The sequence below is a fragment of the Spea bombifrons genome, chromosome 11, assembly GCF_027358695.1.
Source record: "Spea bombifrons isolate aSpeBom1 chromosome 11, aSpeBom1.2.pri, whole genome shotgun sequence".
Taxonomy (NCBI): Eukaryota; Metazoa; Chordata; class Amphibia; order Anura; family Pelobatidae; genus Spea; species Spea bombifrons.
Window position 1 is genome coordinate 24,214,378 of NC_071097.1, and position 60,950 is coordinate 24,275,327.

At 40.9% G+C, this 60,950-nt stretch overlaps 1 protein-coding gene across 1 annotated transcript; it reads left to right on the forward strand.

Annotated features, from left to right (window-relative positions):
* The first annotated feature begins 502 nt into the window (after nt 1–502).
* PTEN (phosphatase and tensin homolog) lies at nt 503–32,308 on the forward strand. The gene is made up of 9 exons (XM_053451274.1): nt 503–1,010; nt 12,037–12,121; nt 22,623–22,667; nt 24,984–25,027; nt 25,512–25,747; nt 26,561–26,702; nt 27,604–27,770; nt 29,201–29,428; nt 30,517–32,308. The coding sequence occupies exons 1-9, from the start codon at nt 932–934 to the stop codon at nt 30,700–30,702; spliced, it is 1,212 nt and encodes a 403-aa protein (XP_053307249.1). The 5' UTR covers nt 503–931; the 3' UTR covers nt 30,703–32,308.
* The last annotated feature ends 28,642 nt before the right edge of the window (nt 32,309–60,950 follow it).

The following is a 60,950-nucleotide window of genomic DNA, read 5'->3' on the forward strand; positions in this document are numbered from 1 at the left end:
GAGAGGGAAATGAAGCGCAGAAAAAAATGACATTTCGCAAAGTTCCCCACTTATATACCACGTGACTCCCCCTCCTCAAGGAACGAAAAGTAGTCCTAGACACGCAAATCGCAAATCCCTCCGACACCATTTGGAATTCTCCCATATTCTTTGTGGCAATCGGCCCTTTGTTTCACCAAAAGGTTCTCGAGTGAGCAGCTAAGCGTCCACCGCGTTCTTCTGTGAAATGGTTCCGCTCGGTACGAGCAGTCAGTGGAGCCGGGAGGTGTCAGTTGGCGGATGATGTGGCGGGGGAACTGCTTCTAGTTAGGCGGAGTGATTCTCTCAAGCAGTCGCGGAAGGATACGTTTTACCTCTTTGCTGCCTCTCTCTGGGAAGCCATGATGGGAGCTTGAACGTGCGGGCTGTGGAGACATGATACCTGGCAGGCGGGCTCCAGTACTCCCCACACCGGCGGTTTAACGGTTCTCCGGTCCGGTACGGCAGCTACTGAAAGGCTTTAAGGAGTACGGACTTGCTGCTCGGACGACTCTTCGTTTACTCCCCGGGGTTCGGTGTTGAGCCCGGGGCAGGGTGGAGGGGAGAGCCGGGAAGGACTGTGTTAATTCGCACTGCCCTGTTAACGGCGGCGGGGGTCGTCATTTTCGTCACTTCTTCACATCTGGATATCCGGAAGACCCGACTGTCACCGTGCGGTCGCAGTAGGCCGCATCCACCGGCTCTCCTGACATCCCCACCCGGCCATACTCTGGCCTCCCCCGGCAGCCCCCGTGGAAGCAGTAGTAGCAGAAGGAGGAGAAGGGGGAGGAGAGGAGACCTGAGCGGCCGAGTAGAGGAGTGTGATCAGGGAGCTGGGGCCGCTGCTGCCCCCCAACAGCAGCACCTCTCAGCCCCCCTCTCCTCCTTTTTCCCCACCCCCAGACTCCCCGACATGACTGCCATCATCAAAGAATTCGTCAGCAGGAACAAAAGGCGATACCAGGAGGATGGATTCGACTTGGACTTGACCTGTATCCCTTTTTCATTTATATGGAATGGGCTTTTATTTGCCCCGATCGCCTTCAGATGCATCCTGTCAGAACATCTGGGTGGGAGGGGGTGAGGTGGGGGCGATCTGCTTAATGTCTGAAGTCATGCTATGGAAAAAAGTAAGAATCTGATGAAATCCGTGAATTTGCGGTTGCCGGTGGCTTTGCGGTGTGTTGTAGGGGGTGAAGGTTTGGTACCCCCTCTTGTGATTGTCATCCTAGGGGCCCTTGTAGAGCGATGCAGGCATTGAAGTTTGACATCATGCACTATTATAATGCGATCCACCTCCTGTAGCAAACCCCACCGAGTCTTCGCTCCCAATGCGGCGATGAGGAACTAGTAGGCCTGGCTTTCGGTGTAAGAAGTGCACAGATCTGCTATAGTCTCCCTTCAGGCTGCATGTGCTGCTGCACCCTTTGCACTTCAGTTTGGACAGGGACCCCCTCAGAGATCAGTGCATATACACGATTCAAAAGGAATCTCTGATTCGAGATCATTTGCATGTGCTGTTGTGCATAATGTAAGGGTTAAGTGGAACAGCCTCCCAGCAGAGGTGGTTGAGGTTAATGCATGGGATAGGCATATAGTTATTCTGAATCTAAAGACCAGACCAAGAGCTGATTAAGGTTTGAATCTTTACAGAGAGAAAGGAGGCAGGTTAGATGGGCCGAATGGTTCCCCCCCCATCAGATTCTGCGTTTTATGGTATGTTTGCCTTGTTCTGAGAATTCCCACAATAATCTGCTGTCTTCATAACTTCCAGCCTTATGGGAAATCAGTCCGCTGGCTGGTTATATAGTATATCCGATTTGGGTAAAGCTTTTCTGTATTTGGTACATCACTGAAAACTGGTCGATGATATTGAATTTGGAGCGTATATAAATATTGTTACGTTTCTCCAAATTCCTGTACTCTTTGCTGTGCCTGTCATATTCAAGAAACGCCAACTTAAATTGTGCAAATCTGAGCTAAGGCCGAGCGATCCGTTTAGTAAGTTGCTAGACTTGGCTTCATTCTGGCTTTGCATGGAGTAGTTATTTAGTCGGCCGAGTCTGACTATTTTATTTTTGGTGAATTTATGGCTGATTTTAATACCGTGTTGAATATATAACGACTTTAGAGTTTTATTTTTATTTATTAGGAAGATCGTGCTTCACATGCCTCCCGAGTGGGGTTCTTGCGTTTTCAGGTTGAGCCGCTAATTACACAGAATGTTTCCTCTCCTAAAATGTTACTTATGAAGCCTCCTCCTTATTGAAATGTAGCATCTAATGTCTAGCAGCTGAGCTGTCTGAGCATACATCGATCCGAAGTTACATGTCGATGCCTCGATCCGTAATGAAATGACGAGGGGCTGGTTGTGAGCCTTTCTTCTGGGACGGTTCGGTGGAATGTGAATTGTTGAAGGAAGTGGGCAGTCACTTGTATTTCCCCCATTATGTTTTACAGTCACACACACACTACCATTCAAAAGTTTGGGGTCACTTGGCTGTTTTTATGTAGCATAATTGCAAACACATTTCTAATGATCATTTAGATCCCTTTAGACTTGGATTAGCGAACACGTTTTGTTGGAGCGCGGGAGTGATAAAGGGCCTCTGTATATCCATGAAGCGATTCCAGCTCCAGTAGTCATTTACAACATTAACATGCGCTGTATTACTGATCCAGTGACCCCAAACTTTTGCACGGTTGCGAGTATATTTACGTCATTGCTTTGCCAGGGTCAGCGTCCTCATACTCTGACCAGTCGCTTCTGCTTCGGATCAGGCGATGAGCCTGGCCTTGTAGTGTTACTGCGGTTTAATGGTATTAGCCGACCCCGGCATATACAACCTCTTATCACGCCTGCAGACACTGAGAGATGTTATGTTTACCGTTCTATCGGCCTGGGACCATGCGTTTCCCCGCCGTGTTCATGTACTTGCCGTCTGCTTCCCGTTGTAACCCCCACGAGTAAGTGTGCTTCTTCCCAGCCAATAATGCCCCGATATCTTCAGGGTAGAAGCGATCCCAGAGACAGATCAGATCCTGTTGAAAATGAAGTCCGCGCGGGCGAGGATTGCATCAGACTCTTTGCAGGGTTTTTTTTTGTTTGGTAGAGAAGCTGGTTGAAGGAGAACGTTGGTTGTTGTGGATTGGATCCAACAGTTCCTTGGCTTCCATTATTATATATTGTCTCTTTCCATTTGCAATAATTATAAGGAACCAGCATATAATTATTTGTGTTTCTGAATGCTGTCATTAAGCGTGTAATAGAGTGCGTATTATTGTATAAGAATATGAGAACATTGAGAATTTGCTGTAGGTTATTTATATATTTCCTCTGCTTTTTTAATGAATATTATGGGTCCGCGGCGTTGCCCTCTCCTCTGCTTGGATACCGGGTAATGATGCAGTTCCACTGTCCCGTAATACAGTCCCAGAGGTTATCTGCAGCTCCTCACCTGCTTGATGTCTGTGAGAACACCTTTCCCAGAGACTTTTTTTCCCGATCTGTAATGGCTTTATATTTGTTGTTTCTGCAGAAACACTTTAGGTTTGTTATATGTAGAAAATTCAGAACTTGGTAACATTTCTCTACTCAAAATGTTTCCGTATACCCAACATTGTGGCGGGAAAACGGTTATCCTTCTCGCTAGTACTTTTCTTATTAGATTGTAAGCTTGCAAGCCGGGCTCTCTCTACCTAATGTATCGGTTTGTTTTAGTCTGTCAATTATTTTCTTATACCCCTTGAATATATGTATTGTATTAAGTGCTATGTAATAATAATTTGAGTAAGCAGGGTATAGAGTTAAAGCAGGGACTCCTATGCCTTGGCAGTTGAGTAACAGAGGATCATTTGTTTTGCTCTGTGATGAGTGCCATACTCTATACTTAATGTAATAAGCTATGAATATTGCACCAGTGTCCAGGATTCCTCATCAATAAGTTCCTCTAATGAGGAACGTCCGTGAGTTCTGCATATGTTATCTTTTCCATACCGGCCGTACAGATGCTGAGAATGACTGAACTGGTAGGATTTCCACCAAGTAGTAGAATAATTGTGACCCGATATCCATGCTTTACACTACAGCACCCCATCTGAATATACATTTATATAGCTGACTTAGAAAAAGCTATACTATAACTCATCGTAAGTAAATAAGGGTGTGTATGGATACCGTGTAAAATTCTCTGGGAATCCAAAGCTCCGATCCGTGCTCGGCCTTTATTGGAGGATGACGGGCGAACTTGGAGGCCGTTGTGTAAAAAGGAAGCCTTCATGTATACGTGGTGTCTCCTACGGACATGCCTTGTTAATTGCCACAAATATCAGCAAGTTGTAATGCTTTACGAGCTTGTGGAGCACATTATTACGCAACTAGTTCCCAAAAAACTTAACTGACTTATGGCGGCACGAACAGGACACTCATAGTTTACACTGTGACAGAGATCGAGGATATACCTGGAAATGTGCGGGGGTATACCACGGAAGCTTCTGAGAAATCCTCAATCACCTGAAACGTCAGTGACGGAGCACAGCTATATTCTACACGCGTTGTACCAGATAGTGCAGACGGTCCCCGTGGTATCGCAGTGTATAGGAGTCTTAGAGTCCAGTGTCCCATGCAGCGTGAGAGAAGCTGCAGCGCACAGCACCCTCACTGCTCCCGTTGTCACATGACAGGAGAAGGGCGAATGCGTGGTGGGAGAGCGGTGGGATTATGCACAATCCCAAAATGCTTTAGTAAGGGGAAAATACTTTATAACGAGGCCACTCGGGCATCATATGCTTGATAGTGTATGTGATACAAGGGGAGATGGACGCAGTAATCATCTGAGCCGTTGACTTTCGCAGTTATACCAAGATGCATTCTAGGCTTTAGAGCGTGTCCCAAGTTGGTAGAAACGGAGGTGTTTAAATGTCCCGTATGAAAAATATTGAGCATTAAATTCTGTGGACATATCCAAGAAGCCAAGTTGCCTAACATTTTATGCATTTTTTAGTTTCGCGTGCGTTTCAGCCATGTTGTGGGTCCCTGAAATAATCCATTCCTGCTTGCCTTTGATCCTGGGAATTAGTGGTAGAGAGAGTTTGGTTCCTTGCGGGGTTATTCTTGGTGTTGCACCAAAGGATGGAAGAAAACGGCACAGAGACGGCGCTAGTCTTGGGTCTCGCCTGACCGTGTTGCCACAACAAAATCCGAATTTTCTGAAGTCGCCATTGACATGGCAGGTATTCTTCACCTCTTGATAAACCGCATTCTTTATACAGAAAGACGAGCTGCGATCTGTTACTTGATGGTCAGGTTTTTCAGAATGCTTGGCAGGGTTGGGTATGTTCATTAAGACTCTTCCACTATTTTCCCTAAAATAAGCTTAGTTTCCGGTAACGAGTCTATTCAGAGGTCTTGTTGCCGTCTCGTTCTTGCATCGCACTGGCAGTCCAGGTACCCATCACAAGGATAGACTTTGTCACTTTTAATGTAACTCCACAGATTGTCTTCTCTCTGCTCAGCCACCTTATCTCTTCGTATCCCCCCCCCCCGGAGGTATGTCGCCCGCTAAGATTTTTGCATCACATTTGTCGGATTCCTCCACTTTTGAAATGCCAACAAACTCGTTTTGAAGACCTGAACACTCCACGGTTTAGGTGGCTGCTGGGTTTCATTCTGCATACTGCTTATGATTAAACATGGCTTGTCGGTACCTGTGTCGAAGCAGGAGGTCTTCTACCCCGGGTTGTCTGCATGATGTGTGTGTGATAAACTCTGGTTACTTTTCTTGTGTGGCTCTAATGCCGGTGTGCGCACGATGTTCCATATAGTAGTTTATTTGGTAGCAATGTATCGGTTAAATTGTTTTTGCAGCTAATAGGTGCTGGCTTTGTATATTTATTGGCATTTATTCACTAAATGAAGTGTTGACAGGTGCGTTGTGTTTCATTACATTATTGAGCCCCAACCCCGGGAGCTTCTGCTGTAGGAAGAGCTTGACCTGCTCTGTATAACGTATATTTAAGTCTGTAAATCTTTACACATTGAACTATGCATCATACGGGGCCTTCGCGTTGAAGAAACATTTGTTGCCCTTCATAATGAATAGTGAAGTGAGGGAGTTAAAACCACAACTTTCCCTTGAATCAATAAAAAACCTGCTTTGCTAACCAAAATGACCAGGTCTGCAAAAGAAGTAAGTTAAATATTTATCACTCCCCTCTAGCAAGTACTAAAGCAACATGTTCAAGCTGTTAGCGTCCCTGGCGGGCTGCGCTGGGCTCACCTTGGGGGGGGTCCGATATCACCTGGGTGCTGTCCAGTGCTGAAAGAAATGCCGAATGCTTTATTACAACCGGGATAGTCGCGAAGCCCGTTAAATAGGCCTCCGGGCATGTGAACTGCTGGCGCTTGTTATATAAGTGATTTCGTCAACCTGATTTCACGTTTTATTGCTTCCCGCTGCAGCCGTTGGTTGTAGAATCCGGGTCATATTTTCGGGGAGCTTGGGCCGCTGTTATGCGATAAGGAATCGCCGTGTTTCCTCATGACGACTTCAACGTGAGGGTCTGAGGATCTGCGAACGGACGGCGCGGGTCAGTAAACCCGATCTGTCATTGTTTTAAGTGTAAAAAACAACGTTTGACCGCCTTTTCAGCTATCTTTTAGTGATCGCATCCTTTCACACCCTTTGTGTGCTGGTAAATCTTGTGTTTGAGCTCTTGCTACACGAAGGTTTTGAATAAATGCCCCCTTTGAGGCTGACCTTTAATTTCTGTTTCCAAACGGCTTCATCTCCGGTGTTCAAAGAAAAGTGGAATGCCGAGAGGTTTTGTCTGCAGCCGGGGCAGCGGTTAGAAAACCCAGACTTGGAACAACACGGCCGGTTATTAAACATTCATGTTTCTTCCATAATCTGCCCTGGTAACTAGTCGGGGTTGAGCGGGAAGTGAGATGGGATTGCCGGGGAGGGTTCATGGTTATTGAGTCGGGTTTCCCCGCTGCATTCATTTTAGTAAACCTGCCTTTCTGCTGCTCCTCCTAAAGAGTTTTTTAAGCTGGATCTAAAATGCAGTATTTTTGGTGACGATAGGAAATAGATCCGCTAATAAACCAGTTTCATGTAAATTCCGATAGTGTGTTATTGGTTTTGTGGTTTGTGTCCCTCGCATTGATCCAGTTTTGTGGCTGGCATTGTTATTATTATGAAACATGTTGGTGATCCGGGGAAAGTATGTTTCCCTCGACATGCTTTATTTCTGGACAGATAGATAAATTCATTCATTCATTTTTGGTTGCATAATATGCTTTATTTTTTTTTATTTTTAAATTGTATTTAAATTTTTATTTGTTGTCTCAACTGGAACTTCCTCTCCTCAGAAGTGAAAAATTACAGCCAAGTAAACATCCCAGAGTTCCCTAGTTTTAAGTATATCAGCGATTTGGTTGGTCAGATCATTCTCGTCATCGTTTAATATTATTCCTGCTTTATTCACATACCTGCAACCTGAGTTTCAATCAGTAGGAAACACACCAAATGCAGGCGTCGCCTTCTCGTGTATACCGGGGAGCATCGGTTTGCGATTCTCTCGGTTATGGCCCCGGTTTCAGGCCCCGCTGTATTAAGTGACCTCGTTCCAATAACGAATGGTATTTGGAAAGGGGCTCCTGCGTGCCGAGCTCGGGGATCGCTCTGCAGCGGCATCCTTGCGTTGTCTCTTTTGTAGCTATTGCTTTCTACAGCCATGTGCTAAACTTTTTCCCGCACGTAGCGCAGATCTACACTTTGTGATGACCACGGTGTCTTCTGCAGCAATATTGTTTGTCAGAATAGCCCGTTGTCACTTGGTTTACTGTTACCCAGATATAGCTAAAACATGTGAACCCCCCCCCCCCCATAAAATATTTGATTAAATTCTTTCCCATACGTGCGATGGCCAGAGCAGATCCAAACTAGGGGTAATCAGCAGGCGCTAGGACTGCATCCACAGGGTGTTTATGTAGAAACTAGAATGGAAATGACGTGCCTATTAAACTTTTTTTTTTGTTCTCTCTGTGAAATCAGCCATCAGAAATATTCCCTGGGAACTATTGCTTCACATATGGAACTTTGCCATAGGATTGACCTTCACGCTTTACCCACTATATGCCATTCATGAGTTTATTGATCTCTGAGCAAAAGCTTCACTGAGGTATCCCGCGGTGCCAGGTAAAGCTGCAGTTCTACTGCGCCGGATAGTTAGGACCGCAGAGGTTCTTAAAGGCTTACGCGATGCTACTGAGGGTTTTTTCTCAGTGATGTATATTAGGATGATAACGTTGGACCTTTGTTTCCAGGACACATTCAGGTTGTTGCGGGCTGGTAAATGCTGCTCTTTAGTGCATCCCACATAACTTACATGTTCTGGCCTGCAGCATGGCAAACACGTATGTGATGTGTATGAAAGTCTATGGAGGAAGAGATTTCATTGGTTGAGCAGGACCTTGGCAGTGCCATAAACAGCCAGCTCAGTGTGATAGAGCAGGGAAAGTACCCCCCGATATCACATGACCCACAAAAAAGGGAGGTTTATCAGAACAAGAAGGAAAACCAGGTTTTGGTTACTTTATTCAGAGTTGTATTTTGTGCTGAAGGAGAAATCATGGGGCTGCCCCTTTTTTGGCTTTACATTTGGGGAGCTGTAGGTGGGCAGCCCCAGTGCTCCGTCACTGCCTTATAGCGCGTGTATGTGTGACGGTGCGTGTGCTGCACGGAGTGTCCCTGCAGTGGAAGGCCGGTTCACGTTCACTTTGTTGCCCATCAACCCTTTCGTGGACCGGCTGTACAACAAATTGGCAAACTATGCTTGAATGGCACGAAATGTTTCTTTAATACGTGTGATAGCAGAGTGGCTAGGATTGTCAGACCGCAGAGGGGGGCAGCAGGGCCTTAAACTGCCCCTCCTGTGAAGAATGCTGCCCTGGGTGGATTCCGCATTGCATTTTGATTATCTGTAACGGGCAACACACCCATCTAGTCGACGCAGACCATCCGCTTCATGGGTTTTCCCCAAGAAGAACCTCCGTGTGATGCGGTGATGCTCGTGTTAAAGATCTCAGGAGCGACTGGACTCTTGGTGCGTATGAAGGAAACGATCCGGCTTCTTTAGCTTTATATGTGAGTTTCCGCTCTTGTTCTGACCCGGTGACGTGCCATTAAGGCGTTAAATTAAGTGGTTGTTGGAATGCTAGCGCCGGCTGGATTGTGATCAGTGAGTACAACCTAATGCTTTACATCACATCCTTTGTGATTGTGATCTCTCCGCCTCGCCCGCGTGAACTCTGATCCATGAGTGTTCCCCGCCGTTACTGTGGGCGAGAGAAACCGGCATTCTTCGAAGAACATTTGTAAACGGCTCTTCAGCCAGAAAGGATTATTTCACATTCTCGCTCGCTCTCTCTCTCTTTTGAATATAACAGCACTATTTTCAAGCGTAGTCACTTCAGAAATGATCTTGGCAAACGGCATGAATATATCCCCTATGCTGAAAATACCAAAGGCGTTTTCCTTGGCCTAAATGTGGCTGCTGGAGCACAAAGTGTTCAGTGTCTGAAAGGGGAGATTCTGCAGCGAGTCTGGCCGTAGCGGAGAACAGACACGGCTTTATATAACACCCCCCCCCCGGCGTGGCCACTGTTAACCTGTTAGCCGAAGTTACTCTGAGGACTAGCCTTTTACTGTCACAGAGCACTTTTGCAGCAAAAAGACAATTTCCAGTAAAATCATATATTTCGAGTTTTGGTTGAGATTCTGTCCCTGATTGTTTTGCAAAACAGTCTATTTTAACCGTTGATATATGTGTGCCTCAAATGTATTTATTTGCTAGGAATGCATTCACCGTCACAGCAAGGCAAAACCAAACATTTCTTTGCTTAAATTGTATGATTTGGTCATCTCTGTAATAAGACAGACTTGGGTAACTAAGTGCAGTATTTAATTGCATTTTTTCAAACAGAAGAGCACAGTAACGGCTTGTAAAATCGATTTTTGATTTGATAGCCGGTGTAACGCCTTAGAGGCAGTATTACCAGCGTTTTCCCTTCTGTCATTTAGCCAATTTTACTGACTTTATGCTGCGATTAACCCTTTAGGCTAAGAATCTCTTCATTGTAAATGCGTGCTGTGCAATGTTACAAACGTCGGGTAATCTGAATGATACAGAAGCTGTGGCCGGGGACCCTGCTTACAGTATTGTGTATATCATGTGGAGTTGCACGCCCCCCCAGTGATTTTCCTTTCATTCCAGTATGTTTAAGTTTTGCAGCGAGCATTAACGAAAGTCGGTGCCAGACTTTAAGGTCGGAATATATTTGTCTCGACGCGTATTTAGTCCGGGGCAATCGGACGTCAGTTCTTCTACAGCTGAAAAGGCAGTTAAGGTCGCTCTGTACCCTCAAGTAAAACGGTCTATACCCCAAATGTTGTTTACAAAGAGATTTCTTACATATCAAAATATCATCCTGTCCTACAGCAAGCAATAGGATACTGTATCCGGTGTGCAGAAGAGACCGCTTCACATTGTGTTCTTGTTGTGCGGTTGAGTTTGTGACTCGTTTTGTTTAATGTCACTACTGCTAAATCATGTTTGTTGCCTTCATCAGGCATACGATTGGGTTCTTGTTAATCGCAATGCTGATGAACACGCTATACACGTATAATCTGGAGCCCTGTGTACTCCATCATTCAAAAGTTTGGGGTCTCTTGGCTGTTTTAATGGAAAACAAGGACCAATTAACTAAAGGCCCTATGTAGTTGTATAAAGTACATCTATGAAAATACTCCAGGAAAAAATCAGCCATTTTCCAGCAACAATAGTAGTTTATAATGTCTATGCTGCATTTCTGATACATTCGATTTTATTTAATGGACATAATTAGCTTTTCATTCAAAAACAGTGTCTGCGACCTCAGACTTTTGTTAGTGAGTGCATATCATGTATAGTATTTGAGGGCTCCAGATGCACCGCCGATGCTGTTTATCCTTCCTGGTAACGAGTAATGTTTTGGACGAGGTTGAGATGTCTGCACCGTACCTGGGATTTCAGCAGACTGGCCGGTTTGTATCCCTTCTGACTTACTGTATCAGGGAATAGTTCTTCATCCTATGCTAGCATTACTCCATGGTCGCTCGGGAACTTGTGTGAAACTTTACGGGTGTCTGCCCAGGGGGTGCTAAATCACGTGTTTTACTAAATTCTGCAAAAAATATATATATATCTAAGGCTTTGTTTTTTCCTTTAGTCATTCAAAGGTTAAATATGTGAATATTTACAAGTTATTTCCATGTGTGTGTGAAGTTCATCCAGTTAGAGCATTTGTGAGGTCAGGATGAGGAGGCCTGGCTCGCGATCTCCGTTCCAGTTCATCCCAAAAGTATACGATGGGGTTGAGGTCAGGGCTTTGCGCGGCCGGTCAAGTTCTTCCTCAGCAAACTCATCCAACCATGTCTTAATGGACCTTGGTTTGTGTGCTGGGACACAGTCATGATGAAACAGGAAAGGGTCTTCCACAAAGTTGGAAGCATAACAGTCTCCAAAAATGTCTTTTATATGCTGAAGCATTAAGATTTCCCTTCACTGGGCCAAACCCTGCTTTCAGTAATTTAGAGGTGTCTCATTACTTTTGTCCATATAGTGATGCACATATCTAATATCTAATCTGCCATTTCTAGTTTTGTTGCACCTTTTGAATGTATTCACGGTAAGAGGCGCTGAGAAAATTGTTGATGCTATTCAAATAAAATAATAGTGGGAAATATTCCGTGCCCTTTTCAAGCTGTAGAAGAGAAAAATCTTGTGCTTGTTTGGGGATAGCTAAGCTGATTTGTGTAACATTAAAACAATATCTGATTGAGGTGTGGTGGTCAGAATACCTTGGGTAACAAAACTTGTTGAAATGCATTTTGTGCAGTCTGTTTTTTTACCTTCTTCCTAATTTTGAAAATGTCTTTCTATTATGTGTCTATTTCCTTAATTTTAACAATTCAGATATTTATCCAAACATTATAGCTATGGGCTTTCCTGCAGAAAGGCTTGAAGGTGTATACAGAAATAATATAGATGATGTAGTAAGGTAAGTAAACTGCTTCTTCTTTATACGTTATTTGTTGTGGGGAATGCACCAACTTTTAAGATTTTGTAGTAGATGGGATGATTCTACCCAGATATCTCAGCTCTGTGCCTGGGCTGACCCAGCTGCTAATGGTGGTTGCACATGCACGCGCTCGCATGAATGCGTTCACACGCATGCGTTCGCATGCGTACGCACGCTCGCATGCACGCGCACGCACACTCGCATGCACTCGCACGCACGCACACACACACTCGCACGCACGCACACACACACTCGCACACACACACTCGCACGCACACACACACTCGCACGCACACACACACTCGCACGCACACACACACTCGCACGCACACACACACTCGCACGCACACACACACTCGCACGCACACACACACTCGCACACACACACTCGCACGCACACACACACTCGCACGCACACACACACTCGCACGCACACACACACTCGCACGCATACACACACTCGCACGCATACACACACTCGCACGCATACACACACACTCGCACGCACACACACACTCGCACGCATACACACACACACACTCGCACGCATGCACGCATACACACACACTCGCACGCATGCATACACACACACTCGCACGCATGCATACACACACACTCGCACGCATGCATACACACACACTCTATTGCTGTGATTAATGCAATATTTCTTGCGTATCTTGATTGAAGTTTAAAAATCTGTAGCTGACTAGAATTGCCAACTTTGCTGTAAGGCCGATCCCTTACCCACTGGGTCCTGTCTTTTAAGTGGTGTATAACTGTACATCTTAACTCTCCTCGTAGAAGTTGTACGTTTTCATATAACCGAATGGCTGCATGTGAACGAGATGTGACCCAGATTGCATTGTGTGAGTGGCTTCCTTCATATTCCAACAGGAAGTATGATTACACAAAGGTAGCCAAATGCCGTCCCATTAAGCAGCGTCATTCAGCTGGTGCCTCCTGTATTCCTTTTTCCTGTTTAGCAGCTAATTGGCTAGCGATTGATGGCCTGTTCAGCCGATCCAAACATGAGTTTTATTGCGTTATAAAGGCATGCTAGATGGTAATCATTTGTTAACTACATGGGGTACAAGCTCATAGAAGGTCATATGTGCGGCCCATACCTGTCAGTATGGCTGCAACAACTAATCGATAATGAAAATCGTTACCAACGAATTTATCGATTAGTTGAATCGATTTTATTGAATATAACGCAGTTTTTTTTTCAAATGCTCTGAAAAATACTAATGTGTTACAATCAAACCTCAAACAAAGGTCAGATAATAACGCTAAGATCCAGATCCCCCACAGCGCTGCAGGGGACGCAGATCCTCCTCTCTGACAGCCGGCGTATCTCATATGTTACGGACTGTGCTCTTGAGTATGCGGGCTCTATCCACTAAATGACTGTCATGCACACAACATACACGAAGGCAGCACTTTTACATGTCCCTAACCAGCACAGATAAATGTCTCCTGTAAACATGGCGGCTGCCTTATCCATACAGCTATATCGACAGGCTAACTGCGGGAGACGGAAGCCGCAGAGTGCCCCCTCCAACACCCTGTAAGTCATACAGTCACGTGTCTTGACGGAAAGTGAGCTAATTGTGCGCCCGCAGTACGTCTACAAACGCCGCGGTGAGATGCCATCTTTTTGATTTCCAAGACTTGTTTGTGCCTATTTGTAAGTTGTAACGGTACATATATATATAAACACGACGCATTTTAAGGAAGACACAACATTGTTGCGTTAAGAAGTTGCGTTGAGAAGTACAGCTGAGAGACAACACTAAGCTAGAAATGTTGGGGGGAAACCTATTTTTGAGAACGAAAAAAAAACCAGTGCAGATATGGCTAATATATCCTACTACAACCCTAACTACTACCTAAAACCCCTGCCTTTCCACATTTACGGTCCTGGTGCAAGCTTATAGTCGCTTGAGTAATATGAAGATGATCAGGCTGGGTAGGCTATATCTCGTATCCTGGAGGTGGTTCTATGCCATAGATAACATTCATGTCACATGTAAGAGATTCATGTTATTGTTTCCATACGATAATGTGACCTCGTACACACGGTATATCCAACACACACACAAACACGCACAGATACTGTTTGAGAGGCAACCATGAAAAGATGTCATTTTATTTATCCGTTATTTAAAGGAGAAGTCTCATGGGGGGGGGGGACATTTTAACAGGCATTATGTACGGTGCTGGCACTGACAAAAATCCCGGTCTGATTTCAGTCCTTTATCTGCAGACCTGGATATTGTCGGATGTGATATTTTGGGTGACGCTTCCAGCTCAAACACTGTACTTAGTCGAAATGTTAAAAAAAAAACCCCCCCAATAGTTCAGACTTTCCACGTTTAGGGTCCTGGTGCGAGCTCATAGTCGATCGACTCCGATGATTCTGAAACAGAGTGATATGATGATGAACTCTCTTCAGGATCTGGCCGAGTAGGATATATGTCCTCGTATCTTGGAGGTGGCTCCGAAGGGCAACACTCGTCGATGTATTCTATGGTCGGCCCGCGCGGCCATGGAACGTTGTATTCATGGTCGCCCATTTGAAAAAGGATGCTGTTGTAGGAAGGAGGGTCCTCGCTCATTGGCGTATCATGTCCTGCTGCAAAGTATCGAGGTGGGGCTGACGGGAACACGGGGACTTCGTCACCCACGGTTTCAGGAACTGGCTGATTTCTGGAGGCTTCTGGGTCCTCCTCACAGTCACCGTCCGCATGGTGTTTGCTCATACAGGCAGCCGAGCAGAAACAAGCCGATTAGTGCGAGTGTGCTTATCTGCAGTACGCGAGCTTCACAGACTTTAGGGGTTGTGCTTGTGTTGGATGCTGGCTTGCAGGCTGGTACCACAAGTCCTGGGATACAGCTTTTGGTCCACGTGAAATCTATTAAACAAAGATGCTTTTTTTATTTTTGTCCCTTTTGTATGTAGAATATTTGCACCTAATAGGACTGTGTAGGTTTCAGCGTTAAACTGACAGGATAGAATGCTTATTTGGAGGTTTTCTAAATCATAGAGGCACTACATTTACAAAACTGAGAGGGTCGGATTTATACTCTGCCAATTATTCTTTCTTTATCCACACTTAATAAACATTGTGGCTAAAAGACGTAGCAATTGTTTTTTCAGAGGTGGATAGTGAATTTTCAAGTGACTTAAGTCAAAACCAAACTGTATAGAGAAACATTACACAGATTCCGCTGTCTCTTCCTCTGCCCATTATACGGTTTGTGTTTAGTTACGGGTATCACCTTTAAGAAATATCTATTTAATTCCAACCAAAGCCCAAGTCTTCATAGAAATATAGAGTGCAAATGTTTCATGTCCTGGAGCAGTGGTAGGAGATAAAGCCTTTGGACTCCAGAGACATGAACACCCGATGTATAGAATAGAAGTAGCTACTCCAGATTATTTGTACTTCTCTCTTGTTACCTTCTCTCTCGGGACAGGGCAACCAGTCTCGCCACAGGTTATAGGGTGAGAATGAATTATGTAGACCAAGAGGCGTTCAGAATATATTACAGATGTTTGGATGACCTGTCAGATATTGCATTCGTGGACCTTTCCTCTTTTCATTTCACCATAATGTCTTATGGTAACGCTGCAGGGGACCTGGATTCCCCTCGCTGTCGGCCGGTCTCTCACTTCCGTCTCTCTCCCCCCTCCCATACACCCCTCTGACTCCTCCCCCCTCCCGTACACTGCTCTGCCTCTCTCCCGACTCCCTGGTATTTTGTGAGCCTCCGTTGCTGAAGGCACTTTCACTGCAGCTTCATAGAAGCCTCAGCGTAAGTGAAGGTGCGTAACGGAGCCTGTCTGTGCGCATCGTGCAGACCCCTGCCGGCTGACAGAGAATCGAGGTCTCCTGCAGAGGACCATCCTCTCTGTCAGCCGGTGGGGGTCTGCATCGCACAGACAGCCTCCGTTACTGCCCTTCACTTACACTGCAGCTTCATAGAAGCCTCAGCGTAAGTGCATGTCAGCAACGGAGGTTCACAAAATACCAGGGAGTCGGGAGAGAGGCAGAGTGGTGTATGGGAGGGGGGAGGAGGCAGAGTGGAGTATGGGAGGGGAGGGGGCAGAGTGGTGTATGGGTGAGTTATAGTGGTGTATTGGGGGTATAATGAATTTCAGGGAGGCAGAATGGCATATCTGGGGGAGCTAGAGTGGTGTATAGGGGGAGGTAGAGTGGTGTATGGGGGGAATAATGAATTTCAGAGTGGCATATCTGGGGGAGGCAGAGTGTGAATAGGGAGAATTTCAGGGTGGTGCAGGGCATTTATAGGGAGCGGAGTGGCATATCGGGGTGCACAGTGGCATATAGGGAGGTATAAGGCATAAATGGGGGCGAGTGGCATATTGGAAGTTATAAGGCATATCAGGGGGGCATAAGACATATCGGGGGTAAAGGGTATATCAGGGGGCTCAGTTGGATATCACTGGCATATAAGGAGTATAAGGCATATCGGGGGCACAGTGGAATCTCTGGCATATAAGAGGTATAAGGCATATATGGGGCAGAGTGGCAAGCTGGGGGTCAGATGTGCATAACTGGGGGCAGTTTGGTAAATAAAAGAAAATATAAACAAGGCTTTTTTCTCCGTTTTTATTAAATATGAAAAATAGTTAACATATGAATTAATATTTACTAATAACTTTGTACACTGTGTTTGGGTTCTTGTAGCTTTTATTATGTCAGTAAAAAAAGAAGGTGAATAGCGAGAGGCCATTGCAATAAAGAGATGAAAGTGTAAATTGTACGTTTTTATTACATTATTTTAAATTTAAAAAAATTGCATTTTTTATCCGATTGATCGAAAAAATAATCGGCCAACTAATCGATTATGTTAGTTACAGCCCTAGAATAAAGAACTGCAGAGGGCTTTGGTAAAATGCTCTAGTACAGAAGTCCGTTCAGTAAGCTGTGGACTTGTTCCCCTTTTTATGTGGTTTTGTGTATAAATAGGCAAAGCAATGAGATTACTTGTCTCTCTCTCCGTGAAAGTTTGTAGCAGTCGCTGCGTTGATATCGAGGCGATTTGACTTCGGTAAGACTGTGGAGGTGGCGGGCAGAATATGTCTAGACTGCAGCGGAGGAGTATTAAAGTATGCCGCATATACTGAACGTATACTAAACGTGTCTCACGGGCAGGAAGGAATATTTAACCTCCCTCTAGGCTGATCAGCTGCTAGGTGTGTAGTCTATTAAAGAAAATACATGTAAGATGCTTTAAATATGACATCATCAGACATGTAACCTGTTTTACTAAATTTACCAGGGTGTCCGTTTTTTTTGGTAATGAAGAGACCAACATGCCAGGGACTCATGTTAAAGAAGCAAACATTATGTTTAAGTTTGTGTCAGCAGAGTGCCACTTAACCCTTTCTGTACCAAAGATTTTTTAGTACCCTACCTACTGTACCATTTTTACCATATATGTCGGTTTTATCAAGATTTCCCTTTTTGTGTTTTATTGACCCGTGCAAATTTATATATCTATTTTTTTATATCTTCAGGAGAAATAGGGCTTTTGTTTGAAACCGTAGAAATGGTGCCTGTATGAATGTGATCAGTAATGGACTTTGTGACTCTTGTGATACAGATGTATGAACGGGGTAATGTCGGCTCTATTCTCAATGCCCGGCACGGCTCTTACTGTTCAATGTTACGACGAGGGCAGCAGCTTCACAGAAGCCTTGGCAGATATGAAGTGATGGACGGGCACGGACAGTGCTTATAGGGTTTATTCGCTAAAAGTAGAGTCGGGGGATTTCCGCTCCTTAACCTCACTATTACTATGTTACTTATACAATGAAACTTATCCCGTCGGCTGCCCCCCATTTCGTGAATAAGCCCAGCAGTGTAACTTTGTATGCGTTCCTTGGACTGGTGATGCAACCTCTCTTTAGGTTGCGTTTGGGCTGTAAGAGTCGAAGCTCGCATCCTCTAAGTGCATTTCCTGGTTTTTGGGTTTTAGCAGTTGGCCTTCTTCCAGTCAGCACAATGACAAATAAAGGTGTAACGGCAGGGATACCGGTTTCACGAGGAGCGCACGCCGCCGAGATAACAGAGCAAGTATGAGGAAGCCAACAGAGCAGCCATAGCTAAAAGTCACTCCTAGAAACCATGAGAATAAACACTATAGGGCTGCAACTAACTATTATTTTCATAATCGATTAGTTGGCCGATTAATCGGATAAAAAAATGAATGTAAATTTTTCATTTATTTAAAATAATTTAATAAACAAATGTTAAAAACAAGCAGCAGAATAAAAAAAAAAACTTAAAATGCATTTCTTGTCTTTATTTCCCAACCTGCCCCCCCCCAGTTATGCACATTTGAGCCCAGGCTTGCCACGCTGCCTCCCACATATGCTGCTCCACTCTACCCCCACATGCCACTCCGTCTTCCCCAGATATGCCTTATACCCTCTGATACACCACTCCGTCCTCCCCTGATATGCCACTCTGCCTCCCAGACATGCCACACTGCCCTCCCCACATATGCCTTATATACCCTATATGCCTTATACCTCCAGATATGCCTTATACCCCCCAGATATCTCACAGACCTGTTCACAGCACACTGACCATACTTCTATAAATAAATACAGGGTTAATCTTCACTGCCCCAGGATTTAGGTTCCCCTTAGTTTGCCCCCCCCCCTTTTACCTCTAACTGCATCTTAAATTAACCTAATTAAATTAACCCTCAGTCCCCGTCATTAAATTAGCCCTAAAGACCCCATTAACCACAACTGCCCCTAAATTAACCCTAAACACCCCATTAACCACAACTGCCCCTAAATTAACCCTAAACACCCCATTATCCACAACTGCCCCTAAATTAACCCCCACCTCCCCTAACTTTCAGCAGCCCAAATATTAATTTTATACTTACAGTGAGTAAGAGGCGGGGCCAGTTGTCACAGTTACCGCTGTGAGTCACTGAAACGGATTATATAATGAGGGGTATTTTTCAGAGCATTTGCTCTGAAAAAACCCTCATTTTATAATCGATAAAAATCGATTCAACTAATCGATAATGAAATTTGTTGGCAACTATTTTCATTATCGATTTTATCAATTTAGTTGTTGCAGCCCTTAAACGCTATGAAGTCTTCCCACATCTATAGATCTATTTCTCCAAATAATAATAATAAAAGGTACTTTCTTCTGTACAATCTCCGCTGATGATAATCAGAGCAACTGTGGAGATCTGACAAACTCCTTACTTTAGTTCGGTGTTTGAGGCCGTCGGACTGTGATGGTTGCCCTCTTTACAGAAGACATGCGTTGTAGGCAGGGGTTAGGAACGCATCTGAAATGTTGCACGTTGTTTTCTCGACACATTGCTGGAAGGGTTGGTTGGTTGCATGGGTAGAATTGAGTACCGGGGGTTCTTAGCACCTGGGGGTTGCCCCGTCGTTTAAATGGGCAGATTTGTTTTAACATAAGCTGCCGCGTATGAAAGAACACACCATTTAGGCAGAGAGAGCGCAGGAGTAGTTAGCTGATCGGGCCGGTTATGGATGAGAAATCAAAGGAAGTTGGGGACAAAAAATTATTTTTCTAGTGGTGGCCACTGAAAACACATTTTATCAAAAATATTCTGTAATTGACGTGTATATATTTGAACGTCTAAGTTTGCTGTTTGATGACTGATTTTTTTTCGTATAACAACGGTGAGACCATTTAAAAATCACTAAGCTGAGGGCTATGCAATCATATTTTAAATAATACTAGAGCTGAAACAACGAATCGATAAAATCGATAATAATCGATAACGGAAATCATCGATAACGATTTCCGTTATCGATTAATCAAGTGATCAATTCGTTGTTGGAGCACTCGGCTCCTTTTACTTACCTCCGCGAGCGTTCCCCGCTTCTGCTACACGCTCTGCAGTCTCCGCCTTCTTTTAGCTACGTGACGGATGTGACGCGTTCCGGAGGTAAGTATTCTTCATGTCTATGTGCACGGATCGCACAGAGCCACTCGCACAGAGCGAATCGCTCTGTGCGAATGGAGCCACTCGCACAGAGCGGTTCGCTCTGTGCGAGTGGCTCCACTCGCACAGAGCGGTTCGCTCTGTGCGAGTGGCTCCATTCGCACAGAGCGGTTCGCTCTGTGCGAGTGGCTCCATTCGCACAGAGCGGTTCGCTCTGTGCGAGTGGCTCCATTCGCACAGAGCGGTTCGCTCTGTGCGAGTGGCTCCATTCGCACAGAGCGGTTCGCTCTGTGCGAGTGGCTCCATTCGCACAGAGCGGTTCGCTCTGTGCGAGTGGCTCCATTCGCACAGAGCGGTTCGCTCTGTGCGAGTGGCTCCATTCGCACAGAGCGGTTCGTGAGTGTGGGTGCAGGGCAGAGTGGGGGTGGGGGTGCAGGGCAGAGTGGGGGTGGGGGTGCAGGGCAGAGTGGGGGTGGGGGTGCAGGGCAGAGTGGGGGTGGGGGGTGCAGGGCAGGAGACTGGGTGCAGGGCAGAGTGGGGGTGGGGATGCAGGGTGTGAGTGTGGGTGCAGAGCAGAGTGGGAGACTGGGTGCAGGGCAGAGTGGGGGTGGGGATGCAGGGCAGGGTGTGAGTGTGGGTGCAGGGCAGAGTGGGTGCAGGGCAGAGTGTGAGTGTGGGGGCAGGGCAGAATGTGGGGGCAGGGCTGGGTGCAGGGCAGAGTTAGAGACTGGGTGCAGGGGCACAGTGCAAAGTGCTGGGTGCAAAGTGCCAGTGCTGGGTGCAAAGTGCCAGGGCTGGGTGCAAAGTGCTGGGTGCAAAGTGCCAGGGCTGGGTGCAAAGTGCAAAGTGCTGGTGCAAAGTGCTGAATGCTGGGTGCAAAGTGCCAGGGCTGGGGCAAAGTGCTGGGTGCAAAGTGCTGGGTGCAAAGTGCCAGGGCTGGGTGCAAAGTGCTGGGTGCAAAGTGCTGGGTGCAAAGTGCAAAGTGCTGGGGCAAAGTTTCTTGAACAGTAATAGTCCACCTCTTTTCAGAATGTTTGGGGTTATTTTGTTTCATAAATATTGTGTTTGGGTTCTTGTACTTTGAAAATATTGTTTTTTATTACATCATAACAAAATAAGAATGTTAATGTAAATTTTAAGTTGTTTTTTAACATCCAGTTCATTAAATTCTTTTAAATAAACGAAAAATTTGCATATTGTTTTTTTTTATCCGATTAATCGATTAATCGAAAAAATAATCGGCCGATTAATCGATTATTAAAATAATCGTTAGTTGCAGCCCTAAATAATACTTTATCGTTAAGACGTTTAAAGGGACACTCCAGCCATCATGTGCAAGTAACGCACAGGGTGTTCTGCAGAACCCGCTCCCTCTGCGTTTGTCGCTTTCTCCACCCCAGCTTAATGCCGTAGCGGGTTGTGGCTCCGGCTCCAGCACCGGCTCGGGGAAAGCTGCTATGAATGAGTGGAAAACGCTGCCATTGATTTAAACAGGAACACTTTTTTACTGCCGATTTATGGGAAGCTTCAAGCAGCCAATCGGTGGCAGGAGTGGTCGGACTATGGATGAAGAGTTTTATTCTCCCCTGTTTTGGTAGAATGCCTATTAACATACTCACTGGTGGTAGTAATAAGACCCAAATACTGTGATGCATATATTCAGCAGAACAGGTGGACCGCCATCTTTAATGCCGGTAACTAAATGCATCATCGAGATTGTTCTTGGTGCAGCTGAATGTCCAGTTCATCCCTTGAAAAAGTGTCCAGGAAGCTTCAAAAACATTAGGGGGTCTGGGGTGGCTGCTACAAAAAGTTAGGGGGTCTGGGGGTGGCTGCTCTTTGATCATTGGCTGCTGTCATTCTATGTACTTTTTGAGGATCATTGTATATGAATTTATTATACAAAAAATGTCAAATGTATGGTGTGCAGCTTATGTTTTTAGAATGAAGAAAGCCCAAACGAGCTCCAGAAATAATTTTTAAAACATGTTTCTGTCTCATCTCACTTAATTGTCTTGTGACCAACGCTCAGTGTAACATTACAGATCTGCTTGCTTAGCAATCCATATTCTGTCAAACTGCAACGACATGTTTATAGCAGGTAGAGGATAGAAAAATTAGCCGTATGAAGTTTAACGAGAGACGTCCTCTGTCCTGCACCAACACGGACGTTCCGTTATACATGCAAACCCGCCGCTGGCATCAGGATTCAGCACTGAACCCTACTGGCAGCAAAGCCTGGGGTCTGCCGCCAGCTGCAGAATGTAGATGGTTTGGGTATGTAACTGTGCTGCGTTGCCTAAACGGTGCAGAGATAGATCGGATGTAGCAGTCATTTGCACATACTCTTTTTCCTTGTAGTAAGTGCCCCGTTGGTCCGGGTTTGTTCCAGCAGACCCCCCCCACCCCGCCATCTGATGCCAGGCAGCACCAATCTCATAAAGCAACCAATATGCATTTTGATCGGATGTTAATATTTGTTTTTCTTTCTTTCTAGGTTTTTGGACTCAAAACATAAAAACCATTACAAGATCTACAATCTGTAAGTATATTTCATAACCGATTGGTATGAATATAGAGTTCTATAAGTGAAAGTGTATTGCTTTGCGTTTCTCTATAGAGTAGAGGCTATTGTTTTACCGGCGTGTGTGCCCGGGACAATTAGTTGACGTAGTCTAATGGAGAGCTCTGTAAGCCCGGCTGTGTCAGTGGTGTGATGAGGTTAAATGGAATTTTGGCAAGCGTCCCCGTTACTTGATCTGCTTTAAATGGCTTGGAGGAAAGCCCATTGCTTGGCCTGTGACCGTGCACTGAATGGAAATAGAATGCATGGACAATGTAATTATCTTCAGGGCGGTTTGAGAAAAGCTCCCGGAAATCACAGGTGAACGTGAATTACTGGATTTAGAAATTGCTTTTTCCTTCCCTGTCTCCCCAACAGGTGGGCGCCCCCCCCCCCCATTTACAACAGCCCTGCCGTAGATTAATTAGTATGATGGGATTGCTTGACGATCGCTGTTCTCGGGTGTAGTGCAGAGAATGTCAGAATTTCCTCAAAAAAAACAAAAAACAAAACTATCACAGCTTTAGCCACCTTAAGTATGTACTGCGTTTAGGACTATACAATGTATACATCATATAGCAAAGTGTGTGTGCACGGTTATTGCGTAATGTAGTGTCCTTTCAATTCTGTGCCGAGGAAACCGTTTGGAATAAAAGACATAAGTAGTGCTCCTTTTAAGATAGAGTACGCAAATGTGGACAGTGGAAACTATTGGAGATCTAAGGGGCAGTTTAATGTCACACGCAGCCACGCAAAGTAACAATATGTTCTTTCTTTGGGCTTGGAGGAATTAAAAGGCACTTACCTTTAGGAAAGCTGCAGTGTACTGCCTCCCCAGCTTATATTTGTGCATGAAGCAGCCAATCAGGAAAGTGCTTCCACGATTTCGGTGGTGGGGGCGTGTATGGCTGGTGGTGGGGGCATGTATGGCAAGCTGGCATGCAATGTATTTGGCCAAGGAGCTGAGGGGAGGGTTCTTCTGGGGAGATCTGTTGATTTAGGCTACAAATACACATCCCATTTTAACCAGAAACCGGATACTCGTAGCGGTAACCTGTGTAAGCAGATGTGTTCCTTTTACAAGCGCTCCCTTTTGTAATTCATGAGCAAAGCAGGGCCAGTACCTAAATGTCCTGCATATAATTAAGTGTCAGTTGGTATGAGGTGGTTGAAAACCACAACTCTCTTTAGTGAATAAACATACATTACTGTCTTCACCAGAAGCCAAAGTCACAGAAGGAACCTGGCCGCTTCTGTAATGCGGAATGATGTGGGCAGTCTATGTTCCCAAATTCCTTCTTTAGGACTTTTGAGTTCACTTTGAATGGGCCGGAACTCATGCGTTTTGAGTCAAGCGGCAGGAGTCACAGCGAGCAACTCGTATGGCCTGCATTCAACTGGCTGACGCGGCTTACACTGATTTTAACGGGGGTCCGTGTGAGCGTCTTAGTGGGGGTCCGTGTGAGCGTCTTAGTGGGGGTCCGTGTGAGCGTCTTAGTGGGGGTCCGTGTGAGCGTCTTAGTGGGGGTCTGTGTGAGCGTCTTAGTGGTTTGGGTGAGTTCACTAAGAGGGTTTGCTTTCTAGGCGAGGCAGCCAGCGGAGGAGTTAATGAGACGGAAGTCTCATCTTCCGACTCCAGCAGCTAAATAATGCATGCGGTAAGATGCCCTGGAGTCTGTGCGTTAGAATAGTCTGCAGCCCGTTGGGTGAAACGGACGCGATATGCATTATATGGGGAAGCAGGAGATGAGATTTCCTTCACTCACGGCATGGGTCGTGGGCTTTGTTTACTGATGCGTAAAATGTACGAGGTACTGGCACGCCGTCCGTTACAGGTTGCCATTTGCTGCTATGCTGAATCAGCATCTGGGCTTTTATTTATGTGGTAGGTTCACTTTAAGTTAACTACTTTAACACAATGATGCAACTGTTCTGCTCAAAGGCATTATTGAACTGTAAGCATTAATGCCGTTCACATGGGTCTGAATTTAATCAGTCTGTGAAGGCGCCAAGCCAATAATGACATCACGCGGCATATGCACTCCGCTAGAGCCATCCTAGATCAATTCTTTAGATCCTAATTGCATATCTTTTTAAATAATGCAGAGTAATGTGTTCGAGTGCATGTTGCAGATGGTAATTTCAGATAATTAGATCATTTTCTCCTCTGATACTAAGCAGGTTTAGTTTCATTTACAATTCAGTGATGTAACCATTTGGTCTCCAAAAGTCTATCCTTAGTCTAGAAAATGTGGCTGTGTTTTATTATTAACGTGTTCTATTTTCAACTTACAGGTGTGCGGAAAGACATTATGATACCAACAAATTTAGCTGCAGAGGTGAGTTTGAGCATTAAGTATATCTCGCGTAAGTTTTGTGAACCATAGGAAGCCAGACCTATCATAGATATGTAGAGTTATTTGAATTATGTGACAATAGATGAACCTTTATAATTCTGCGCGAGCGGAACCCTGCCCGGTCGGGTTACCCTGTTTGATCTGACTTTCGCATATTTCAATCCACACATTTAGATGTTTGATGTCATGGGGCAAAGTGAACAATCTCAAATGTGACATTAAAGCTTTACTCTGTCCTTCTCAAGGTACGGTCTGCAGCAACGAATTCCCATACGGAATTCCCATACGGATAGTTTAATGCTACAGGACCTGTTTCCGGTGTTACCGTCTTACTTTAATGCTACAAGGGCCATTAATGTCTATTCTGTCATTAGCCTTAAAATCCACGTAATGACAGAGAATGCCGTGTTCGTAGTCCTTCATAAAGAATCGCACGTTAAACTTGTTGGTGTTCTCTTTGACGCAGTTGCACAGTATCCTTTTGAGGACCACAATCCACCCCAGCTAGAGCTCATCAAACCATTTTGTGAAGATCTCGACCAGTGGCTAAGTGAAAACGACAATGTAGCTGCAATCCACTGTAAAGCTGGTAAAGGACGCACGGGGGTGATGATTTGTGCTTATTTGCTGCACAGGCGCAAATTCTTAAAAGCACAAGAAGCCCTAGATTTTTATGGCGAAGTACGGACCAGAGACAAAAAGGTGAGTTCGCCCGTAGGATTCATTCTGAAAATGTAAGAGGCTAAGAGCACGACGCCATAAACCGTTTTATCGCACCCTGAGTTGTCATTGTTATCTATACCATAGATGGCAGGAGGACTAAGAAAATATTTAAACAGTCCACATATATTTTTAATCATTTAATGATGAAACACAGTTACGTACATAGCACAATAACCAGTTTAATAGCCTGGAGAGGATCTCACTGTAATCGGTGATCTTTCATTTTATTCTGATAGATACACTATAAGGGAATCGGATAATACAGACTGTATGCTGATATCACAAGGATTTAGTTCTGGCAGCGCATTCCCATTCACGGTGTCTTTTAGACCTTATGTGGCCTTAAAACTTGGCCTGTATATGCAGGCAATTGCCCGTTCCTTGAGTCTGATGTAAAGGTGGGCGAGCCGTCCGTGGCGTGGCAATAAAGTAGATAAATGGACTAGATCCAACACTGCCGCCTTTTATACCCCCAACTTCTTCCGTGATCCATGGGAGCCAAGAGGTTCCTCTTGTAGCTGTTTGGAAGGCAGCAGCTGTCCCGTTTCCAAAAAATAAATAGAAAATAATAATAAAATTGCTTGCTACTGAGAAATAATTGTGGCGCATCCAGTAATACAGTAAGCCCGTTTTCTTTATGTTCTGTAGCGTGTTTTATAAGCAGTACCTGGGTGTTACAGTAGGTTACATTTTCTTCTTAAAGTAAGTGATACAAGGTGAGCAACCAAGAGTAACAGATTTGTTTTTGGCGTAGAGAGTGTTTTAATGACTTCTTTCATTTCACTATTTCAGGGTGTGACGATTCCAAGCCAGAGGCGTTATGTATATTACTACAGCTACTTGTTGAAGAACAATCTGGATTACAAACCGGTGGCGCTGCTCTTTCACAAAATGATGTTTGAAACTGTTCCCATGTTCAGCGGCGGGACATGCAGTAAGTATTTAGTGCTTTCAGTGCTATATAGAAACGGCATAGCTTCAGAGTTACTACCTGCTATAGTGAAGAAGGCGCTTGAGAAACCTTCATTTCTATTATTCAACACCGAAGCCGAGTATTCACTGTAGTCGTGTGACGCAGGGCATATTGGTTACAAGTTGGGCTTGGCGTCCTTGCATTTCCACTTCTTCCTCTTTGGCTATGTTTGGCTGGAAGCCACAAACCTATTCTGCGTCCGTGTCCCTGTAACGCATGCCATTTGTGGTATTTTTTTCTGCCGTTTTGAATACCTCCACCCTTCCTGTTCCGAGTATCTGAAACACTCTGGTTTTGTGCACCTGACTGGCGTGACCTAATCCCCGGCTCTGATCTGGGTTACAGCCTCGTGCTGTCAGCTCTGACGATAAGTCTGCGGTCCGGATCTCGGTAGAGCGGCTGCGGCCCTTCAGCCAGAATTTTCATGAGTAAGAGATGAAATTGAAAACGAAAATCTGGATTATAACAACTTGGCCTGTTTTTTTTTTCTTTCTTTTTTCTCTCAGATTGTATACAAATGCATAATATATAATGAACGGTTAAAGGTTTGCGTGTATAATATTTATATAAGTATACATAATACACACAGTTTATAATAGTGCATATAATGCTTGTTAAGTAAAAAAAATTTTCATTGATAATTAAAGCACACTATGGCTCTCCATTGCCTTTGGTGTTAGTGTAAATGTCGGTACAGTGAAGGGCAATGGATCTACTACTCTGTTCCATAATGTGTATGTAGCATGAACCCGGCTTTCCGCGGATTGTCTGCTCCTTTTTTATACCTAGATCTTTTCTAACTCATATACAAGTATGAAGAACTGGTATTGTTACCTTAACCGCATGTCTCTTACTCCCTTAGATCCTCAGTTTGTTGTTTACCAGCTGAAGGTTAAGATTTTCACATCCTCGACCGGACCGACTAGACGAGAGGAAAAGTACATGTATTTTGATTTTCCCCAGCCCTTGCCTGTTTGCGGGGATATCAAGGTAGAATTTTTCCACAAACAGAACAAGATGATGAAAAAGGTTAGTATATAATAACCCCATGAAATGTTGAATCTTGGTTTCAATCAAACCTGATCAGGTGGATATTGTCACTTGGCGTGTGGTTTGCTGGTAACCCATTCATAACACTGCTGCTGGTGGCTCAGTCTAGTTTTGATGGGTGATATGAGAGGATTTCTTCAGATGGTCTCTTAAATGCTCTTACATGCAACAGGAGAGGCTGTAGGTGACATTTTGGAAAACGTGTTGGCCTTAAGAGGCCGATAAGGAGATTGTGCGGGGCTTGTTTGGCCGTTCTGCTGATTTTACCCCCATGGCTTTACATCCATCTAGGCTTGTTAATGTTGCAGTCGTAATTTCTCTTCATGGCAGGGCCCCAGATGGCAAATGTTTTCTGGTAGGATGCTGCATCCACCATATGGTTTCTTTCATTTTCCATTTCAAAGGTGCATGAATGTTTTTGTAATCATGCTTTCTGTCTTTCTCAGTAATGTGAATGAGACATAATGTTATAGTCACTTGTTATATATACGTCATTGTGTATTACATCCCACGTCTGCTGTGGGAATGAACAGCCACGGTGACAACTTGCATTTTTGAGGTTCTACGTTTTCTGTTGCTGAGTAAATGTAAAGATGGGCACCTGGAAAACCACACCACCCATGGGTGTAATTAATACCGTCATTTACCTGCGCTTATCTGTTATTCTTAGCCGTACATGTGCACCTCTTGTGTGCTCCGAGTCAGATTAAATATTTACATGGGAGCTGCTTGCAAACGCATGTGGAGTAGATACAATCACAGCTTTGAGGATAACCCATATGGAACGCCTGGCTCGCTTCTTTGTGCCTCCTTATCAGTGGGCCATGTGATATAAGTAAACTAGCCTCGTCTATCTCGAGACTAATGACAAACGCGTCCATTCAAAGGAAACAAAAGTTAAGGTGTTAAGCCGCTTGGACACTTTATTGGCTAATACAGATGTGCCATCACCATCATACTGAATGCGCATTTGGCACTGAATTGACACCAATAGTGTCCATATTGGTGAACTTTTAAATTTGCCTATTCTAATTTTTTTCAAAAGGCTAGTTTATATTTGTTTATATAATATAGTGGAAATATTACAAATAATGGAAAATGTTAGCCTCAAGCCCTGGGTATGTTGCTGGTATTAAGGTATATTGGTATGTTAAATTCCAATGTATGACCGGTATTTGGGATATTGTTGGCTTAGTAAGTTTGTTCTGTTGAGGTAGTGTATATTCAAAATAAATGTGGTCTTAAGTTTCAGATAGTTCCTTGGCGGATAATTCCCAGTTTGTAGTGAAGGGAATGTATATAATACAAAGTACAAGGTTTTGGGACTTAAAACCTACACAAACGACAAGAAATAAGCCGCAAATATTTGTTTTTAAGGTTCTTAAACTCTTGGGTTTTTTCTTTTTTAGGACAAAATGTTCCATTTTTGGGTAAATACATTCTTTGTGCCAGGTCCTGAAGAGCATTCTGAGAAAGTAGAAAATGGAACGTTAGTTGGAGAACATGAGCTGGATGGCATATACAGCACAGAACGTGCCGACAATGACAAGGAATATCTCACGCTTACTTTAACAAAGAATGACCTAGACAAAGCTAACAAAGATAAGGCCAATAGATACTTCTCACCAAACTTCAAAGTAAGTTCACAGCAGCCGGTTAATTTCCTGCATCCAAAAAGCACCCAGAGTGTTCACGCTAAAGGGAATCAAACAGTCATGTCTAAGCTGGCTCTGGAGTCTGTAGATATACCATATTGCAGATTGCAGATATTCCTAGCAAACATTGTGTCTGTGTGTGTAATATATCTATCTATCTATCTATATAGATAGATATATAGAGATAGATAGATAGATAGATAGATCACAAAATAGTTTAGTACTCAGCATTTCATGGAAAAACAAAAACTGTATTTCCATACATTCTGTTCTACATGTATGTATATGCTCCCCAAATACATACAGACTAGATACATACAGACAGTTGAAAGCTGTATGGCTGATGCGCACCTCTGCTTCCTTTGCCTCCGGTGTTGGCTTTCTTTTAAAAAGCCTTGATAGTTTAGAGAGATTCACTTCAGTTTCAGAAAAGGGCCAATAAGCTATGAAACGGTTAATAATAAGTTAATGGGAGTGCAATGACCTGTTTAATCTAGACCTGAAACAACGAATCGATAAAATCGATAATAATCGATAACGGGAATCGTTGTCGACGATTTCCGTTATCGATTAATCGAGTGATGGATTCGTCGTTGGAGCGCTCGGCTCCTTTCACTTACCTCCGCCAGCGTTCCCCCGTTTCTGCTGCAGAGCTCTGTAGTGTCCGTCTGCTTGAAGTTACGTAATGACGGATGTGACGCGCGTGAACGAGAGAGAGAGAGAGAGAGAGAGAGAGAGAGAGAGAGAGAGAGAGAGAGAGATATTGCCGGGTGGGAAACTGATGGGGCAGAGTGAGGGTGGGTGCAGGGCATTTCATTAAATTATTAAATATTGTTTTTTTTTTATCCGATTAATCGAACAAATAATCGGCCGATTAATCGATTATTAAAATAATCGTTAGTTGCAGCCCTAGTTTAATCTTAGCAGCCCATCGTTCTTTTCTTCACTAGAAGCAAGGAAACTATTCCAAGTCGTTGTCTCATTCTTACAGACAGATCAGGATTGCTACCCAAGTATACAAGTTGTTTACTAACACATAGTTTTTTTGTGTTTCTCCCCCCTGTTTTTAGGTGAAGCTATTTTTCACTAAAACTGTAGAAGAATCCTCAAATTCAGAGGCAAGCAGCTCAACTTCTGTAACGCCGGATGTTAGTGACAATGAACCTGATCATTATCGATATTCTGACACCACTGACTCTGATCCAGAGAATGAACCTTTTGATGAAGATCAGATCACACAAATTACAAAAGTCTGAAAAAGTTTTTTCCTTTGGTTGTTTTTTTTTTTTTTTTCCTTCTGTTTTTTTTTTTAATTTTTTTTTATCGAGGGAATAAAAACCACAGAAAAAGACACACTTGAATAAACTGAAAAAGGACTTTTTTTTAGAAGGTGAATGACATTGTCGGGCTACCAGTTGTAGGAGCAATTTTTTTTTTTCCTTGACCAACATTGTTTTGCCCATCAGGGTGTTCTTTTTTGGCACTGTTCTCCAAATGGAAAGGTGGAAAAAAGAAAGAAAAAAAAAAAAGGAAAATGGAAAAAGAAAAGGTTACGTAGCAATGTTATGTAAATATCCTTTTCGTGTCAAAAGGACATTCAAATCTTAATTAGGATAAATAAAGATGGCACTTTCCCATTTTATTCCAGGTTTTTTTTTTTTTTAAGTGGAGATGTATATGTAGGAAATTTTTTTTTTTTTTTTTTGTGTTCCTGTCGCCAACTGAAGATAATAATGCGCTTTGTGAAATACCTGGTTCACCTCCTGCCTGTTCGCAACCAGCGTGGCAGCGGAAAAAGACCCCATTTGTTGGTTGGTTGAAAAAAATGTTCTAAGGATTTATTCTAGTATATCTGTTAGATTTGGTGGTGAGAAATGCCTAGCAACGAATCCGTGTCCACCTGGGTTAATGTACCATCTCGAGCTACTTACATGCCTCTTTCCTTAGCATGCTACCGTAATTAATCCTGAACATAATAAGGAATTGTCCACTGTCGCTGCTTGTTGTTTGTGCATTTTTTAACGCATAATGGTGCTAGAAAAGGCAGCTATAGGGAGCGATTCTAGAAAAGGGGTACAGGAATGAACCTTCCAAAATATCACAAGTGATACACACACAGAGAGTTCTAAAAATTCTTAGGGTCATATTTAAGAGAAATAGCGATGATGACTTGCCAGTCAATATAAATGCAGTTGCTAGACGCCTATAATGGGTAAGAATCAAATGTCTGGCACACCAAGTCCAGTGCCATAACTTTCCCATCCTCTTCAATTATTATCTATGTTCCATCTCTTGCACCATTAAAGCCAGTTGTAAACGTCGGAGGTCATCAAAGCCCACGGTAATTGCATTCATTTCCAAACATATACTTGCTGTGAATGCTTCATGTGCTGCCTGCAAGCTTTTTTTTTTATTTTTATTATTTCTTTAATTTTTTTCTCTTCCTCACCCCCTCATTATAAAACATGAGTATGTTTTAACAGTGCACAGAAAATTTCAATGTATGATTCTAACAGGTTTCTAAAATAAATAAATGAAAAAAAAATGCATACGTTTACATGCATAGCTGTCAGTAGTCCACCTTTTTGACCTTACACATTCTATTACAATGAGTTTTGCAGTTTTGCACACTTTTAATGTCATTAACTGTTAGGGAATTTTACTTGAAGAATCTTTAGTACCTTAGATGGTGTTGTGGGGTTTTTTTTTTTTTTTTTTTTTTACCTTTCACATGGTTAAAGGGCCAGTGTTGCTTTAAACTTTTCAACACTGCATAAGTATAAATTGTGTAATTCAAAAAATATAACATGTCCAAAATATTCTATATTGTATGAATGCTATTAAAATATTCGAGTTCTCGAACTGTCAGCATTGTATTATTAAGCTACGGCCATTTCTGCGATATTCTTTTCGTGCCCCGACTGCAGGGTAATAGAAGCTAATGTTATCCAGTGTTTTGAGTTTTAAAAAGAGCTACACATTATTTATGCACATTAAATCTATTCCCATCACAAACTAGATAATTGCCCCCTTCTGAGTGTAAAATCAGAGTAGCGCTACCATCTACTTAACGACGAAAGCTGGCAATCAGATAGTTTAGCAAAATTTACATCTTTCAAACATTATTGTTTTCGTGTGCCGCACCACAGATGCTGCTCTATGGGTGCTAATCTGTTTTTAAAATCAGCAATGCATAGGAAATGTTTGTGTGTATATGTATATATATATAATATATATATATATATATATATTTCACACAGAATGTGCTGAATTTTGCATACTAGCTGCCTAATTGCATAAAGTCACTTTGGTGACCTTGACCGTATATAATGGACTGAATCTGCATACGCCTAGTATTTGGGAGCCTGTAGTACTATATTATTTCCACTTAAATGTGTTTAGGAAATGACCGGGGATCCCCTTTTCCTTCTTAAGACTTTAGAAAAAACTGCAAAGATTTGGTCAGTAATGGCCAAGCGTGAGCATTTGGGAGCCAACCAAAAACAGCCACTCATAATTCATCCATAGAAACGCAAAACATTGCTTCCCCGCTTACTCCTAGAGTCGAATTGTATTTGTGTAGCAGTTGAATTACTTATGTGTAAGTTCTACATAGGCGATAAAATATATACATATGTATTTAAACATCTCGAATACTCACGGGGTGATTTATAAACAGTGGTGCCTCTTTTTCTCGGCTCCCCCCATCATATCTGTATGTTTTGTATAAAGAATACAGACAAATAGGAACAGTTAATATAGTTTGACAATTTTAACAGTGCAGCTTTTTGTCCTCCGTACCCAATAAGGGCCAATAAAGTGCAATAAATCAATCTGGGGAAAAAATACCCCCCCCATATGCTATATTATAGACATGCATGTGATAACTACCATGCAATTTCACTACTTTTATATATATATATATATATATATATATATATATATATATATATATAACCCACTGTATAGCAAACTGCATAAACTCACACATTAGACTTATGTGTTTGGTTACAGTTTAGATTAGCGCGTGTATGCAATAATTCATTTTTCCGGCCTTCATCCTTCCATGAAATTAGAAAGGTGAAGGATTTTTAATATTTCTATACCGAAGCAATGGTATAGCTACGGTTTTAGGGTTCATATTTAGTGTATATGTGTAGTTAAGCATATATATCATGTTTTATTCCCTTTGCGTTTTTATTGCAGCTATCGTCCCCATAAGACTTTGATTAGAATGACTGAATTACTAAATTAGTGGGGGGGGGTCTGCCTTGCCCGGTGTTAATAAGATTGCTGATTTTTTCATAACTGCTCGGTGCAGAGTTGATGGGAGTTATTTATATAGAACGATTACGGTGCAAAGATTTATCATCCCGAGCCACAGGACCATTCCATTGGTTGTCGTGGTGATAAGACCGCTCTTAAAACATTGCATCTGAATTGTGCCTTGTAAATAACCCTAAAAGTGTGTTGTCCACGCAGAGAACATTATACACCCCGCACTATTGCCTAAGAATCAGAAAATAGTAACAGCACCTGGGTAATTCCAATGCTTCTGCCATCGAGATCACGCAAGATCTTCAAACATCTGTTGTTCTACTCTTAAGGTTGCCGTGGTAACTAAAGGGGTAGCGGGCTGTACATAGCATCCATACTTTTCTCTGGCACAGGCTGTCAAGTGGAGTTTGCAGGCAGTATGAAGTGTTCAGCTTTAATTCTGTCTGAGAGTATGTATCTGTGTGCATACAAACACAATTTCAGTGAGCAAAGTTTCTCTAATTCTAGAAAATGTTGTGCAATATGTGAAACGATGCCTGTGGTTGCCACAAAGTGCCTCGTTTTATTTTATTTTTGTTTATATAAAACTGTTAACATTTTTCATGCATGTAAATGGAAGGGCGTGGAATTGTGCACTATTGAGATGCTACACAACTGGTGTTGGGTATATTGTGCTCCCTGACACTGTTCCAAATTAGAACTCTCTCTAAGGATGCAATTTTATTATATATATATATATATATATATATATATATATATATATATATATATAATAAAATCGCACATATATATGTATATATACCCATATAAATATATATTATTTTTTATATATATATTTTTTTTATGTTCAGTTGGTCAGGCGGTTATTTCTCCTTGGTTCAACCTCTTAAGAAACTATTGTGCCGTGGAACCGTGGCTCTGTGTGTAAAGCTATGCACTGAGGATATAAAAATAAAATACGTGTACAGGAAAATGCCTCATACAAATCACGTGTCCATTTGTTAATGTATGTGTTAACATCCCTTTTATCTTAGTATTATAAACTCCACTTAAAATTGATTAAAGTCTCATTCTTGTCACTGTGTGGTGGTTTTCTTGGAGACGTGTATACCAAAACTGCAAATTGACGGGTGTATAGTCCTAAAGCTATGTTTCCATGACCAGGGATTCCTCTGGTTCTGTTACTCAAGTTTCCAGTGTTTTTGTGGTCTATAGCAGAATCAAAATTTTGAGATGTATATTACAAATAAATATATATATATTGGAAAAGTCGGTTCACCTAAAATATGCTGTCCCATTTTTCTTGCATGACTTTGCAGCTCGTTGTGGTTTAACTTATTTGTTTGACTTTTATTTATTTCCATTTTACTATCTTAGAAGATTTAAACAGTTTTAACCAGTGCTTAGGATAATACAAACTGGTCTATTAACCCCCTTACTTCACTATTCATTATGAGGAGCCAACAACAGCAGGTTCCTCCAGGCCTGAGCTAGCCCTGTATAATGTATAATGCAAAATAAGTGAGAAGTCCTTGAAGACTTTGCCATGGTCTAACTGCATTATACAGAGCAGCCAAGGTGTTCCTGTAGTGTAAACTCACAGGGATAGACATTCATAATGTGTAGTGATGACAAGGCCAACTCTTCCTTTAGTGGATTGACCCAAATGTGTGAAGGATCAAGCTTTTTATTTTTAATAGCATATGTGTGAACGTGAAAACTGAAATTAAAACACAGAAGAGAACATTGGTTAGCTGGAGCTCCCCGATATCACTTTTACAATGTCAAGGACTTTCCTGCAAGAAGGTCTAAGTTGGCCCTGCTTAATGCATAGGTAATGTGGTAGATTTCTTTACTTGTATAGCTTGTGCATTATTAAAAGAAAAAGCTCTCATGAAGCCAGGAGAATAAATACTTTTCATGCAACGTACGAGGCCAGGCATTAAATAGGTCTCTTGTCTGACCAGGTAGAAACTAGAGATCCACTCCATATTCTCTGTAAGGGGCTGTTGCTACTGACATCTGTGGCACAGATTTAGTTCTTCCTTCCGTTAGACCACCAAGGATGGGGTTAGTGCTGTGTAGAGTAGTGTGGAGTACTGCATTAAGAAGCAGAGGCCTTCAAGATGCACTGAGGTCCTCTACTGTGCTTCAACATGTTTATGGTCTCCAAAAATGTTTCAATAACTTGTGCCACCTGGTTTCTAAAGTATGGGTATTCAGAGAAACCTATATAAGCAAACAAGGCACAGCAGATGACCTGCTCATCCACTGTCAAAAGGGCAAGTCCTGAATGACTAAGAATGTCAAGCAATGATAAATAAGTAAAAAGGTTTGCATAAGAGCCATACAGTGTCTCGGGCAAATGGAGTCCTCTAGATTGTAAGCTTGCAAGCAGGGCCCTCTTCCTAATATATTGGTTTGTCTCAGTCTGTCACTATTGTATATGTATTGTGAGAAGCGCTGTGTAGATTGTTGACACTAGATAAAATATAATTAAAATGTGAGATGTCCGTATATAACAGCGCTCCCTCCCACTAGCTGGGACTGTTTCATTTACCTATAATGACTGACCCCCGCTTTCCCGGGAATTAGTCTGTGAGATGCATTTTTCCTTTTCATATATAGTTTATTGCATACGAGGAGTCTGCAAGGGCTTCACATTGCACCGTGGACAGATTTTTTGGTATCACTACATTAGCCACCAAATCCATCTACTGTTTGTTAATTTAACTGTTTTGGAGATAATTTAATAGAGGGGACTATTTCACATTGTAGATGATGGGACCTGTGGCTAGGTGTGAACTTCTTGTCTTGAAGTTCTATCTTCTTCCCTACCCTAAACAAGGCTTCCTCAGCAAATCAATGTCTGCCAAAGACAGACCATTAACATACTAAAAAGTGAAAACACATAATATTTGAACAAATGACATATCTGCTTGCATTGACCGCAACACCTAAGCTGTCGTTCCGAGGACCATAATATGACAGCTTCCTTAACTTTCATCACAAACGGCAATATTCACATAAAACAAGTTTCTTGTAACAAGTCTAGTTTTTTTTTTATTATTCCAACTTAAGTGCCAACCACATCAAGGCATTTTTTTAAAATGATGTTTTTTATTTTGATGATCTCCTGGACTATCTTCGGCAATAACCTAACATCTGCTTCAGTCTTTAGCTTGAAAACGTTCCCATAACGGCTTGTGTGCTCGGTTTAACAGCGTCGTCCCCTCCTAACTAAGGGAGCTAAAAGTCGTCATGTCCCAGAATTCACGAAAAAAAGCCGCAGTAAATTAAACAAACACAGGAAGCTTTGTTTACATTTCAAACCTCTTTAGTTTTATTTATAACATGGGTGGGTAGCACATGACCTTTTATTGGTTCTATAATAATAAAAAAAGAGATAGGTAATTTGTGTGTTAAACTAATACATCTACTTAAAGGGCAGATTGGGAGGGGTATTAACAGGGACACTGCAACAAAATTAAAGAAATAGTGAATGAACCACGGGTAATTTTCACAAGCGTATTTCTAATTTCAATAAATGTATGGTGCTTTTAAACATTTATGAAGCCGGGGGAAGCGAGTTTCCTCCACGCAACATCCTAGTGTCCATCAGGCCCATCCTCGCTTTGCTGGTCCTCATTTATTTTGTTTGTGGCTTATTGTATCTCTCGGTTTTGCAGCATTACAATGTTGTTATCATGTGAAATATGCAAGGTTGTCTTTCTCATAACACATTTTTGTGTTGTAGCCGTATTGATCCCAGATAAGAGAGTCTGAAGGATTTAGTGTTCTTAGTGGATCAATGTTTATAGAGTTAAGTGAAGCGTCACATAAACCTTCGAGATCTTCTTCAGATAAAATGACAAACAGTAACCCCCTTTTCATTCAATTGGGTTCCTCGCCAAAGCCTTCTCCAAATGTAAGAGGTGCCTCTCTTAAATCACTTTTACTTGAAAGAGGAACTGTCCATTTCAACTTAACCCTAAAGCTTAGTATGTAGAGAGCAACAATTTATAATTGAATTATAATTATCTATATGTTTTGGGGCTTGCATAAGGAGGCCTGAAACCTTGCTTCTTTTCCTGCATAGTGAAACCCTGCAGCTAGAATTGTGAAGAAGTGCTGGGCTTACAATACCAATACAGTGGGCGTCTGGTGATATGCTAACAATGCCGGATTATCCATTAAACCACTCCCGATGGAAAGCCTATACCACGCTCCCAGTAAACCATGTGCCTGGGGTGCTTTACCGGATAGCATCTGGCAGCATTGTACCAGTAGTTACCTGTAGCCAGGCAAAGTAAGATGATTTTGTGTATATATATTTTGCCAGGAGAGGAAGGGCAGAAAACGTGTGCTTAAGGGCACCGCAGGGGTTAAACTGGCACTATGACTACGTTGTCCTGTTCCCCACTAAACCAAGAGTCAGCCAACAGAGCCAAAGCAGAGGTCGCCTATCTATGCATCTCTGTCCCAATGATTCCATAGAATTATTATTATTATTATTATTATCTTGTATTTATATAACAATTACGCAGTTTACATTAGGTAAGGAAGGCCTTGCTTGCAAGCTTACAATCTAGAGGAAATGGGGTGAAGAGAAACATGGGTGTGAGGAGAGAGATACTGTGGGATCTTGGGTTATCCACCATCCACCATCATAATTAAAGGGGAGCCATCATTTCCACAAACTATTACACTGGGGTAATCTCATGATGCCTCTATGGTCACAAATTGAAATCTACCAGAGTTTAATCCCTACTGAATCCAACGAAAAGCTGACCTGAGCTAATACATTGAAACTGGAGGATGATCAGCGAATGTTGCGCACCACTTGGCATCATCTCTCAAGAAATAGACCCTTGAAATTTGGGGTCTGACTACACTAATTCGAGGTGTGTCAGTTTTTTAACGTTTTCATAAACTACACAAATTGCACATAGTATAACATATATTCCCAAATCCCTTTTTAGATATATTTGTATATTAGTGTATTGGTACACACTGCTTTCACAGGGTTAGAGGTAACAGGCACATAGACATCTGCTTGTTGAAAACGCCGTTTTTTACACCGTATTTCACTCAAATAAATACATGTAGTGTTTGTAAGAGAAAATGTGACATCTCCACATGGCATCATCTTTTCCATATACACAATTTCCTGACACGCGGACAGCACTGAATTACTGTTTAAATGTCAAATTATTTATGTATTTACATATCAAAAGGTTGCTATGGCACAAGCTGTATGAAACTTACAAACAATAAGAACCAGCCATAAAAGAACAAGTAAAGAGGTTTTGTGCTAACATATTGTAAGCGAACAAGGGGGTCTTTATATAACACAGTTATATTCTTGGACAAGAACAGAGGAGAAGTGGATCAGCCAGTAAAGGCACTGATTGACAATCATTGTTGATCAAGGACTCACATTCATGAGCATTAATGTGTATGTGAGCATGAATGAATCTGTATAAATGTAGGTGGGGGTTGATGTATATGTAAAAGTTTATGTAAGCATAAATGTCTATGTATAAGTGTATATGAGCATAAATCTCTATGTATAAGCGTATATGAGCATAAATGTCTATGTCTAAGTGTATGTGAACATGAATGTCTATGTATGTGTGAATGCGAGCAAGAATGTGTATGTGAAAGTGTTTACATGTTACCATAGATGTGTGTCAGCAAAGATGTGTAAGTGGTGGATGAGTGTATGTGTGCTGTGTTTGTGTGTGAGCATGAATGTGTATATAAAAGTGGTGTGAGAGGGAGTGTTTGAATGAATGTGTACAAGTTTGTTAGTGAGCATGAGTAAGTGTATTTGTAAGCATGTGTATGTGTGTTATCATGTTTACATTTGTGTAAGTGTACTTACGTATGTGTGCCAGAGTTTATGTTGCAAGGGGCAAAAAAGCCAGAGACAAGCTTGTTTGGGGGGGCAATTATGGCTCAAATAGGCTGTTTGGGGGCAAAGATTGGCACAGAGTGTTAGAGGAACTGTGGTTTCTAGTTGATGCCATTTAATCAAGGATTTACTGCTACACTGCAACATTACATGTTTTATTTAGTATATGGACAGTAAAATGTGATTTGGGAAAAATGATTATTGACTGCTGGGCCATATTACTAAAGATGCCTGTGTCAGTACTTTATGTGAATGTGTTAGAAATGTTTTTTTTAATGTTACCAACTATGTTGGAAATCACTGCTCCCGGTGCAAGGAACGAAATGATAAAACACAAAATATGTCGAGGACTGTGTCACTATAGACCATTTCCATGAAAGGTCAGAATGCCTTTAAAGAGGGGTCACCAGATGGCTTAACACGAAACCAAAAGTACAATGTGTTCATTTTCTCCCCATCTTATTAGTCCTGTGGGTTTAAAATACTGTTACGTACTCATGGGAATAGAATCCTTCTCTAAACGTGTTCCTATTGATCTAGACATCTGGCAGTACAAACTTTGCAGCAGAATGGGGGTAGCAGCCGATCACAAGTTAATAAATATATGGCAATATATGGGGATGTATCCATTTGTTTAAAATGTGCATGAAAAGTACGGTCAATCAATAGCTTGATGTATCCAGATTATTCATAGCATGAATGTCAAATTTTATAATTATTAGACGATCAGAAAGCACAATAATTGTAAAGTTTGATGACCTGGCAACCCCCTTAATAACACAGAACACATAAAGAAAATAGATGGTACCAGATGGCAAATGCATGCCTTTATTATTTATTATTTTATTATGGTTATTAATGAATATAGCACTGTAGTATTAAATACTGAATTTGTAATTATTATGATAATAGTAGTATTAGCCACTCTGGTTTTTATCCTACAATAATATACCGTTAATAATAACATTATAACATCTTAAGATAAGCACAGATATAATACTTGGGACAAATGTTAGTGTTAGACAGTAGGAGATACGTTTTATGTTAAAAGAGGTTTTTCTTTATATATATATATATATATATATATATATATATATATAATTTCTTTATATTTATATATATCCTGGTGGATATCTATCTATCGATCTATATATATATATATAGCTATATATATATATACCTGCCCTACATCAGTTAGGATAATTCACATATATAACCTTTCACTTAACAAGCGCTACATGATTAATAAAAGCATTAAAAATATATTGGAAAAAGTGGCACTCAAGAGATTTGTTTTTTCTTTTTAATATTATAATTTATTTCTGATGGCCCAGAGAACTACTGATATGCTTGTAAGCTGTCAGCTGGAGACCCTTGCCATTAACTATTATTATTATTTATTGTTTTACATGGTGCCATCAAATTCTGTAGCGCTGTACAATGGGTAGTATGTAACATAACAAATTGACTAACAGTGAGGAGGGCCCTTCTCAAACGAGCTTACAATGTCATTGATATTTTCCAGTATAATGATATAATATATAATGTAATCATTGCTCCATACCGTGTAAGTTAAGTAGAGAGGATTATGAATGTGAGCTTTTAGCATTCAGTCATTCATATGAGTTGTGTATTTGTTTAATGCTATTGTATCATAAACAGTGTTTTTTTGGTACACAAAACCACCTTTCTTTAAGTTATGGCAAACCCTACAGAAAGATGATGGCAGACACATCACCCTCAACACCATAGCCTGTCATCTTCTTATCTGCAGAGACGTCATTGTGAAGGGCTGATCCCAGTATGGTTCACCTGCATAGGTTGAACTATGCATTATGCAGGGCCAGCTTAGCCTTTTTTCCATGATAATCAGGGTTCTTCATAATGCATAGTGACGTTTGTTGCATTTTACTCTCTTGCTAACTCCCCCTTTAGTGAATAAACCTCATTACGGCGAATAGCACAATGCTGGTATCCACTAAATTAAGGGAAATACATGAACACGAGCTCCCTGCAAATCACTTAATCTCCTAATCATGTCTGGCCACTAATGGGAAGCACATTATGCATGGATTGGATTGGATAAGTGTTATTATGAGTGTCCTTTGACATCAGGTATTAAGTGAGGAAATGTATGAGAATTGTATGAGGATCAATGTATGATTGTATACAACCAAGTGCTTTCACTTTATTGAAATGTCACCATATTTGCAACCAGATATTAGGGGATAACATATAAGTATTAGAAATTGGAGTTTGTTTGCAACCTCTTTCAATGGAAAAGTGTTAAAAATTAGGAATTTGTCTAATATGAATTATGGGTAGTCTGACCAACTAGGACATCATTAGTAACCACATCTTAATCTAAATGCATCAATGAGACCAAACCCTGCCTAAAATAACAATTTCATCCCCAATATTTTCCAAAAGATTAGAAAAAGGGAAATCTTACCACTTTTTAATGATCTTTATGATGTTTCAGCAGTGAAATTAAAGCCAATCTTAAGTATATCAAATAAGAATCAATCAGAAGCCTAATAAAGTTTCTGTAATGGGTCAGTTCTCTCTGAAAGGCCATATTTATCAAAATATATATTTCCCACAATTTAATGATAAGGTGTTTATTGGATGAACTGATTTGTTGCCTTAGCTGTAGAAAATCGAAGTAATACTGGTGTGTTGCAGCTGTGTTTACAATGATTGAGGAAGCATCTAAATGGTAAACTTAACACAATAAACTTTATAAAATGTAAGAGCACTCGGCTAGTGCCTGGTCAAGACAGAACATCACCTATGAAATGTAACCATCCTTAAGGCTGTCCAAAAGCTCCGAAAGTCTAAAAGTTCTTATGGGTCCACGTACAGTTCCCAGCAAGAAATCCACGTAAACTCGAGATGCCTGCACGCTTACCTCCAGGTCAGTAAGATTCATTTGCCCTTCAGGTTGAAAGCTGTCAGGATCAGTATCAATATCAGTATATCTGTTTAACTTTACGCATCGGGTGCTATAATGAAGGGTATGCCGTGGGCTTCTCTGTACTGCTGCAAACACAGAACTTGAGAGTTTAATACTTTGCCAGAAAAAGGTCACACATGTAGCTGCTACGGTATTTTATTACAGCCGATACAGACGTTGAACGTTAAAATGAAAACCCAAAACTGCTAAGTTATAACATACAGCTCACTTTCTAATGCCATAAAACTGATTTATACCGGCACGTGCGATAAACGGAGGAAACACCCAAAAGAGAATTCTACTAGTGAAACAGAAAAGGAATAAGAGGCACAATTTAATGAGTTGTCTAGAATTCAGACTAATGAAATAAAAAAAATGGCGGCTTAAATCAAACTCTCTCGTAAGCAATTCAACTCTCAGGACACATAGGCAAGTGATAACCCCGGACGGACTACCTTCATTTTAAAATCACCACAAATCAAAGCAAACCTCTGGGCAACCAAGTGAGATCAAAGTAACTGGGCAACTGGGTTAAGTTAAGCTAAACTCTCCATAAATATGTGTCCAGATCCACTTGATATGAACTGAAAGTAAAATGCATAATTTATATATTTACAACCAGAAAAAGGTTGGACCAGTTTAAATTTTCCAAACATGGCTGACCTTTTCTAAGAAGAGCGGTACAATGGGTCATATAATACAACGCTTAAAACCCTACATAAAATCATCATGTTGATGTTATAACTGTGTTGCATACCTATCTTTTGGAGAGGTTACTTACATATAATTAAATCCAATAATACATATGAATAATAATACATTAATGATGCAGGATCTCTGAAAAGCCTTAAGGCAAAAAAAGCCAAAACATTAAATTAGGCCTTTAGGGATTAATGCCAAGAAATGATGATTTCTTGTGATTGTGATATCAAAATGAATCACTGAAGTCATAGTACCCAGTATACATATGATAATTATAGTATCTATAGTAACCCTATTACTTTATAGTCGGTGATAAATGCTACCTGCTGACACTGAAGAGATTGAGACTAAATATATAACTATTAAACATTGCAAGGAATGAGAATTGTATGGCTTTATATGTGCTCTATTATGGCACATCATTAATCCATGGGCTATATTTCGAGAAGAGTACTATTTACACACCAGAATGTGCTGTGGAATACAAACCAAGGTTAATGAGTATATACGGTGGCTGGTTTCTGTTTCCTTGGTCTTCTAATAATATTATCTAACATGTGTTATACCCAGAAGAATCACATTCTGTCTATATGCACATAGTCCAGACATTAACAATACAGAGCCAATACTAAATACTGTGAGACAGGTATTATTGAGACTCTATGACAGCATTTTGGCCCTTTGTAAGCATGGTCAAGCAAAAAATGTTATCTCGGGATAAGATAACAGTCTACTTATAAACAATACATTAATGATTCAACCAAACGTAGACCTTTGCTGATGAAGTATCAAGTACACTATATGGACAAACATATTGAGAAACCTATAAATTACTGAAAGCAGGGCTTGGCCCAGTGAAGGGAAATCTTAATGCTTCAGCATATAAAATACATTTTGGAGAATGCTATGCTTCCAAATTTGTGGGAACAGTTTGTGGAAGACCCTTTTTTATTCCAGCATGACTAGCAAGGTCTATAAAGACATGGTTGGATGAGTTTGGTGTGAAAGAACTTGACCGGCCACACAGAGCCCTGACCTCAACCCCATTGAACACCTTTGGTATGAACTGCAACAGAGACTGCGAGCCAGACCTTCTCATCCAACATCAGTGTCTGACCCAGAAATGCGCTACTGGATGAATGGGCAAAGATTCCCACAGGAACTTCCCAAAACCTTGTGGAAAACCTTCCCAAAATAGTGGAAGCTGTTGTACTGGGCAGGTGTCCCAATACTTTTGTCCATATAGTGTATGTCTGGTTATATATAAACCAGATATATTTTTGTTACAGCTTTGTTTGTATAATCAGCAATGTAAGCAATCTGTTTTGTGTAAGTAAAGTATACGTTTAGAAATTATAATTTCCTTTTAATTCTTCACTAATGAATAAAGTGCACCTTTCTGGTTCTGTTGATTGAGCATGTAAATTAAGGCAAATATTATCATGTTCCTCAACAAAATCTCTGCAATCAATGTATAGTAAATAATGGAAAAGCTCTCAGATACCAGAAAAGTCAAACCATGTCACCCTCCATACATTTCTATATTTTTATGTAGGTATCTTTATATATCTCTATGGAATTTACAGATATGTCATTAAATTGTATCACTAATAAGCTCCAAACAGGTTCTCATAAGTTTGTTGCTAAAACAAAGGTTTGTCGTCTTTAGCACCTTTTCATTGTTATATATTTGTTCCTAAATTGCAGATCACTTGGAGTCAAGACTTCATCCTGACACAGAGTCTTCTGTTTCTATCTCTACGCTAATCCCCGTCAACAAATGATCTATCAAACCCTGCGTTGTAAAACACATGTTCTAAGACCAGGCCTGGAAATTTCCACTTCTCCGCTCCCCTGTGGCAAGTAAGACAATCCTGCAGATGAGAAGAAAAAAAATCATTTCCTTTCTACTCAACACTAGGTGGACTAATAAATGTTCCCTTTTGATCAGCAACCTCTTCTGCTGGCTGGTGTAGCGTAGTATTATTTTTCCATGTCTACCTCTGTAGGTTATAGAGGTCCCTGAGCAGGTCCACACTGGCCATCTGGCAAACCGGGCAAAGACCCGCGGGCCGGTGTCTGATGACTCTGTACACTTACCTCCCTAACGATTGCCGTAGTAAACAGCTATTTAATATGTCAAATTACAGACAGTTTCCTCCTAACGAGGCTATGCTGTTCAGAACATTTCCGGATAATGGTTGGGTGGCGGATACATGAGTGGAAACTTAGATGTAGAACAAGGTTTTTTCTGAAGAGTTCCCCCAATATATATAAATATATATACTGACATGTAAGTGACATTATATAGGTTTATTTGCCGCACTGTACAATGAGAGATTTGCTTGAAGGTATTTGAAACGATATTGCTGGTTTTGAACATTTCCTGAGCAGTAAGGAAGTGGAGAAGTATAGATAACGTCTCTTCTCCACCCTACAAAAGAACTGCGATACGGAGATTAAAAGAAGAGTCCTGGCAGCTATAGTTGCTATAGCGTGGTTTTAAATGACATTTCCATATATTAAAAGGTGAAAGACCATGGTTCCTGATATTGATATAGACATATATTGGTGTTAACATGCAAGCAGAGTCGAGCCCCCTTCCCCAAGTATGTATCCTTTTTTTGGGGCTAAATGGCTCGGTCTTGGAAGATGCTAAATGGGAAATCTTGTGTTTTTCTTAGATTTGCACCAACATACATTTGGTTCTGAGCGGTAACTACATGCCTTGAAACGTACGCATTCAAATCAGCACAGCTGATCAAAGGCTTAAAGAAGAAGCGGACTTTCATCGCGTCAAGACGCCGGTGCAGTGAGAACATCTTCACTAAACATTCGACTGGGCGGATTTGCCTCAGTAATCAGTATCAAGATCGTATTGCAGTGAAGTCAGCATCTGGTTTAAGGTATATAGACTAATGAAGCCAGGTGCTTCCTGTGAGTGGGGGAGGGGAGATCAGATCCACAGAGACGGAGAGTTCAAGTAAAGCAACTAGCCTAACTGCAGACATATATCATCTGTTCCTTACTGACTCAGCTAGACTGGGTCTTCGCCCATAAAATGTATGTGTAATCCCGTTAGACCATATGTTTGTAAATGTATTCGCTTATTTGTAACTGTTGCACATGTAGATTGGGTAGTTCTGTACTAGTCTGCTCATGTTAGTGTCAACTTTGTATATTGTCAGTTTTAATATGTTTTGGCGAATGTTTATTCTCCCCTTTGTAACAATGCCACAGAACCTGCTGGTGCTCCATATATGAAATGTAACATAATTAACATAGACTTGTGCAAATGGATTAAAAATGATTCTGTTTTTGGGCAACAAATTTCATTTCCTGCCCTTTTGGTTCGGAAAAAACGTGGAGGCTTTTTACATTTGGAAAAGAAATTTGTTGTCACTCACCCTCATTCACTCTCACTCTTTCTTTCACTCACTCAGACTTTCAATGTTTCCCTACCTTCTCTGCCGCGGTCTAACGTCACAGAGAGGGGTCACCGAGCGCGGAGGCGTACGGTGCGTAAATGTCACCAACGCTCTGCTGATTCCATAGCTGAAGAGTTCCAAACTTCCTCTGACATTAATATCAGCGGCGGGAGCTTCAATGAGTTTCCAATTCCAAAATAATGCCCCAGCGCGGACAAGGGTAAGTTACAACTACAAACAAACCAATCCTGTTCCCGGGATCAAAAAATACCCTTATTATAACCCCACCCTAAAACATAACTTGTATTAATATGTTTGTTAAAAGGTATAACCAAAAAAAAGATTTTTAAAAACATCAGTGTCACCAGTCCTACCATGAAAGGTATACGTCACTGTGACATAAGGGCATATGCCCACAGCTGTGTAACACTAATAATATTAGGTCATATATATTGTTGATGGCTGCAGTCCTAACAACAGAAATAATTGAATTATGACCAGTGACACAGGCTTATTAAAAACTCAGACGAATAGCCCCCCTGACATGTTTCGCTCCGCAGAGCTTCATCAGAGGTCTGGGCTAATGGCTTCCAAAATGGAGACTGTTTGGCCCTATATCTCCTTTGTTAGTGACATCACGGATTCGGGGAGGGAACAATCATATCCAATGGTTACCGATGTATTAGATGTGTTGCCAGACCCAGCCAATTGCTTTAAAGGTGACTAAGCATGACATCACCCACATAGTCCAATAGAATTCCATATACATTATGGGCAGTGGTTCTCTCCAATTCCCAGAGGTGAGCAGTCAAAGAAATTGACTGACAGTTATTCTCACCAATCATTGATGTTCCTTTCCACTCAGAACCACTCCTATTACTAGATCTCCTACCCATTGTAATTCTTATTATTCACATTACACCCGGTTCACCAATGCAGATTGCTGGGCAGCACAGTGGCTCAGTGGCCTATACTCTATACAATGGCTCAGTGCCCTGCAGCACTGGGGTCCAGGTTTCAAATCCCACCAAGGATGCCAAAATCCATCAAGGCACCATATCCAAAAACACCAGGAAAAATTTGCATCATTTTGGCATATTCACCGTACATAGTTATACGCATCACAATTGAATAATTCCCTTCCCAAATATCCCTATCACAATGTAAGTCTCCATAATATAGTCATACCTCCATATAAAGTAAGTAAATCATTATATCAATATACAAAATATATCAATTACAAATCAAAGAGAGTCCTATTACCGTATTTGCTCGATTATAAGACGACCCTGATTATAAGACGACCCCCCAAAATCTGAATATTAACTTAGGAAAAAAAGAAAAAGCCTGAATATAAGACGACCCTAAAGGAAAAAAGTTTTACCAGTAAATGTTAATTCATGTAAACTATTTTTTTTAATAAAAGCTATGATTGAGAAAAATATTTTTTTTTTGTTTTTATTTCTTTTATATTTTCTATTGTATTTTCCAACCTGTCCCCCAGTTACGCACATCTGCCCCCAGGCTTGCCACACCAATATGGCACTGTGGCCCATGATATGCCTTTTAACCCTCTATATGCCACTGTGCCCCATGGTATGCCTTTTGACCCCCTATGTGCCACTCTGCCTCCAGAAATGCCTTATACCCCTATATCCCATTCTGGCATTTAGGGGGTTAAAATGCATATTATGGGGCAGAGTGGCATATAGGGAGGTATAAGGCATTCCAGGAGGCAGAGTGGCATTAAGGGAGTTAAAAGGCATTATATAGAGCACTCTGCCTCCAGAAATGCCTTATACCCCTATATGCCACTCTGGCATTTAGGGGGTTAAAAGGCATATTATGGGGCAGAGTGGCATATAGGGAGGTATAAGGCATTTCAGGAGGCAGAGTGCACTATTAAATGCCCCCTTAACGCCACTCTGCCTCCTGGAATGCCTTATACCTCCCTATATGCCACTCTGCCCCATAATATGCCTTTTAACCCCCTAAGTGCCAGAGTGGGATATAGGGGTATAAGGCATTTCTGGAGGCAGAGTGGCACATAGGGGGTCAAAAGGCATACCATGGGGCACAGTGGCATATAGAGGGTTAAAAGGCATATCATGGGCCACAGTGCCATATTGGTGTGGCAAGCCTGGGGGCAGATGTGCGTAACTGGGGGACAGGTTGGAAAATACAATAGAAAATATAAAAGAAATAAAAACAAAAAAAAAATATTTTTCTCAATCATAGCTTTTATTAAAAAAAATAGTTTACATGAATTAACATTTACTGGTAAAACTTTTTTCCTTTAGGGTCGTCTTATATTCAGGCTTTTTCTTTTTTTCCTAAGTTAATATTCAGATTTTGGGGGGTCGTCTTATAATCAGGGTCGTCTTATAATCGAGCAAATACGGTACTTACTTTATATGGAGGTATGACTATATTATGGAGACTTACATTGTGATAGGGATATTTGGGAAGGGAATTATTCAATTGTGATGCGTATAACTATGTACGGTGAATATGCCAAAATGATGCAAATTTTCCCTGGTGTTTTTGGATATGGTGCCTTGATGAAATTTTGGTGTCCTTGGTGGGATTTTAACCCTGGACCCCAGTGCTGCAGGGCAATGGTATAGGCCACTGAGCCACTGTGCTGCCAAGCAATCTGCATTGGTGAACCGGGTGTAATGTGAATAATAAGAATTACAAGGAAGGAGATCTAGTAATAGGAGTGGTTCTGAGTGGAAAGGAACATCAATGATTGGTGAGAATAACTGTCAGTCAGTTTCTTTGACTGCTCACCTCTGGGAATTGGAGAGAACCACTGCCCATCATGTATTTGGAATTCTATTGGACTATGTGGGTGATGTCATGCTTAGTCACCTTTAAAGCAATTGGCTGGGTCTGGCAACACATCTAATACATCGGTAACCATTGGATATGATTGTTCCCTCCCCGAATCCGTGATGTCACTAACAAAGGAGATATAAGGCCAAACAGTCTCCATTTTGGAAGCCATTAGCCCAGACCTCTGATGAAGCTCTGGGGAGGGAAACATGTCAGGGGGGCTATTCGTCTGAGTTTTTAATAAGCCTGTGTCACTGGTCATAATTCAATTATTTCTGTTGTTAGGACTGCAGTCATCAACAGTATATATGATCTAATATTACTAGTGTTACACAGCTGTGGGCATATGCCCTTATGTCACAGTGACGTATACCTTTCATGGTAGGACTGGTGGCACTGGTGTTTTTAAAAATTTTTTTTGGTTATACCTTTTAACAAACATATTAATAAAAGTTATGTTTTAGGGTGGGGTTATAATAAGGGTATTTTTTGATCCCGGGAACGGGATTGGTTTGTTTGTAGTCAATGAGTTTCCGCAGCCAAGCAGCTGTTCTGTGGAGTGACGAATCCCACTTCTCTGGCAGTCTGATGGGCGAGTCTGGGTTCGGCGGATGCCAGGAGAACGTTACCTCAGAGGGATAATGGTCTGAGGCTGTTTTTTAGGGTTTGGTCCCCTTACCTCCAGTAAAGGGAAATCTTAATGCTTCAGCATACCATGAAGTTTTCGGCAATGCTATGCTTCCAACATTGTGGGAACAGTTTGGGGAAGACCCTTTTCTATTCCAGCATGACTGTGCCCAGTGCAAAAAGCAACGTCCATAAAGACATGGTTGGATGAGTTTGGTGAGGAAGAACAAGACCAGCAGCACAGAGACCTGACCTCAACCCCCATCAAACACCTTTTGGATAAACTGGAATGGAGATTACGAGCCGGGTCTTCTCATCCAACATCAGTGCCTGACTTCACAAATGCTCTGCTGGATGAATCGGCCAAAAGTGGCAAAAGTCATCCATTGTACAGAGCACAGCAACCAAAATAAAATGTATTTATGCCAATATGATTAGATAAGGACACAAGGTGTGTTTATGCCTGCTTATACAAATGAGGGAGCCCATGTAACCATGGGTAAGGAATCAAAAAGTAATATACTTTTTGTCCTGGAGTGGGCTAGCCTGAGGAACATGGTGCCAATCGTCCCTTGGGCTGGTCCAAAATCCTATCCCATGCTTGCTTAAATGCCTTTACTGTATTTACATCTACCACTTCTGCTGGAAGGCTATTCCATGCGTCCACTGTGGAGGGCCCTGCTTAAACGTATGTGTGTTTTAGTGTAAATATGTATGTGTGCCAAGGGGACAAGGGGCTGATGGGTTTACTTGGCTTTGCCTCACCTTGAGCTAGAACATGCCAGCCCTCCCCTGCTTGTGTTTTTGTTTACATGTCTTCGATATGTCTGTATCACTATTAGTGTATTTCTTTCACAACCATTAATGAACACAAAGAGGTTGCCCTACTCTCAGAAAGCACACTGATAGGAGTCATGCACGCATTTGAAGGCACAAGCTGTACATTTCTTTAAAGGAATTTATTGATGCTAGTTCTCTTTTTATTAGTCTGTGAAACTAAGGGTAGCGAACAAACTCCCACTCCCATGTTGCTCAGTATCCACCCCCTAAAACATGAAATGTGTCTGGAACATAGGAATTTTACTATTTTACAGTAGACGGATTATTCTTTTATTTCCACCCCAGTGCTAGACAAATCCACCTGAAAGCTATCTGCACTTTCTTTGCCCCTCATTAAATATTTGAACAAAGAAAATCCTATTTACAAATCTACACCATGATACACAATTCTAAGCAATCTAAGGAGTTAATCAATAAAAACAGTTTTTCTAATGTTTACACAAAATGTTTTTCCAATGATTAATGTTGACACTGTTCCATCAATTCATCGTTTTACTGGTTATATATATATATATATATATATATATATATATATATATATATATACACACACACTTACAATTTGGTGAACGTTTCCCTGGGTCAGAGTCAGAATCTGATTCTTGTTTCATTACTTTGATGACTATGAGACATTTCTCACAAGCAGTCCTTTTAACTTTCCAAGAAAAAAATTGCTCAATAGTACAAGCGAAATACAAAATAAGTTGAGTGAACTAAGAGTTCATCGGTTCCAAGAATCAATACCAGAATACACCAACCATGATTCATTTTACAAAGATAGCCTTTTTTTTTTACATAATAGTGAAAATGATAATTGTTCTTTTGTAAAAGCTATGTAGATTCTGAATTCCATCGTGCCTGTATTGTGTATATTTGTCCATCTTTACTTTTTATTTATCATCAAAGCACTTGACTCCTACCAGAATATAAGGGGATAACTATATATATATATATATATATATATATATATATATATATATATATATATATATATATTATGTGTTTCACTACCATTTATGCCCTGTGTGCTCATTGTACACTTCCAAGGAATGATGGTGCTATATTAATAAATAATAATAATAATAATAATAATAATGCAGAGCTGTCTGTACCATATAGGCTTAACAAGGCACTGACTGAGGTGGCGAGCTGGCAGGTGGCACTACTGAGAGATTCTTGCCTATGTTAACAGGCAGCACAAAGGAGTGGGGTGTCTGAGAGATCACCTCGGGTGCTAGAAACCATACGTTGCCGATAAACATATAGAATTTGATTACTGATTTATCAACATTTTTGTTCTTTAAGATGACTCCACTAATACTTGACTACAAAATAATATGTATATATATATATATATATATATATATATATATATATATATATATATATAATGGACAATTATAAATAAAGAGGACACAGCACAGATTTTCACCATGACGGAAATATTCAATTGAAAAGCACTAGAAGTATTGTCCATTATATATATATATATTCAATTGAAAAGCACTAGAAGTATTGTCCATTATATATATATATATATTCAATTGAAAAGCACTAGAAGAATTGAATGTTCACAGGCCTCATTAGAACTATAAATATTTTACATGAATGAAAACCTATGATTTATTGACTTTTTTAGTTCTCTAAGATGACTTCACCAGTAATCCTATAATATTTCCAAGGGAAGAGAGTAACATTAATCTATATATCTTGGTCTTATCTTCTATCTCGCTTCCTGGCTTTCTCTCTCTCCGCAGTTTCTTGTGAAGCTGTCTATCTCCTCTTTTTTTCCAGCATCATATATCATGAATAATTTTATTTTGAGCGAGGGCTTTGAAAGGTAATCTACATGATGATGATAATGTTTTCTAGAAAAGCATTCAGCGTACTGTATGGGGCTTTCGCAAATACGACAGTTAATAAAAATCACTGAGCACTTATTGAAAAGCTTTATTTTCTGTCATTTTACTGCAGATTGTGTTCGTTTCATAATACAAATTAAAGCAAATCTGTCACTTCAAATACTACAATGTACTGTTGAGTACATTAAATAAACATATATATAATGGCGTTTACTGATTAAAATAAGATTTATATTTGTAATCGCCATTCTAATTTCCTGTTCACATGATTTGTGTTATTGCTCCTTCCTATGAGAAGAATGGCATATATATATATATATATATATATATATATATATATATATATATATATAGCCTGATGGGTGACCTGATTTTATAGCTCCACTTGTCTCAAATATCCTATGTTTGAGATTCTGGGAATTATTTTTTAATATTTGCCTTAAAATAATTGCCTTTAATATTTGCTGACAAATCTGTCTCCATAAGATGTGGATAATTGCCTACACGGTTACGAATGGGGATGAAGTATTTGGTTGGGTTGCTCCTACAGGTAAGGTGGAGGTATATAGTCTGTTCACAACCAAGTACTAGTATGGTGACAATGCTACACTATATGACCAAACGTTCCAAATTATTGAGTTTAGGTGTCTCACAGCCATACCTGGGAACTCTTCGGGTTTGACCCAGAGATCTCCGGGTTGAGCACCACTTCTCTGGGTCAACCCGAACCCTCTGGGTCATGGGCGCAGGGTCTTCACACAGCCCACTCCCTGCCCATTTGCCCTTTAAATTGGTAACAGGTATCATCAAACACATAGGCAGCCATCTCCATAGAAACACATTGGCAGTAGAATGGGCTTTACAGAATAGCTCACTGATGTGGCACTGTCATTGACCGCCACCTTTGCCACACGTCAGTTTGTAGAATGTGTTCCATGCCAGATCTGCCCCGGTCCACTGTGCTATTATTGTGAATAACACTACTTTCCGGAATGCATAGTGTCTCTTGTACAGTTTGGTGAAGGAGACCAGCATAATGGTCTGGGCTGTTTTTTAGGGTTTGGGCCCTTTATTTCCAGTGAAGGATAATGTATATACAGCATACAAAGACATTTTATTGTATGCTTTCGACTTTGTGGCACCACTTTGAGGAAGGCCTTTTCCTGTTCCAGCATGACTGTGTCAGCACACAAAGCAAGCTCCATAAAGCCATGGTTGGATGAGTTTGGTGTGGAAGAACTTGACTGACTCACAAAGAGCCCTGACCTCAACCACATCAAACACCAGGTCTTCTTGTTCAACATTTTGTGGCTGAACAGATACAGATTTCCACAGACACACTCCAAAATCTTGTGGAAAGCCTTGCCAGATGATGTTATAGCCTCAATGATTATGGAATGGGATGTCCAAAAAGTTTGATGGTAAGGTGTCCACATACTTTAGATCATACAGTGTATCATTTCATGATTACAGGTGATCCCAGGCACAGTATTGATAGGTATACATTTGGGTACACCATCATTATACATTATAAAATAAAAAGTCTGGCATTTTTCCTTATAACTGCAGGTAGTTTGAAATTCAGGGTTAATTTAGTTGGGTTTTTACTAAAGTACATGGGCATAAGGATTTCCTTTGTTACACATTACATCATGTGTAAAATATAAAAGGGGAAGGTGATGCTCACAACCCAGCAAAATGACCCGAACAACAGTCTTATAAAAAACATAAATTATTTAGCCTCCACATTATAAAAATAAAATGTGGGTTGATTTTTTGCTATTTACAATTCTAATACATTTTTTAAAAAATCTGACTTTTGCACATCTCTCGCTCCTGACCTCCTTGATGCCCTGATATGAAATAAATAAACCATCACACAAGAGCTTATAATCAATCAATAATTTGAAAAACATTGATTTTTATTAAGTTTATCATATGATTTTTGCTCTGTCTCGGGTATCAGGAGGACAGAGTGAGAGATTTTGGCCACCATTTAGACCATGCTGAATAGATCCTTTGAGTTGCAGTGGACAATGTTTTTCTCAAGCTGGTAAGTGAAGAGTGGAAGAGAAAGAACAAAATCCTCCTTAATGGAGAGAGCAGCCCATTCAGCATTCATACATTTGAAGAACAAATCTTATCCCGAGGGCTCAAGAGATGTTCAGCAGATGAACTTAAGCCATGAAACAGAATCCTTTTGTGGTCTACTGACATTCCAGCCGTACAGTGCGGAGGCATGAAGAGCATATACATCATGTTAGAGAAATGGTGTACTCAATATATGTGTACTTTAAATCGTTATGCGTGTATTCAATTACATTGGTGTTTAGTCGCTAAAGTGCAGGAAAGTTGCATTTTTAACACTCAAGCCGTCAGTATACATTATGAAGAGCAGACCTCCATACATTTATCCCGGAGCAGAGAAGGCCCTATGAAACGAATAAATAAAACAAGAAATTACACTAACGTAACTATACATTTTACCAACCCGGCTGGGTGCATAGCGAGTTAAAGAAAACAGCTCCCATGCAAACTCCTGGTTTGGTGGATAAACTTCATTTTACTACATTTTATGAATCTGAACCTAGCCTTCAACAAACAACTTGTTTAATCTCTCTTTACAACATCCCATATACAATTATACATAACGAGCAGCCCTACCCTTAAACGTTCTACAGAATAGTAATCTTATGTGGTATCAAACAGGGCCATACACCAGGTAATTCACTGTCCACATCCTTGCCGTGTACAAATCCTTATGCAATTAGTGGTAATGTGCTCAGGACGGCCTACAGTGGTACTCCTAATAGTCACGGAATGTTCCAGGAAGAATTCCCCGGAGGAATTGTCGCACCCGACCCATTGGCCGACATCCCATGGATTTGGATTCCAGGAATGCTGGAAAGTTATTTGACCTGGAGACCAAATAAGCTCTGAAATGCCCGTGCACATACGCGTCGATAGAAAATTCCCTCACAGTTTAAAATTAGGCAATATTTCAGCTATGATATGATCATTGTTTTATCTCATTCCCTCACACATTGCTTTACTTTTTCGTTATTTAGAAACAAAGTATTCACGTGGAACTAACAAGCCAATTAAGAAAAGATTCAATTTAGGTGTCTGCGTTATTTCTCATTTTAGTATTTTCACATTAATGAGATATATAAGAATACATGTATTTGTAATACATTAATTGGTGGTTTATCACTTTTCAGATATGAAATATTAACATTTTTCCCATTTTGTTCTGAATAAATATAAAATGCACAAGAGACATCCCATCAAGAAAATTATAGAGAACACAGTTTTTGGAAGGTCATATATTTTGAACACAAGAATTTTGTAAGCTTGCAATACCTGGGAAACAAGATATCTGCAGGCTGGTGTTTGGGGATGTTGGTTTTAAGAAAACATTTAGGCTCACAAGAGCACCACAATTCCATATTTCCAAATGGCAACACAAAACAAGTAACTATTTCCCTCTAGACAGTGTTTCTGGACTCATTTGATCTGCATCCAGGGCCTACTCAAGCCGCAGAGGACACCATTAAGCCTAGTCTAAACAGATATCATGGATTTTAATGAATTGTGGTTTGCATAGCAAAGTTCTCTTAGTAGGAACCTAATCACAGATTTGGAAATCAGAGCCTGATGGACACACCGGTGTTCATCAGAAGACACTGTACAACGTTTCTTGAGGTTGAGGACCAACACTAAGAAAAAATGCCGTGAAAATTCTATTTCCTGTAGTTTTAAGGACGGTATATGAGCCTTTAAAACAGGCTGCTTAGCATTACCAGATATAAAACATCAGCTGAGGCCCATTTAGGCAGCCATGTTAACCTACAAATTAAGGTAAGTGAAGCTTGAAGTGTATATTCTATTACACTGAAGTGTGTGTAACTGAGGAGAGGTCAGAATGGATACCACAATAATTGGCACCATTCATCACTTTGGCCACATCAGAACTACAAATATGTAGCACCCTGACCACATGGAATTATCACTTGGACAGATCATCTGCGAACATAGCTACATTCTCTCTGCATATTTATGCGTGATTGCTACGTTCGAGAATTTGTAATAATATGCACGGGTGTGATCTTTTTATAAGTTGATACATTGAAGATTCCACTGGGACTGATGGTGTTAAACACATGCAGAGAGCGGCGAGAGGTTTCCAAGAAAACGACAATATTATTAGAAGGAGTAACCCTGGCTGTAATGTACTTTCCCCTAAAAATATCTGGCAGGAAATTCAACTCCACGCTGCATGTGCTTGGGCACCCTTCAAGGCATATTACTAGGATCATAAAAGTGATCGATGTAACCAATGAGGTTCTTTAATGAGACCGCCTGTACAATGCTTGCATTTTTCTATCTGTTTTATGCATGTCTGAAAAAATAACTTCTAGGACCATTAAGACAAGATATTGCCACATTGTAAACTTGCAATGGCAAAACATAGACACACGATCACACATAATAACACATAACTGATTTCGCAAATCTATAATGCGTCTCAAAGGGAAACTTGGAAAAGCAAGAAAGAAATACAGCTAAAATAGATTAAAAATGAAAACATAAAAAGTCGCGTTCTGTAACTTGCCTTTATGATTCAGAAAAGACTGGCAAATGGAGGCAAATTATATACGCTTGAGTGAACTTGTCATCGGCATTAAAATAAAAATGACAATTCTATCCAAGGAATTCACTGGGTAAAGTAGGTTCGCGTGTATGGTTTTTACAGGGTTCAACTAGCTGTATCACAGATTGGGGGTTAACGTCTTTGGCATTTAAACGGTTCTGCTTTCTGATGGCTGCTCAGCAGGCCAAGGTGATACTTTCTTGGCTGCCTTTAATGAATTCCGCCAAGTTATTAACTATCGGCCTTAAATATCATGGACAAATCCAATCTTTAAAATGAATTTGATTAAAGAGATATAGGGCTTGATGGAATCCTGTGCTGCTACGGTGGTAGCTACCTTAATGGCTATAAAAAAAAACAACCGTATGGTGTTAGATTGGATGACATTTTTAAGAATACTTATTTTCATACTCATTCTGTATGACAACATAAAGAAATAATTAGGACTAGTGTCCCCATATCATGATTTCCCTCTATTACTCATGACGTATAGGGACAAAAATCATGAAATACTGTACGTCCTTCCTGTTATTGTGTCGGACGATTACAGTATTTACAGCGCCACTATATATGCATCAACATGACTCATAGAGAAATCCCCTTACTAATGCAAGGACAGGCGACGAGGGAAGACAAGTGGGTTTATGCCACTCAGGCCAGTCGAGACATGTAACACCATCACTATGATAAAAGAATACAGATGTCTGGGATTAGTCATTTGCCTGCAGAGGAACGCTCTCCAGTTCTACATGAAGTGGAAAGTCCCTGCTTACTAAAGCACTGCGTTTGATCCCAGCCAGGAACAATTAAAAAAGTAACTTGTCCTAAGGCTTTAAATGAACGATGCCGGAAAAGAGCCATAGAGAAACAAGAGCGCTTTGTGAGGACAGGCTCCGCTCTAGCTGTGGGACAGTCCGAGCCGCACCAAACCTCAATAACTAAAAGACGCAAACAAAGGCATGGGCCACACAATTAAAACCACATGGGTTATCGATGTTGTGTTGTCTATACTTTTTAAAAAAAATATTAGCACACTTTGCATCAACATTGTTACAATAATGACACATTTTATTTAATTCTGTCTTAGACATTATTACTGATTTTTTAAAAAGTGGTAAATATAGGCATTAATATGATCATCACTTTTAACTGTAAAAAGTATTTTAGAATTGGAAGGGGCATTTTTTGAGATGGTTTATTTTCTTCTTTTGCCACTTTTTGGCTCCCTGTTTTTTTTGTTTTCGTTTTTTCTTTCTGCCATCCCTTGGTGTAGTTTGTCCTCTTTTCTGTGCTTTCTCTTCTATCTCCATCATACAATCCCAAGTTACATCCTCTAAATAGATAGCTGGAGATAGATTGAGTAAATGTTGGACTGTCTTAAAACTAACTATGATGAAACTAAGATCAGCCTATACCAGAATGATAGGAGGAGAAGAGCACGGAGAAGGGAAAGCTCATGATTTGAAGCATACCAAATCATGCATGGAGGCAATGTTATGGCATGGGGAATGCATGGCTGCCAGTGGAACGGGGTCACTAGTGTTTATTAATGATATGACTGCTGACAGAAGCAGTAGGATGAATTCTGAAGTGTATATCGGGATTCAGCTTCACAGTACAGATGGCCAATGACTCAAAACATTCCGCAGCTACCTGACCTCAACCCAATTAAACACGCATTTCACTTGCTGAAGACAAAACTGAAGGCAGAATTACTCACAAATAAGCAGCGACTTAAGACAGGAAACCTTGGATTTGGGGATGCCCATTGGGTTTTTGACTTCAGAGAGTCATCTACTGCAAAGGACTTCCAACCAAGCATTAAGATTGATCATTTTGTTTGCGATTATTTTAGTTTGTCCAGTTACACCACTGCCAGCGAGCCACTGGAAATGGGGGAATATAAAGGAAATTTGCTGTATTTCTTAATGGTTCATGCATATTTTTATCTGGAATTAGTGATGGAATTCTGCACTTTAATAACACCTTGATTGGTTAGTTTCAAATTCATTGTGGTGTCGTACAGAGCCAAAATGATGACAATTGTGAATACACACACGCATATTAATAGACGCACTCAAATATGCACGTTCACATGTACACACACATGTACACACACCTACCGGGGGACATCATCCAGCGGCCCGTTACAAGTCTGGTCCTCAGACTTCATTGTCCATCGTGCTCATCGTGGCCCTGATTTCTAATAACTTTTATTATTTTGTTTTACTACCTTCTTTTACATTTTTTATATTTCCTTAATTGCGTAATCTATTTATCATAATATCATTATCATAAACATGATTTAACATAGCCTTATTGCCTGTAACCTATTCATACTTATTTTCCTCTCACTTAATGTTCATATGTAGCCAAGTATATGCATGAAAACTAAAATATTATTTTCTTACCCAGAGATTTGATTTCTAAATTATAATATTCATAAATAGTGAATCTTAAAAGTATAATAAAGTTTGCCAAACATATATTTCTCTTAGGTTTAAAGCGACAAGGTCAAAACAAGAATGAAGTATTATATTACGCCAATGAACCGCTGATCGTGAGTTTATTTTTTCAGGTCTGTGCTGTTAACCGTTGTAATAATATTGAACTAAAAGATTCCCTGTAGAGTATCTTGTAGCGAGTTACTGATGAGTAGCCTTCGTTATCATACAGGGACTCGGCGCCCAATGTTTGCCTTCAGTATTTTTACTCCGAGAAAGTTACAATAACAACACAATCCACAAGCAGTGATAAACTTTACATGTTGGGTTTAAATGATGAGGGTTATGATCTTCTACAGAGATCTGTTTCAGTAACTTTGCACTCTTGACCTTTATTGATGGTATTAGTCCGCCTTATATAAATCCCGGACCCTGTGGGGGGTAGCGGGGGTGTAAGTTATGCAAAGCTACTAATCACAAGGACATATTACTTGAAGGCCAGGTACAGAGCACCCAGAGCCAATACAGTCTGATGGAGAAATATCCAATGATCCAACCGATTACATTTTCACGGCTTTTCATATATGCAAAATACTTAATTAAATGAATTACATTTGAAAATGTAATATAAATAAACATCAAAAAGTATACCGCTATATTGACCTCTATTACCCTTCATATTTATCTGTGTGGCTTCAAAATCATAGATATGTTACCATACAACAGGTTTCTTTATCATCATATATGTAAATATATACGTAACATATGTTTTCTGTGTATGCCTCAGTTCCTTATCTGTTTGCAGATTAGCGGATCGGTTTGTCTGTCAATTCTAGTCTTGTCGTACCATTTGAATGTATGTATTGTAAGAAAGTCTGCATAAATTGTTGGCACTATATAAATAAAAGTTAATTATAATAGAGCAGTTATATATTTTTTTTTAAGGTAGAACTTGTCC

What these genes read in the sequence shown, in the direction of transcription:
- PTEN (XM_053451274.1), top strand. Translation starts at nt 932, where the DNA reads ATGACTGCCATCATCAAAGAATTCGTCAGCAGGAACAAAAGGCGATAC. An exon ending in CATTACAAGATCTACAATCT is followed by an intron (nt 22,668 to 24,983) that starts GTAAGTATATTT and finishes TTCAACTTACAG; the next exon opens with GTGTGCGGAAAGACATTATG. An exon ending in ACTTCTCACCAAACTTCAAA is followed by an intron (nt 29,429 to 30,516) that starts GTAAGTTCACAG and finishes CCCTGTTTTTAG; the next exon opens with GTGAAGCTATTTTTCACTAA.